Source organism: Manacus vitellinus, unplaced genomic scaffold (genome assembly GCF_001715985.3).
Source record: "Manacus vitellinus isolate BGI_N305 unplaced genomic scaffold, ASM171598v3 scaffold_63_pilon, whole genome shotgun sequence".
Taxonomy (NCBI): Eukaryota; Metazoa; Chordata; class Aves; order Passeriformes; family Pipridae; genus Manacus; species Manacus vitellinus.
In genome coordinates this window covers 3,119,954-3,183,417 of record NW_021940711.1, presented here as the reverse complement: position 1 = coordinate 3,183,417, position 63,464 = coordinate 3,119,954, and the positions used below count along the sequence as shown (strand labels likewise).

At 40.9% G+C, this 63,464-nt stretch overlaps 3 protein-coding genes and 1 long non-coding RNA gene across 9 annotated transcripts; 2 read left to right on the top strand and 2 right to left on the bottom strand.

Moving 5' to 3' along the window:
• The first annotated feature begins 6,125 nt into the window (after positions 1 to 6,125).
• ZDHHC13 (zinc finger DHHC-type containing 13) lies at positions 6,126 to 22,973 on the top strand. Of its 3 annotated transcripts, none has more exons than XM_018083423.2 (17): positions 6,126 to 6,142; positions 7,669 to 7,802; positions 8,316 to 8,438; positions 8,904 to 8,981; positions 9,454 to 9,598; positions 10,884 to 10,948; positions 11,509 to 11,671; positions 12,459 to 12,584; positions 12,930 to 13,063; positions 13,848 to 13,948; positions 16,312 to 16,436; positions 17,139 to 17,201; positions 17,583 to 17,676; positions 19,049 to 19,132; positions 20,507 to 20,664; positions 21,984 to 22,081; positions 22,769 to 22,973. In XM_018083423.2, the coding sequence occupies exons 2-17, from the start codon at positions 7,705 to 7,707 to the stop codon at positions 22,902 to 22,904; spliced, it is 1,791 nt and encodes a 596-aa protein (XP_017938912.1). In that variant the 5' UTR covers positions 6,126 to 6,142; positions 7,669 to 7,704; the 3' UTR covers positions 22,905 to 22,973. The 3 variants fall into 3 exon arrangements, with proteins under 3 accessions (XP_017938912.1, XP_017938911.1, XP_008929990.1); XM_018083422.1 differs by having other exon boundaries at positions 6,137 to 6,186; XM_008931742.3 differs by lacking the exon at positions 6,126 to 6,142 and adding an exon at positions 6,283 to 6,539.
• Positions 22,974 to 23,869: 896 nt separating this feature from the next.
• Positions 23,870 to 38,502, bottom strand: CSRP3 (cysteine and glycine rich protein 3). The gene is given in 7 exon segments (XM_008931743.2): positions 23,870 to 24,529; positions 25,609 to 25,702; positions 26,378 to 26,513; positions 27,888 to 28,056; positions 32,024 to 32,155; positions 38,236 to 38,259; positions 38,262 to 38,502. Coding segments are annotated over 7 exon segments (876 nt in total). The 3' UTR covers positions 23,870 to 24,449.
• LOC115307869 lies at positions 31,463 to 33,962 on the top strand. The gene is made up of 3 exons (XR_003916239.1): positions 31,463 to 31,566; positions 31,979 to 32,150; positions 33,649 to 33,962. It is a non-coding gene; the product is annotated as an uncharacterized LOC115307869 (long non-coding RNA).
• A 3,609-nt stretch (positions 38,503 to 42,111) lies between the features above and the next one.
• On the bottom strand, positions 42,112 to 53,243 carry E2F8 (E2F transcription factor 8). Of its 4 annotated transcripts, XM_029963819.1 has the most exons (14): positions 53,075 to 53,243; positions 51,594 to 51,869; positions 51,153 to 51,309; positions 49,798 to 50,103; positions 48,958 to 49,119; positions 47,412 to 47,549; positions 46,882 to 47,091; positions 46,428 to 46,512; positions 45,675 to 46,158; positions 44,549 to 44,779; positions 43,585 to 43,714; positions 43,124 to 43,440; positions 42,948 to 43,010; positions 42,286 to 42,398 (listed from the first exon to the last, which is right to left on the bottom strand). In XM_029963819.1, exons 1-13 carry the CDS (start codon positions 53,090 to 53,092, stop codon positions 42,984 to 42,986), a joined length of 2,541 nt encoding a protein of 846 aa, XP_029819679.1. In that variant the 5' UTR covers positions 53,093 to 53,243; the 3' UTR covers positions 42,286 to 42,398; positions 42,948 to 42,983. The 4 variants fall into 4 exon arrangements, with proteins under 4 accessions (XP_029819676.1, XP_029819678.1, XP_029819677.1 ...); XM_029963816.1 differs by lacking the exon at positions 42,948 to 43,010 and having other exon boundaries at positions 42,112 to 42,398; XM_029963818.1 differs by lacking the exon at positions 42,948 to 43,010 and having other exon boundaries at positions 42,112 to 42,398; positions 46,882 to 47,043.
• Between the last annotated feature and the right edge of the window lie 10,221 nt (positions 53,244 to 63,464).

Genomic DNA, 63,464 nt, shown 5'->3' with positions numbered 1-63,464 from the left:
TTCTCACACTTTAGGGGGGACCTCCAAGTTAGGGGGCGGAGGGCGGGGAGGAAACGAGGTGCCCAAGAAGAGTTGTTTTTCTCTTTCATTTCACTTGTCATTTCATTCACTTGTCAAAACTGACCCAAATCACCCCAAAAAATGACCAGAAACTGACCAAAATCACCCCCAAAAATGACCCAAAACCGACCCAAATCACCCCCAAAATGACCAGAAACTTGCACAAATCTCCCCAAAAAATGACCCAAAACTGACCCAAATCTCCCCAAAAGATGATCAGAAACTCACAAAAATCACCCCAGAAAATGACCCCAAAACTCACCCAAATCATCCCAAAAAGTGATCATAAACTGACCCAAATCACCCCAAAAACCGACCCAAAACTGACCCGAAACACTCTAAAACCTGACCCCAAACCAGCCCAAATCACCCCAAAACCTGCAAAAACCCTCCAAAAACTGACTCAAATCACCCCCAAAACTGATCCAATTCACCCCCAAAACTGATCCACAACTGACACAAAACTGGACCAAATCACCCCAAAAACTAACTCCAAATTGGCCCAAAATCTGAGCCAAAAAATGCAAAAAAACTCCCCAAAACTGACCTGAATTGACACAAAATTACCCCAAAAAAGGACAAGAAACTCACCCAAATCTCCCCAAAAAATGACCCAAAAATGACCCAAATCTCCCCCAAAACTCACGTACAACTCACACAAATCACCCAAAAAAATGACCAGAAACTGATTGAAACCACCCCAAAAACTGACCAGAAACTGACCCAAATCAGCCCCAAAACTGACCTAAAACCTGATCAAATTCACCCCCAAAATTGATCCAGAACTGACACAAAACTGGCCCAAATCACCCAAAAAAACCCCCCAAATTGGCCCAAAATCTGACCCAAAAAATGAAAGCCCCCCCAAAACTGACCCAAAATGACACAAAATCACCCCAAAAAATGACCAGAAACTCACCCAAATCACCCAAAAAAATAACCCCAAAACTCACCCAAATCACCCAAAATTTTATCCAAAACTCACCCAAATCTCCCCAAAAAATGACTCAAAAACTGACTCAAATCTCCCCAAAAAATGACGCAAAACTCACTCCAATTCCCCAAAAAATGACCCATAACTGACACAAATCTCCCCCCAAAAATGATGAAAAATTCAAACAAATCTCCCCAAAAATAGACCCAAAACTCACACTAATCTCCCCAAAAAATGACCAGAAATTGACCGAAAATTACTCCAAAAAATGACCCAAAAGTCAGCCAAATCACCCCAAAAGGTGCAAAAACTCACCCAAATCTCTCCAAACAATGACCAAAAAATGACCCAAAATCTCCTCAAAAAATGATCAGAAAATGACCCAAAATCTCCCCCAAAAATGACCAGAAACTCAAACAAATCTCCCCAAAAAATGACCCAAAACTCACCCAAATCTCCCCCAAAAAATGACCAGAAATTGATGCAAATTACCCGCAAAAATGGCCAGAAATTGACTCAAATCACCCCAAAAAAATGACACAAAATAAACAAAAATCTCCACTAAAAAAGACCAGAAACTGACAAAAAATAACCCCCAAAACTGACACAAAGCTGACAAAAATCTCCCCACAAAATAACCAAAAACTCATCCAAAACTCCCCCAAAAATGACCAGAAATAGACTCAAATCACTCAAAAAAACCACCAAAAATGTACCAAAATCTCCCCAAAAAAGAACCAGAAACTGACTCAAATCACCCCAAAAAATGACCTCAAAACTCACCCAAATGTCCCCCAGAAAATGGCCAGAAACTGACCAAAATCTCTCCAAAAAATGGTCCAAAATTGACTCAATTGTCCCCCAAAAAATTACCAGAAACTCAACTAAATCACCCCAAAAAAGACCAGAAACTGAGCAAAATCACCCCAAAAACTGACCAGAAACTGACACTAATCACCCCAAAAAATGATCAGAAAACTGAAAAAAATCTCCCCAAAAAATGACCAGAAACTGAAAAAAAATAACCCCCCAAAATGACCAGGAACTGACCGAAATAACACCAGAAAAACCCCAAAAACTCAACCTATTGTCCCCAAAACATGAGCAGAAGCTGACAGAAAATACCACCAAAAAATGACCCAAAACTATCCTAAATCACCCCAAAAAATGACCAGAAACTCACCCAAATCTCCCCAAAAAATGACCAGGAACTGACAAAAAATAACCCTAAAAAAATGATCAAAAACTCACTCAAATCTCCCCAAAAAAGGACCAGAAACTGACAAAAAATAACCCCCCCAAAAAGGCCCAACACTGACCAAAATCACCCCAAAAAATGACCAGAAATTGACCCAAATCTCCCCCAAAAATGACCAGAAATTGACCCAAATCTCCCTAGAAAATGACCCCAAAACTGACCCAAATCACCCCAGAAAATGACACCAAACTGACCCAAATCTCTCCAAAAAATGACCCAAAAACTTACAAAAATCTCCCTAAAAAATGGTCCAAAACAGACTCAAATCACCCCAAAAAATTACTCCAAACTGACCCAAATCTCCCCGGAAAATGACCAGAAACTGATAAAAAATCACCCAAAAAAATGACCCAAAACTCACCCAAATCTCCCCCCAAAATGATCAGAAACTGACCCAAATCTCCCCAAAAAATGGTCCAAAACTTACTTAAATCTCCTACAAAAAATGACCAGAAACTGACCCAAATCTCCCCCAAAAAATATCCAACACTCACCCAAATCTTCCCAAAAAAAGACCAGAAACTGACTCAAACCTACCCCCAAAAATGACCAGAAATTGACTCAAATCACCCAAAAAAATGACACAAAATTAACACAAATCACCCCAAAAAATGACCAGAAACTGACCCAAAATTGCCCCCCAAAATGGCCCAGAACTCACCCAAATCTCCCCAAAAAATGACCAGAAACTCACCCAAATCTTCCCCAAAAATGGCCAGAAATTCACCCAAATCTCCCCCAAAAATGACCAGAAAGTGACCCAAAATTACCCCAAAAAATGACCGAGAACTCACCTAAATCTCTCCAAACAATGACCAGAAACTGACCCAAAATTATCCCAAAAAATGGCCCAGAACTCACCCAAATCTCCCAAAAAAATGACCAGAAACTCACCCAAATCTTCCCCAAAAATGGCCAGAAATTCACACAAATCTCCCCAAAAAATGACCCCAAAACTCACCCAAATCTTCCCCAGAAATGACCAGAAACTCTCCCAAAATTTCCCCAAAAAATTACCCAGAACTCACCCAAATCTCCCCAAAAAATGACACAAAAGTCAGCCAAATCACTCCAAAACATGACCAGAAACTTACCCAAAATTACACCAAAAAATGACCCAAAACTCACCCAAATCACCCCAAAAAATGACCAGAAACTCAAACAAATCTCCTCAAAAAATGGCCAGAAACTCACCCAAAATTACCCCAAAAAATGACACAAAACCTGATCCAATTCACCCCAAAAATTGATCCAGAACTGACACAAAACTGGCCCAAATCACCCCAAAAACTAACTCCCAATTGGCCCAAAATCTGACCTAAAAATGAAAAAAAAAAAAACCAAAACTGACCCAAAATGATACAAAATCACCCCCAAAAATGACCAGAAACTGACCCCAAAACCCCAAAAACTGACACCAAGACTTACTCAAATCACTCCATCTGGAGTCTGGCAGTTCTCACTGAAGCTCTTGTAGGGCTGAAGGCTGGGAAGAAGTGAGGCTCTCAGAGGACTGGAACCTTGTGGAACTAGTGGAAGCTCTTGAAAGGTGCCCGCTCTCAGGGGAACGGAGGCCTGGGGAAGGAATGCAGGCTCTTGGAAGGTGGAAGCTCTCAGAGGAATGCAGGCTCTTGGAAGGAATGGAGGCTTTCAGAGGGATGAAGGCTCTCCTATGGCATGGTCTTCTTGTAAGGATGGAGTATCTCTTACGGAATCGAGTTCTTGGCAGGAATGAGGATATTGAAAAGACGGAGGCTTGCCGACGGATGAGGGCTCTTGGAAGGACAGAGGTTCTCCATGGGAGCTGGCTCTTGGAGGAATGGGGGCTCTTGGTGGAGCTGGACGAGCTGCAGCAGGGCAGGTGGCCTCGCTCCACCAACTCCTCCAGGTTCTCCCACAACGTCTGCCACACCTCAGAATCCAGTGGGAAAGACATCCCATTCCCAACCCACACCAACATGACCAAATCCTGCAGCTCCTGGGCCACTGCCATGCAGGAGGTGCAGCTGGGGCCACAGCCACAGGGGATGTACTCGGGGCTCAAATCAGAAACTGGCCTGGCCTGGCTCCCTGGGTTCTTCGGTGTCCCCAGCACCCGCTGTTGCCAGTGGCCGATGGCCAGCCAGACAGCTGCAGTGGCCAGCAGCAGGACAAACAAGGAGAGGAGGATGCTGCCATCGCTCATGGCTCCAACACGGCCCATCATGACCACACTGGGAGCCAGGGGGTGGTGGCACTTCTTGTGTAGTGATGTCAGTCCTGTGGGAGAGGACACCTGTGTCATAACATGGCCCTGCCTCACCCCAGTGCTCACCAGGGCTCCATGGGGGAGAAAGGGGCTCCCTGTGGGTACTCGAGGCCCCTCTGGAACAGACTGGATGGAACATTCTCGGCCAAGTAGGACACAGTCATGAGGAGGAGAAGGAGGATGTTGTCACTGCCTCGCTGGCAGAGCATGGGACACGGCTTGTCCCATGGGACACTGAAGAGTCCTTGAGGAGGCCAAGTGCTGCTCAGCAACAACCAAACCATCCAGCTGTTATCCCATCCTGAATCCAAACCCAGGGCTGTGCCAGCTACTATGAAGAAAGTATCCCACCAAAAAGCAATACAGCAGCCAGTTCTTCACCCAGCACACCCTGTACCTGCTCATCTCAAAGCTGGATGCCTTCTCCAAAAGGATTCTGTGAGGGACGTGATCAAAACTCCAACTAAAATCCTCAAAAAGAACATGCACTGCCTTCCCATAACACATAAGCCAGGTGACCTTATGGCAGACGGATTTTTTTCTTTCCAGCTGCTTTCCCAGAGATTCATCTTTCTCCATCACCTCCTGAAGGGCCAATTGCAGCAATGGATTCATCTCCCTCTCCCTCCAAACTGCTTCCCATCTAACAGATCCCTATGAGCATTCCTTTTCTGGTTTTTCCTACAAAGCCTTCACTAAATCTTGCAAAGATCTCACCATTCCACCCTCAGATTTTGCAGTAGCCAGCACCTCCATTTGTGCTGCCATGAGGACCAGGATGGGGTTTCTGACATCACATAGGTGTCCCCACCCACAGTTCTGTAACATCACAGAGGTGTCCCCACACACTGGTGGAACCAATTGTGGGTGGAACTGCAGGAGCTGGTGAAGCGAGGCCACCTGCCCTGCCACAGCTTGTCCAGTTCCTCCAGCTCCTCGGAGCCTCCATCCCTCTGGGAGGCTGCTCCCACCAAGAGTCCTCATCCCTTGGAGAGCCTCTGCCCTTCCAAGGAAATCATTCCATCAGAGATCCTCCATCCAGCCAAGAATCTCCCTCTGCTGGAGATCCTCCTTCTTTCTGAGAGCTTCCTTTCCCTTTAAAAGCCTGCATCTTTCCAGAAACCTCCCTTCCTATAAGAGCCTCCATCCTTCCAAAATCCTACAGTCCTCTGAGCATCTTACTTCTTCTGTAAGCATCTGTCTCTCTGGGAGCCTCAGTGAGACCTGCTGGACTCCGGACAAACAAGACCCTGTGGACAGGTCTCCCTGCTCCCTTGGAGCTGCGGGTATCAATAGCGGAACTTGCTCATCCTTGAAGATGCACATGGCCAGGTGTGGCAGTTTGAGCTACATTAGAAATCTAAAATCCAATTTTTAGGCAAAGCACCCAGGTGCCAGCCCAGGTCCAGTGGTGAGGTGCCAGAACAAGCCTGTGCCACTTTCTGCCTACTGCCCTGTGCTCCCAAAATAAGGATTTGGGGTTTTTTTCAGAGATGCATCTGCTTTTTCATTTTTCTTCCCTTTTTTGCGAGTTGCCGACCCTGAATGCCTATCCAAGCCTCTACCTGAAGGCTTGGCAGGAGCCACGATCCTTCCAGCCAGGACCCCACCCTCAGGGGATTGCGAGAGTCCTGAGTCCGACGTAAGCAGGAGGCTGAGCTGGGCGTTATAATTTTCCCTTTTCGGGTAACTGCTAATTCACTAAAGCCATCACACGTTTTCCCCAGGAGCGGGAGGTCCCCAGGTCCCCACAGACTGTCCTGTCCCTCTGCCCACACCCAGCGCCATCGAGAGCTGGTGATCACCGCCCCCGACGCAGGGGGGGGACTTCTCAGGGCAGAGGAGATGGAGTCGCTCTGAGGGCTACCAGGTCCCACATCACCCGGGAAGGTTGTGGATGTTTGACACCTGTGGGTGTTTTCCCAGGTTATCGCCGTTTATTTAGGGGGTGACTGCTCCCACTCACGGCTTGTCCCGTAATGGCGGCTCCTCCCTCATCCTGGTTGTCATGAGGGGACATCGGAGCTCGGCTGGGGGCTGTAAGTATGACTTCCAAATGGCCCTGAATCCTTGAGGGAACCATGCCAGCAAAGTGGTGGCACTACTCCTTTCAAGGAGTTATAGAGAGCGAGAAGGTCTTTCCTCCAGGCTGAGCCCCCCCAGCTCCCTAAGCCGCTCCTCATCAGAATCGCGCTCCAGACCCTTCCCCAGGGGATCCCTTCCAGCTGCTGAGGCACAACTGCCGCAGTTTCGCCGGCAGAAAAGGCTTCTTGTCCCCGACCTTGGGGGGTATACTGTGCGAAACTGAAAGAGTTTTTCCGTGTGGCTGCCCTGTAAAAGGGGAAGGAACCATTTTTCAGGCACAACCGAAGAAAGCTGGAAGCCGCTGATCTGCCCGCGCGAGCGGCGGCTCGTCAGAGACAGTTCCCCGCACAGCCGGGAACGTCAGGGGCAGCTTCCCCGCCATTCCCTGCACGGCCGGGGGGGTCAGACTCGAGTCTCCCGCACTCGCCCGCACGGCGCCGGTCCCGCCCCGCCCGGGCCGTGTGTGCCCGGCGCGGGCCCCGCCCCGGAGCCGTCCCAGGAACGGCGGGAGCAGAAGCTGCGGCGGGCGCGGGGATGGCGGCAGCGGGCCGGCGGTGGGCGGGAGAGCCGGGACAGTGCCAGAGCCGGGGAGCTTGGGAGCCCGGGGACAGTGCCGGGCGGGACGGGAGCCGGGGACAGTGCCGGGCCGGGAGCGGGGAGCCCAGGGGACAGTGCCGGGCGGAGAAGGGGGAGCCCGGGGACAGTGGGGACAGTGCCGGGCGGGAGCGGGGAGCCCGGACGTGCCAGGCCGGGGCGGGGTGGAGGGCCGGCGCTGCCCGGGCGGTGGGTGCGGAGCGCGGCCGCCGAGGGCCGGAGGCGGACGGCCGTGCGGTCCCCGCGGGGCTGCCGGGGGGTGTCTGGCGAGGGCTCCCGGCAACAAGCGGCCCGTGTCCTGCCCTGCCTGTGCCTCTTCTGTTCCATCGCATGTGGTTTCAGGCTGTGTGGGTGGCGCTGTGGCTCCCGAGCGCGTTTAAAGCCTTTCCTAAGGCCGTGGACTGTGATTTCTGGTGTGGCAGAACTGCTGTGTATGTGGTGTAGAACCCATAAATAATAATGGCTGATAAATACTTTGTTAACTGACAGTGTAAAGGCCATTGCCATGGACCTCATCGACCTCACATGCACAACAATCACAGCACCCACGGGGATAAAGGTTTACCAGGACCATATCCCATTGTTGAAGACCCCAGCACCTGTGATATTGTCAAGGCTACACAGTAAGTACACATTCTGAGTGTGCCAAGTGGTGAAATAGATGGGAGTGTCCTCAAATGTGAGCCAGTCTGGATATTCTTACAGAGGAAACATTTTCAGTTTCATTTTCTCCCTGTAGTGGAAGAAGTTTTAATCATGCTCTGGGGCACATGGTCTGACTCTTGGGGATGCTCCTTGTGTAGGGCTAAGAGCTGGACTCGATGATCCTTGTGGGTCCCTTCCAACTCGACATATTCTGTGATTCTGTGAAGGAAGATCATTTACAGCTACTGTTGTAAATGTTTTCATCATAAACAAAGGTATTTCATTTCAAGCAAGTTTGTTAAGTAGAAGGTTTGTTAAGAGCCCAGCTCTTTTTGCAAGACTTCCATTGATTGCAATGTGGAATTTGCACAAGTAGGAACTGCTGGGTGATGCTCACAGAGATTTATTCTTTCTTTAGTATGTGGCTGTCTCCAAACTGGAGGATATTTAACAAATGGTAAATAAATTGATGGGTTTTTTTCTCATTCAAGATATGGAATGCTAGAGCGATGCAGAGAACTGGTAGAAGCAGGATATGATGTTCGACAACCAGACAAAGAAAATGTGACTCTTCTTCACTGGGCAGCAATAAACAACAGACAGGAGCTGGTTAAGTAAGTTCAAGAGTCCCTGTGAAAGTAACACAAGTATTCTGCCACTGTTACTTATAATCTCTTTGTTGCTTTTGTACTTGAAAACAAAGGAACCTGCTGCTTGAGAAGAAAAGCATGAAATTCAAACTTTAACCCAATAACCTTTGTGGAAATGTCGCTGCAATGTGAAGATAGCCTGGTTTCTTTATATGTGAAATCATGTAGTACATGAAATCATTTTCCTGGGTTTGGTTTGTTTAACAAACATGACAGCTGATTTTATAAGCACCTTGCTAATGACTGTATTTTTTCTCAAACATTTTCTTGAAAAGTGTCCTTTACCGTAAAAACTTTTGTCGATTTTCTTCTCTAGTGATTTTTTTTTTATTGTAAGCTAGTGCCACATTATTAGAGCTAATGTTATCATTAGTATATATTTATTATATCTTATTATGTTCTTAATCTTATTGTGTTGTTATTACACAGATATTATATTTCCAAAGGTGCGATAGTGGATCAGCTGGGTGGAGATTTGAATTCTACTCCCCTTCACTGGGCCATTAGGTATGTTGCTTGCAAGTGTAAATCTGTTAATATTAAAAGCTATAGTAGCATTTTGTGTGGTACAAAGAACAAAGCACTGCTTGTCTGGAGAAAACATAACCTTAAATGATTATTCTGGGATAACTCCTCTGAGTGCCAGTTCTCACATTGGAAGATCAGTGCTTTCTTCTGGACTATCAGTCTTCTGCCAGAGTTGGATGCTTGGATGACTGCTTACAGGAGAGATTACTGTAGAATAACCACTGTATTCTAAATTAACAGTTTGCCCTAGGCTGATTTATTAAGGTGTATATTTAATATAAATTTCCTGATACAAACTTGTAGCTTAAGTATTTTCCTGAATAAAAGCATGAGAATCTGAAAGAAAATTGGTTTTTTGTGGGGTCTCTGTGAGAATGATTAGGGCAATGCTTTCATTAAAATACCCATTTTTTTCATCATCTCTATAGTTTCATTTCATATATCGTTGTAGACAAGGACACCTACCCATGGTCATATTATTGTTGAAATGTGGAGCGGATCCCAGTCTTATTGATGGGGAAGGATTCAGTAGCATTCATTTAGCAGTGCTCTTCCAACACATGCCCATCATAGCTTACCTCATATCAAAAGGCCAGGTATGTTGGTGATGTCCCAGTTGTTGTGTTCTACTTGTGAGTAGCTGTCTGTGTGTAGGATACCTTTCAGAATTAGCTGGTTTGTTTTCTACATGAAAAGCAGGTGTTTTATAACTTTTTTCTGTGTTATAAGTTCAGATAAACTTAGATTTTTTTAATATATATTTAAAAAACTTTTTTTTAATAGTCCTCCTTGTTCCTGTCATCCCCACATGTCCAGATTCACCTACATTTCAGAGTATTTAAAGAGCATTGCTAAGGCTATGCAGATTTGTGGTGCTGTGTAAATGACAACTGGCATTTACACATGAGAACAAAAGAACTAAACATTTAAACCTGAGAACAAAAAGTATATGATGGATATACGTCATGAAGTATTTATGATTTGATTACAGTGTGGTAACTAGTCATCCATGGAATTGTCCATCAATTGAAGTATGCAGAATAGATCATCAGACTAGGTCTGAATTTTTATTAATTTCTGTGTTTTCTTTAATTTTATATTGTATCCATGGTAGTTGATATCTCCCAACTTACATCTGAAATAATCAGAATTAATGACAAGTGTAACAGTTTTCTAATAAAAATGAGAGAAGAGTTCTTATATGATCAAGACTGTTTCTTAGAAACATTGAGTGTTAGGATTTAAAGATTTTCTAAGTTTATTTTCTTTCTTATAGAGTTCTCTTTGGTAGAATAAATGCCTTCTGGAGTGTAGGTATAGTGATGTGTATCACAGACTTAATAAAGCTGTTAGTTCACCTATCTTCAGCTGAAAAAATCCGAGTATTTAATAATTTCTTTTAAGTAAATCTGTTCTAATGTAATGATAGGTGGAAGCAGGGAACAAGGAAACCTTCATTGTTAAGAAGGAAGAAAATTAGGTAATACAAGTGAAGTGTTTATGTTTTGAGATACGTAACCAACCAATCTTTTCTTGTTTTAATAAACCTGTTTTATGTACTTGGACATTCTGTTATGTATTCTGTTTACACAAGGAAGATGGTTAACATGATTCACTTGGAAATATCCTTTGTGGAGACTCTCCCTTAAAAGTGTCCTTAGCAGAAACTCAGAATATTCTGGAAGGAACGACATGCAAGACTTGTAGAGGGAAGAAAAATGTTTAAAGAAGTGTTGGCTTCTTGGCTTATGTAATTTGGTTTCTTTCCATTTTCTTTTCATTCGTGAAGCTAAACCAGTTGTATAGCTCCAAATCTGACCACCTCACTGTTTCCTGAAATTACTGATAATCACTTGCTTGTTGTTTTTTTCTTATTCTTAGAACATAGACACAACAGACTTCAATGGACAAACACCTTTAATGTTAACAGCACAAAAAGCCATTGGGTAAGTAGTGAATAACTGAGAAGGGTCTATTTTATTGTACCCAAGAAGCAGCGAGGCGAATTTTTTCTTACGGTTCTTTTTTTCAACTGGCATTCCTTTCACTGTCATTTGTACTAAAATATCCAGTATTTCAGAGATCAGGAGTTAGGAAGTAGCTCGTTGGATATAGCAAAGTCAAAAGAATTTCCAGAAGAAGTTTAGGTTTGTGGCTGAATCATCTGCAGCCGTACTGTGCTTTCCCCAAAATGAAAATAAATGGTGAAATGCATTTAGAACAAATTAAATGTGGAGATATAAGCTTACACATGGCGTTGTAGAAGATACAATCTGTGTTATAGACCTCATATTTGTTAAAAAGGTAAAATTACATAATCTGGAGAAAAACCTTCAAGGTGGGTCCTGAATTCTAAACTTGGAACTCTTGTTGATGAACTTGTTCTGAGACGAGGTGTTGCATATCTCCTGTTGGTTTACTGATTTTTTTATAGGGCGTTCAAAAGTTTCATTTCCAGCTTAGATTCTCTTCTGTTCGTTAACTGTTATACTTTATTTTCATCTAGACCGGAACCCACGAGGTTTCTCTTAAAGTTTAACCCCTCTCTCAATGCTGTAGACAATGTTCAAAAGAATACTGCACTGCACTGGGCAATATCATCGGGAAATATCAGTGCAGTGGATCTGTTGCTGGAAGCTGGTGCCAGCCTCGACATAAAAAATGTCAAGGTATAATTTCTTTCATGATGTTTCATCCCATGTGGCATAAATGTGTAAAATAAATGTAAAGAAAAATCTGAGCCCTCTTCACATTGGATGTCAGCTGCAGCAGGAGGTGACTAAGAGCAGATGTTCTTAGACTTCGCGGAAAGGACTTAGCGCCTTCCTTGAGGTGTGACTCAAAGAATGCAGGGGTTCTTTGCAACATTTCTTTAATGAGCAGCCAAGCCTTGTGTTCCCTCAGCATCCTTTCATTTTCTTGGGGGTTTGTTTCGTTTCTTCATTTCTTGATTTGGCTGCTTTCTACTTCAGAACGTTGTCATGGAGACTGATGACCTTTGGCAGATTTTAAAAAGTAGCAGTTCCTTAGTGTCCAGTCAGACTCACAAAGACTTCAAAATACATGTGGAAGCTAGTGTTTGGCAATGCCTGAGTTGGTCACATATGAAAGTCTTCCTCTTAATATTTGTAAAAACTGATAGTGAGAAGTATAAATGTTGAAAGTATCAATTCTCATGACTATGTAAATATGTTACTGGAGGCAGTCCAGCAGATAACTCAAATGGGTGCAATCTGTTTGCCAGTGTCAGTTTTCAGAATTGCAAAGCACTGAATTAAGCATATTAAAACCCTGAGTTTAGCTTACTTTACCTTAAAGAATAAGAGGGGGGAGGTGGGACTGGGAAGTAACTGCCCAGTTATTCTTGTTTTAACTATATTAATTTCTTGCTTCTGTTAAAAAGGAAAGTATTTATGTGTTAAGTGCATAAATAAATAACTTCTTCTGTTCTTAAAGGGAGAGACACCGCTTGACCTTGCTTATCAAAGTCAGAATCACTTCATGGTTTATATGATGAAAGAGGAAGGAAGAATGAGAAGCAGGAAAAATAACAGGTTGCTGAAAATAGTAGAGAAATATGAGGTAATTTCCCAAGTGATAACTAATGGAAATAAAACTACAACATGCTGTGTTTAGAGTGATATGCAAATTAACTCTATTCTAACAAACGACTTTTGAGATTTCTGAAATTGGATGCACAAAAAATATTCTTTAAAAGCACATAGCAGTGTTTCGAGTGGGGTTTTTTTGTGTCATTCCTCCTCCTCTGCTTTTGATGTGTCACCTTGTCTTCTCTATCTTGAGTCTTTCAGCATCTGTTATTACATGAAGTGAACACTTTTAAGTAAGTCTGATTGAATACTTTAACAATAATACAATAACAATAAAACAATAACTTGAATATTTTCACAATAATAATTTTAACAGCTCTTCCTGATGTTGGCATCTTCCTTGACCTTCATGTGGGCCATAGGATACGTCGTGAACTTAAGTTCTGATTCTTGGCTTTTGAAAGGATGTTTGCTTCTCTGCCTGCTTTTTGGAATGACACTGTTTGTCAGGTTTGTGGCTTTTTTCTCTCTGTATGTGTATTTAATTGTCAGAGACATGATATATTTTCAAAGTTTAGTTTCACATAGCTTAGAAGATACGTCCCGAAAAATGGTTGCAGAGTGTGTGAAGAATCTAAATATATGTACTTTTTAGAATGAATGACCATAGAAATTGAATGTCTTTAGGTGTACACAGTAGTAGTTTCCTGTCACGGAAAGATTAAAAAACCCCAAACAGTCTGTTAGCTAATTTTAATGTTAAAGAGTGTTATTGATGGTTTGCATCTGGCAGACACTGAGATGTCTATTCACAGTGCTCAGAAATGTGTTTTATCACAACCTTTTCCTGCTATATTTTGGCAGAGAATAGGTTTTAGTGAGCCATTCCCTCTCCTTCTGCCTCCCCAGAGCTCCCAGTGTTATCCTGAGCTGGTTTGTACTTTTCCTGCTTTCTCCAACAGTTCCTGCAACAGTCAGTATTCATTGATGTGGCAAAGCTGTCTGTGTGCAAATGGACAGAGACTGTACTTCTCCCCCAGTGCTACAACACTTCTCATATATAATATTAGGCTGGAAGAGAGCACTTAGTAGGTCTGGTTTTGCGTTGATACCCCCCTGTCCGTCTGGATAAAGAATCCTTTTGAGTGACAGTTCTTGATTGCTTTGAGAGACTTGAAATATACCACGTGCGTGAAGTTTTTACAATAACAAACCAGATGATTTATATTCTATGGACTTGTGTTTTAAATATATTTTGAAAAATATTATTTTTTTTATTTTAATATTCTTTCAGGCAACTCGTGGGGCTCAAGAATCTAAGGTATCTTCCCACAGCATTTCTGCTAAGTTCAGTTTTTTGGATGTCCATGACCTGGTTTTTCTGGTTCCTGCCCGATATCCTTTATTCTGAGGAAATGCAATAGAACTGTCCCTGTAGTTCCTTGTAAATCTAAACCTGGTCATGCAAACTAATGAGCAGTTCCAGATAATTCCACGTGACTGTTAATGTCTGGTAAGATTGGTTTACTTCCATTGGAGAGGGACAGAGTAACTTTGACTTTAATTTAAAGTTATATATGGATTAAGAATGTGTACCTTCTTTTGTCTTTAGCAGATTTTTGGGTTTTTTATAATCTGAACTATTTCATATGTTATTGGAAAATCAAAATGAAGATGTCAGTTATAAATCCAGTTGTTTCTGTTAGCATCTCCATGTGACTTCTTAATCTTCCTCAGTGAGCCTCTCATACAGTATGTATTTTGGCATGTGGTATAACTGGATAACACATGCATTAATAATAATTTTAAAAGCAACTGGTCTTTCTAAAATGACAAGGATTTGACAGTGGTGTTCATGCTTCTGCCTTTAAAAACAACACCCTCCACACACCCCCCCAAAAAGGATCAAATTTCTTTGTGTTCCTGTAAAATAGGTCATCCAGTCTCCTGTTTGTCTTTATTCACTCTGAATCCTTAGTATACAGTGGATTCATTTCTACCTCTCATTTGCTTTCTCTGAAGAGGCTTTTCACTGTTGAGTACAAAAACATTTTAGTAGTTTGCACTCTTTTCAGTGCCTTGCTCTTTTGTTACACGGGGGGCATGTACTTATTGGTAAAGTTTTGTGGGAAGGCATTTAGGAAGATACTTAGAACTGTAAATAATGTTTTACTAAACCAGCTATAATATATTGCTACACAGTTTTAATTAATTTTTAGTTCAGCCTTTAAATGGCATTTTCTTTTGTACTGTTCCCAGTTAAGATGTCCATAATAGAATTACCAGGATTAACTTCGATGAACTGATCAAGTATATTCCTGCTGGGGATACACACATGGTTGTCTAAATGAAAATTGTGTTACTCAGTGCTCTGTTGTGAAGTTTTAAGGTTTTCTTGGTGTCATCTAAATGAAAAGGGGAAAAAAATAATTCCAGTGATAGGGATTTGAGTCAGGCACTTTGCTGAAGATAGTAAGCACAGCAGTGTCCTTGAAGGTCTAACCATGGCTTGGTGAGGTGGGTCAGTGGACAGTTTTCCATTTCACTATCCAACCCTTTTTCTTGTTAATGTGTTTTCCTTCTGAAACTGGTCACAGATCTGAGTATTATAAACGTTTTCAGGATTTTAGTTACCTGTATTTGTCTGTCAAACTGTTCCTCTGGACTGAATGAAAATCCAGAATTTCAATCAGCTCCAAAAAACCAATAGCAATGCAAATAGACCCGCAGTATCCACAAGAAATGTGCCATCATTTGACTTCTGCAACTGCACCCTGCATTGTAACAAGCAGCTGGTAATATATGGTGCCAATATTTCATAATTTATCGTCTTGATTTTAATTAGAACTGTTTGCAGTGGCATTAGTTCATAAGACAAAGCAACCTGGAGGTTGCAGCGCTGGATTTTTAAGGGCTATTTGCAGTACAGTTTGTAGAGTGACAGGGGTCACTGGAGATGCTTTTCAGGCTTGGGCTCTCTGCCTGCTCCTTGGGAGCATCAGGGACTGTTCTTAGCAGCCCGAGCTCTCAAGCTGGGTGCATGAATTTAATTGGTAAGAAACTTGTCCCACTCCACGTTCCCCTGTTGCTGTATAGAGACAGTTAATCTTGGCATGTTTTTCTCCCCCTTTTGCCTGATGGTTGTAGTCCATAGAATAAAAGTTATGTTCCTAATGTCCTTCAGAAGTATTTAGCAGTGTGTGCTTGGGTTTTTTTGAGTGACAAAAATAGTTTCAGGATGGCTTTATTACATTCTTCTGACTGAGTATATTTAACTGCTTTTGGCTGAAATGAACAGGAGAAGGTAAGACTGAGTGTTTGATGACTTAGGGGTGTGTGCAGCAGTCAAACAAATCTCAAAGCTGCTGGAAGCTTTATAACTCTGCATGTCTGACTAGTTGTTTAAATAAAATAGAGAAGCTTCGGAGGGAAAAAAATCAAATTCATTTTGTATCTGTTGAACATTGAAAGGCAAAAGTCTGCACTCTGGTAGGGAGGATGACAGGGAGCCATATTGTGATTTAAATTTATACAGTTGTAAAAATCTTCTCCAGCACTCAAACTGGACAGATACTCAACTTCTCTGATATGATGGCCTCTGAAGGACAGAGAAGATCCAGCTATAAGGGTGAAGATAATTTTTTTCTTTTTTGCGTGTTGCTTGTAAAATAACATAAACTAATTTTAGAATATTTTGTTTGTTTGACAAAGAGTGGTGATACGTGGTATAAGAATATATTCCTTAACCTGACAATTACATATAACAAATATAATTCTTGAAATCACTGTCATGTTCAGCATGATGGGTCTTCTTTATTATTTCTATAAAACTTGGAGTACTGATCCTGGATATATAAAGACTTCAGAAGAAGAAAGAAAAGAGGTAGGTGATTTTGGCAAATGGAAGGGCTGTAACCTGGTGCAGTATGTATGGTTGATTTGTTTGGCATTATGTGCAGCTTTGGTAAACTTGAGAGCAGTGCAATATTCTTCCTTTAAGAGTTTTTAGCGAGATAATTTCTCCTCCTACTGCTTGTTTCCTTATCTTCATCATCCTGCTACGATTTCTGTGCCTCTATCTTTTTTCATTGAAGTATGAGCTTGGCCAAACATCTTACAGACCTACTGATGTTATCTGTGATATAAATTCACGTAGAACTTCACTTAAAAATGGAAATTCTGTGTGGTTTCTGCTCCAGTTGTTTGTGGTTAAAAAGAGAGATGAGCATGGAGAACTGTAGGAGAGCAGTGTGAATAAGTCATACCTCTCCTCATCTCCCTGAAGTCTGGCTGACTGTATGAGAGTTGTCTTATATGTAAACACCATCTCACTTTAAAGAATATTTAATTCACATTATTTATTAATTTTGGCAACATAGAGATACTTTTCTGTGTAATCTTGTATTGGTGAAGCTGCATTAATTTTTACTGGTTTGTGTTTTCTTGTGGACCTTTTTAAATAGGAAGTTCTGTCAGTGCTTGGCACTCAAAATACTTAAAAATGGCAAAAGTCACAATGTAAAAAGCTTCACAGCACCTATGAAAATGTGATCCAAATGCAAGCCCAAAATACTTTGTCTTTCAGAACATTGTAGGTCTTGCAGAAGCAGGTTGCTTGGACTTCAGAACATTCTGCACATCGTGTCTCGTAAGTGGGCCTTTGGTATTTTTTTTTTGTGAACCTGCATTATACTCAGTGCTGCTGTAAAAAGCATTTTCCTCTCTGATTGTCATTTGAATGTTACACGAGGCTTTTTTTCTGTATTGTTTGGATTTCTTTATATCTTTTACAGTGACAAGAGATGATATGAGATGATTGGGCTGTAATCTTAAAAAAAAAAACCCACAACTATTTCCATCTCTTTTTTAATGTAAATTTAAGATGTATGGCTCTCATCTATGTTCTGTTGTGAGGTCTGTTACACAGTAATTGTGCAAAATGTGCCCAACCTATAAGATGATGCTTTAAACTTTGAGCAAAACAGATGCTTCTGCTATGAGTGTATTCTTTTCCTTCATCCTCAACTAGGTAAGGAAGCCTTTGAGATCTGTGCATTGCCTTGCTTGCCAAGCATGTGTAGCCAGATACGACCAGCATTCTCTGTGGACTGGCCAGTGCATAGGTGAGAGTGTGTGTTTTATCAAATTTGCAAATGCCACATGTTTTAAAAGTTGCAGAAGTAACATTTATCTCCTTAAAGAGAGAGAGCTCACATGACACAAGAATATGCAGTTGATACTGAAGGGCTCTGGTAGGTGCCAGAGGGAAATTAGTTAGATGAGAGAAAGTCTATTAAAGGGATAGAGTAGTCACCATAAGAATAAAAACCACAAAGTCTGGAACTCTTTCTTTTGAAAGAAGAAGGAACAGGGGATATGATTGAGATGTTAAGAAAGAAAGAGAAAAAATATGAAGATGGTGGCTAAAGTGAATGCAGAACTCTTACTCAACAAGCACATCATACTAAAACTAGGGATTTAAAATTAGTCCTGTCTTTACATGGCAGGCAGTGAAATTTTGGAGCTTGCTACTGTAAGGGTTTGCAGATACAGACAGAGTCAGGAGGTTCAGAAAGGGGTTAGACTGACTTTTTGGACAATGTGTGCAAAAGTAGATACTGAAAGAACTAGCCAAGTGTGCGCACACTGACTGTGGATGAGGAGGGTGAACTCCAGAAATTGGCCAGGCTTGGGTGTCCTCCCAACCTTCCATTGCCTCCTTCACTGTTAGAGACAGTTGTGAGAGGAGCAGCTGGACCCCTGAGATAACCCAGCAGGGCGTTATTCGTGCTCTTGTGTTCTTTCCTCTTGCCCTCTTTCTTCCTTCCTGGCTCATTACTGGTGATGCTCAAGATATTAAGGTCAGACCTTTTCATCTGTAACAATATATTTTTAGCTTTTTTTTTTCTTTTTAGTAGCTTTTTTTGGTAATATTAAATCCTTGGAAATATTTTTATGGTGTTTGCCATTTACAAGGTGGTAGGACATCCTTCTGATGCATTGTCTGGAGGCTCTGAGCAATATGATTGTAATTTAAATAAAGATATTTTTATATCTTCATGTAACAGTTTCTCTGACAGAGGTCTGGGGTGGTTTTGTGTATGTTTGCAATTTTGAAGCACACGAGGTCAAACAATCAAATTGAATAGACTTTTCAGCAATATGAGACAATTTTACTGTGCATGGAGGAGAGTTGTGGTTGCATAATTAATCCTCATCTAGCTAAAACAACTGAAGGCATGCTCTGAAGAAGACACAAATCCTGGTTGACTTTATCAAAACTAATTCTATTGTATAAATTGGAGTGGCTTACAGGAGAAAGTTGAGAGAGAGATCAGCCTTGTCAAGCTCTCTTGTGGATGGCAGAGGTAATAACAAGAAATGGTTTTGACTTACTTTTTATTCCTATTTAACTTCAGGGGAAATGCAAATACTGCTGAATTTTGAATTGTCAAACTTTTTTTTTTTTTATTTTTTTCCTTGCCTTAATTTCAGGTATTGGGAACCATTGTTATTACCTGTTGTTCCTGACTTTCCTAACAATGACAGGTGTCTGGCTGCTCTATGGAACTCTTCTGTGTATGTATCCATGAATTTATTTTACTTTACTTTTCAAGTACAGGTGTGTCTGGTCTTTATTTTTCAGCATTTTGTTTCCAGCAAGTGTAACTGTACCTGCACAAGTGATGCCATATTTCAGCAGTGGCATTATTGTGTAAATAAGTGACAATACATCATGTCTGAGTCTTTGCTCAAATATCATAGTTCTTGCTCAACACAAACATAATAAGATACAACTCTAGTGGGATGTCCATTGGAAAATGAAATAGCAGGAAGAATTTTTGTTAGAGGTGAAATAGAGAAACCATGTGGAGGAAGGTTACAGGTTCTAAGCTGGATGCCCTTTACTGTAATAGAAAATAAGTTTGTAAATACATTATTACAAAAGCTTTATTGATTTTGTTATTTGGAAATATCTGTATTGAATACCTGGAAGCATTTCTTTTTGGTTTTAATGTAGTCATAACTTTGAAGAGAAGAGAACTGTATATCTCATTAACAGATCTGAACTGTTACTTTTAAAAATTAGGAAATTTCTTAGAGGGGAGAGGAGAAACATTAAAATGTAATTCCTGAGGGTGAATTACCACAGCACTAACCTTTTAAATAAAAAAGCAGAGGGAGTTAATTTTATTTCATAGTGCTTCACATTATGTTGATATGAGGCAATATTCAACATAGAGTGCAATGAACCAGCCATGGCAGTGGAGGACACAGGTCACTTGTGTGAACATGAGTTAGTGTTCCTGTGTTTGGGTGGGGATCTTGTGTATGAAAAAAGCATGTTATTTTCTCCATTTCCTGTATGTGAAGGAATGTGGGAAGAAAACCTCTTTATTGCTCTACTGATACAGAGAAGAAAAAAAAAGGTACTTTCCTTGTAGTTTGGGGGTTTTTCTAATACATTAAATATGTATGTGTTAGACTTAATTAGCTTGTAAGAAATTTGCAGGAATTGGACATCCCAGTTTACGTCTGTTTGATAGTGGTAGAATACTGCTTTCTTGGAATTGTCACCATCAAGTCTCCTTTTGTTGATGATGGTGTTTAAGAGAAATGATAAATTCTTGTCCTAAAAGTTACAGATAAGCACGAAGCAAAATTCCAGAAGTCTTGACAATGGGAGATTATGACACTTCAGTATAATGTAAAAAGTGCTTAGGCAGTGCCTTGAATGTTCTTTGTGTGGATTATGAACTCAGAATGTGAAGATTATGCAGCCAGAATAACAAGCAGTCATGTAGCTATGTGGGTGCTTTTAAGTGGGAATGGGATACATTAAACACGGTATTTCTAGAGCCCGTTGCTATGTAATATTCATTTTGTGCAAATAGTCCTTGTTCAGTTCTTAAGGGCTTAAAAACACAATTAACTGGTTGTATGTCTTCTCAGATTGGTCCAACCATTGTCCAACAAGTTACCACCAGGATGGAGCATGGACATACTTCACACAGGTCATGTACTGCTCTCCCTGGGTTTCCTACATCTCTGCAGTTGCCTGTTTCCACACTGTTTGGGCCTCCTTGTGGCTCACTGTTCAGCTTTATCAGGTACTATTTTCCCTCAGTTTATGCTCAGAACTTTTCCCCGGATGATTTACTCCCATGAAAACCTTGTGTCTGCTTTCCTTGCCTGGCTTCTGTCACAGCAAGGAGCTTCTCTTAAATCTCAGGGCAGTACTTCAATGCACCCTGTTAAAAGCAGGATCACAGTCTGCAGATCATTCCTACAGCTGAGTTCTGGGTTTACTGCTCATCAGAAATTCCAAACCTATAAAAAGTATTTAAAGAAAACAAATGTATTTGACAAATAGAACTGGTATTAGTGCCCCAAAAATGACACAAAAGTTCAATAGCACAATTAGTCCTGAGTTTAAAATTCAGTGCCAGAGCTCAACAGTGTGTCACTAGACACATTGCAACAATAAAAGTACATAACCTGGATTTTATCTTGTCAAATTTCTTGTTTATGTTTTTCTCAGAGAGAGCTTGGCTATGCAAAGAAAGAAAAGCTGTCCTAAAACATCTGGGAAACAGCTCATTTAGCAGCTTTTAGGAAAGATGTCACTGAAATATGTGTTAAGCACACTGAGCTAAAGACTTGTCTTACATCTTGTTTAATAAAAAAAAAACCAACTCCACAATTGAAATGTGTACTGCTAGATTCCTGCAGTATCCAAATCACTGAGATATTGTGCTAGGGGAAAAAAACCAGGATCTAGGATTAGAGTTTACAGTTAACTACTGTGTTTCCTACACAGTCATTTCTAAATGTACTGCTTTGTGATATTTAGTGTGTCATTTGGTGAAGGACCCTTGCAGCCATTTATGAGGGTTTATAAGATTCGTGTTGATTAAAAAATTTAAAAATGGAATAGGTAAGGAAAAATGCAGAAAAGAAATCTAAGTTCATTGTTGAAACTCAGTGAAAGAAAACACAGAGTCAAGAAAAGGGAAAAGTTATTGTTGAATCTCTAATATGCACTTCTTTTTTACTCAAGTATTTTGACCTTTTTTCAGGGGATCTTTTTCTGCCTTTTGTGTGGTAGAATATAGACAAAATCTGAGGAGATTGGTACCTAGCTGTGATGGATCTTAGACTTCTGCAGGCATGTGTGGAAGTGCAGTCTTTATAGACAGCCCAATTAAGCTTGCCTTGTCAGTGGAAGCATTCATGTTACAGCTTGCTGGGCTCTGTTTTAGCCTAAGTGACATTTAAAAACATACTTCTCAGTCATCAGTTATAGCAGAGGTTAGTTATTAGTTAGATATGGCCAACCTCCTTTCTCATTAGTATCTTTTTGCATCACCAGAATTTTGATTTGTGGTGTTCATGTTGTAACCATTACTTACATTTTCCTTTCACTAAGATTGCATTCTTGGGGCTGACCTCTCATGAAAGAATGAATCTCCTGATACAGAGAAAATCTTCTAAGCATCCTGTTTCACTCAGGAGAACTCCATACAAGTGGGTATTGATTAACAGAGTATTTTAAGTGATTTGCTTCACTGCTTTATAAAGGCAAAAATATGATGTGCTGGTCATGCCTGTTAAGAGTTGTGCTAAGAGGAGGAAGTGGACTTTGTTTTCCTTACTGAGAACTTCCTTTTCTCTAGGAAACAAACAACCAGCACAAGACCTGTGGGTTTTTTTGTGCATGACTGTGTGCACAGGAAAAAGATGTGCCAAAATCAGTCCATAGCACTAATCAGTAGACACTATTTTGGAGTGAGGGAGAGCTGTCCTTTAATTTGTTCATCAGTCTCTCTGTCTGTTGTGTAGGATCAGAAAGAGAACTAAGACATGAACTGGCCCCTTTACAACTTCTCTTGTAGTATTTAGAGAAATTGGTACCAAGGTTTCCCTGTTTCTTTGTTTCCTTATGTGTTAACAGATGGGATCTTACTAAGGACTAACTTTTAAACAGTTGAGTTCAACTTCATCTACTCTCATTTGTTAACGTAAAACAGGGTGTAAAAGTTCAGCAAAGGAATAATGCTCTATAGAGAACTGTTTAATTAAAAAAACCCAACTCCACAATTTTAAAACTGACAAGTTTATATCTGAAGTACTGTCTTGTGGTGAATGTGTAGTTTTGATGCTTGCAGTCTTCTTTTTTTTAGGTTTATTAATGCATATTTTTCTCCTTTTCAGTCTTGGATGCTTCCAGAATCTTGCAGACTTTTTTCAGTGCAGTTGCTTTGGTGTGTTCAAACCCAACATAATTGACTGGACCAAGCAATACAATGTTTTTCATCTGGTAAAGGAGAAAAATGTTCATTCTGTGTGAAGTTTTGCTTAATTTCTAAAATGGTTGAGCTGAAAGCTAAATAAAACTGTATATTTTGTTAATTTTTCCAAATTCTTCTGAAGTTGCTTGGTTTTATTATTGTTTCAAATCTTAAACTTCATCTTGCATAAGCTACAGCAGGTTTGTATATGGAACAGTCATTGTGTGTCTGTGTGTATATGTAGCTTGAGCTGAAACTATTTAAAATTTTATGTGATGAGAGGACACTAAGAATATATTTTTTAATAGTAAGTTTTTAGGGCAGGCAGAATTTCAAAACCACATTGGTACCCTCTGCTTTATCCTTGCAGATAAGAAGACAATTACATTTGAAAATTAAAGTGAATGTTCGTATTTTAAAACTTCATGTTATGGTTATATTGTAATTTTGTTTCTTATGCTGTGAAAACCTCCATTAAGTCTTTGTATTTGAAAGGTTTACATGTAATAAAATAGAGCTTTCATACTTCTAAGTGTATTTTTGCAGACTGAAATAGATTCAAGGGGCATGTGACCAGTGAGGTTTTTAAGAGCAAGCAGGCACAAAACCATAAGAGAAAGCCTGACTCTACCTTATGTTTTCCACGTATATGCCCTGTTAGTGTATGAAAATGGGTAAGTTCATGATGAAAAATAGCAATGTAAATAAAAAGAGGGAATTATTCCCAGCTGCATGCACAGATCTTTAATGGCTGATGTCGGCCAAGAAAAGGCTACAGTGGCAGTTCAGAAGGGCCATTTGGACACTGTGGTGTGAATATAAGTCAGAGTTGGTAGCAATGAAAACCAACAGGGAAAGAGAGCAAGGTCAGAAAATTAAATGCCATCTAGAACTGACAACATAAGAGTCAAGTAGTGCGATGAAACACCATTCTTGTAGTAAAGAAATGGGAGATTTCATTTATCTTGAAATCTGCAACATTGTAGAATGTAAAAGCACAAGCAAATTCAAATGGAAATAATGTGAAGCAGTAAGTACTTTATTGTAGCTTGAAAACAGACAGTAACCAAACTTACAACATTGCATTCTAGGAAAGTTTTGTTTTTCTTTGATAGAAAGAATTTCAAACCCTTTTTAATTGTCTCAAAGTGAATAACCTCTACCTTGTCACAGCACAAAATGCCAACACGTTCAAAACACATCTAGGAGATTGGTAGGAATAGAGTAACGTGGTGGGCAAAGGAAAATACAGTCTAACTCGAACACTCAGACCCTGCACTCCATAAGGTATCTCTATGGGACACTGAGCTGAATCTGAAACTCCAGTCTAAAATGTGCTAAATACTAGTTTAAGAAGCAATAATATTACACAAGGGTTTTTTGTCTTTGTTTACTGTAAAACAGGCATGAACCTTCTTTTATCACTGTACCTTTTTAATCTAATCTAAGAATTTAAGATATAAGCTCACAAATTCTTCCTGCAAGGTAGAAAATCTTGCCCAAATGCCCTATGTTCTTAGCAATATATGATGTTTAATGTTTTACTTGACAACTATGACTTGGTGGCATCAACATCAGTTAGAGACTGTTGCATCCGTTTCTTCTCATTCACATTCTTTCTTTTCCACTTGAGTGAGGCCACCAAACCCAATTCCTTTGGGACCGAAATTTTTTGCATAGCAAACTGCAAAAGAAGGAGGGGAGGATAAATGTTTTTGAATTCTAAATGTTCTCAGGTAGGGGTAAATGTCTTTTAGTTTTAGTTTTTAGATCACTACCAAATTTAAGTTAATAAAAGGAAGGAAATGTGAAATAGCTTATTTCCCACAAGTGTTGGCAGGTTTTAGTAGTGAAACTGAAATCACATATTTGAGTTACACAAAAGTCACATCTGGTGATCTCAAAAAAATTAGGAAACTAACTGTAGATTTAAGATCTAAGTAATGTTTTCATTAAAGCTACTTTCCTATCTGAAAATTCTCGGTAAAACTTGGTCTGGTGAGTAATTCAGGCTGAGTAATGAGTCAGTAGTTTTCCAGGAGGTAAAAGAACTGGAGCATAGTTCTGAAACTATTGATGAGCTTTTAAACCATTCCATTTGAACTGTGTATTGGTAAGTGTGTGCATAGTTTTTTATCACAGCTCTGCTAAGGGAGTAGTAATGGTCAGCATGTTTCTCCTGATGTGGTGATTTGATCACTTGTGGCAGACAAACTGTACCCAAAGTCACAGAACTTCAATATTCTTCTTTAGGGCTCTCTATAAAGTTTAGCTTGGGATATAAAACCTTGGCATATTTTTCCCCCATAAGGTGTTTCTGAGAGTCAAGTGAAGTCTGTGAACTTTCAGAATTTGGGAACATCTAGATGTATAATTTAGCATCAATGCATTATCTTCTGTGCTGCCAATACAGTGGAAGTATCTTTAATTGTCAGGAATTCCAGATGACCTCTGCAGATCTGTATCTATGTGGATTTTTTATTTTAGTGAGTGAGATGGTGCAGGTACAAGAGCCTGCCCAGCAGAGATGGCCAATGTTCTGTTAAAAGATCTGAGAGATATTTGTAGAAAAATTACAGCATTAAACTTTAAATGTTAGTAGTATAAGCTGCAATTGCGATGTTACCACGGCTCTTTGCTTTGCTTTCAGAAAGTTGTTAAAAAAAAGATAAAATTAAATTTCCTGAAGTTGGTTTTCCTAGGTCTAAAGAGACTAATTTTAGACTGACTGAGTAACCCAGCTGAGCTCTCTGGAACTCTCACCTTTACAGTAGAGCTCTCCGTCTTTGTCTGTAACATTCGTGGACTCTAAACTCTTCCCACAGATAGCGCAGCGGAAACACATCTTGTGCCAAGGCTGAGGAGATGGAGACAATGCATTGTACATTACAGAAAGTGCACAGGTACAAGAAATGAAGAACTACTGCTTTTTACAGTGTGAAAAGGTTAAAATCTTTTTGTTGATCTCATGGCTTCCGTTTTTAATCATTCCAGGTTGGTCTTATTTCAGTTACATTATTGTGCCATGTCAAGAGTTACCAAGTGACTTTGTTATTGATGCACAGTTATTAATGGAGGTCTAGTAAAAAGCAGGGAGCAGGGAGTGCCCTTATTTTGGGCACTTCTTCAGTGTGCAGAGATCATATTCCAGTGAGAGTTCCTTGAGCAGAGAGCTTTGCATGTCATTTGAGAAAGGCTTCTGTTTTTCTAGTTACAGGATCTCTTTAATGTATCTGTAATTGCCACTACAAATAAATGTTTATAAATATCCCCCAAAGGTGGAGGAAGAGCCAGGCTGTACAGTAGTCAGGGGTTGTTCTTCAGACATCAATAAGAAGGGAAAAGTTGGAGAAGGTTTACAAAAGGCACATGATTTTAGACCTGAAAGTACATCCCACTCAAGCAATTTGCTGCTTCATGTTTTCTTCATCAAGACTAGGAATGAAAATTTAAATGATCAAGGACCTATTAGCTACAGTTTATCACCATTATAAAACTGTGTTTTGTTTCTAGTGCTGAAGTAACTACTTACTTTTCCTCCTCCCATGATCTTCTCTGCAGCATACACTGATTTGCCACAACGGGGACATTTATCCACATCTACCATCTTTTTGGCAAACTTTGAAGCATTAGTTGGTGTAGAAGGGCGAGCAGGCTTTGGTGACCCCCTAAAACACAAGGTTTCAGTGCTTTTTAAATGCCACTTCAAATGTTACCTACCTTAGAAAAAGTATTTAATGGTTTTTTTGGTAAGGGATGAAAAGTACTGAATTGCCGTTCTCTGATGTGCAAACTGGGGATAAAAAAGGGGAAAATCAAAGTATTCTAGTGAATTCTGTGTTGTGTGATGGAAAAGCTGGTACTGTAAGCTCTGATGTTGCCTGTTCTGGGCTGAGTGCATAGAGTTGACAGCAGCCAAATGCAGAAAAGATTGCATTTAATGAAAAGTGAAAGTAAAAAACAACTTTGTTTTATGGAAAAGCAAGAGTGAAAATACAAACAGAAGACCACTCTCCTTTATAACTGGCTGTCTGCTGTTACTCAATGAGTAGAAAATAAAAATACATATTTTTGCATACAGATGTTTCATTAGGCAGTGAAACATTTGGACAAGGGAATTGGGGTTTTTACCTGGGCCAGGGTCAAAAGCATGTCAGAAAAGTAGCTTTGCTTTGTGTTTCTGGATATTGTGTATTATGAGTTTATGCTTAAAACCTTTCACAGAATGATTTCTGAATTACTGGACTGTTGGACTGCAACAGGTCATTATATCTACAGGATGTGACAGTTTTTGATGCAGAACTCTGCTAATAATGGCTTCATATGGCACAAGGAGCCACATTTGAATACATTGTTTAAGCTTTTATTCCCTACACGGCATATTGGTTAATTGGTTTCCTTATAGTTATACCAGGAGGAAGCATTGCTGATTTGGAAATGTGCAGCTTTGAGAGTCATAAAAAAAAATCCTGTAAAAATGTACTGTCAGAGCTAATTATGCGTTTTTGGAAGATGGTATCCCATTAGAATTCCTTTGTTCAAACACATTCTCAGTGTGTTTGTGAGTGTTATTAAAGCCACAGGAAGGATTTAGAAATGTTATTTCCCCCACTGAGAGGAGAGCTAGCAGTATGTGGTAGTGTGATTATTTCTCTAAGAGTAAAACCAAACTGGATTTTAGCCTCTGACAGGAAAAAAAAAATATATTTTCTCGTTTTCTACAGTGAATGTGACTTTACCACTGTGCTACAAATGGCAGCATACAATTGCAGTGGATATTTACAGCTGTGGTGGCATATAAAGGCTACTTCTGCACAATAATTGCCTATTGAAGGAGAAAATAATTTGTAAAGAAGGCTTAAAGAGACTGAGCATCATTAAAAACTGGTAAATTACTGTGTCCCAGGAAGGAAAGGGTGTAGGAAAGTCTGATCTGCTACTTACGCTGGATGTTGTTATGGAAACAGAAGAAAATGTCTAAAATACCCTGCTAAGAGACAAGTAGGACCAGAGAAAGGTGCTGTCAGCGGGGTTTGACTCACTGTTGCAGGTTCAAGCCCAGGTGGTCACCAGTGTCAGTGCTGAGGCATCCAGCCCCCTGCCCAAAGCCAACACCCTTGGGACCGTATTTTCTCCCGTAACAGGTTTTGCAGTAGATTTCGGATTCGTGAGCTGCCACTGTGGTGCTGTCCAGAGCTTTCCTGCAGGCCACTGGATACAGGCAGAGAGAGGCATCTATCAACATTTGTGTTTTCAAAGTTGAATTCATGTGATTCAGAGTAGTTACGTTTAGTGGTTATGTTTTGTTTACCTTTAAAAATATAGGAAAAGGAGTTGGTCAGTGTAAAACTTGACTGGGCTGTTCCTAAAATAGGTGTGTGCACACAACATGTTCCTCTTTTGCCTCTCTGAAGTTATACTGTAGCCCCAGGGAAATAATTGGCTAGATCTGTGATGTTAAGATGGATTCGAGATAACCATCCTAAACTCCCAAACCTTAAAAAAGGGGGGAAAGGAGATTGCAGGGGTGTTGATTCCACTGAGCATCTGGACCTTTCAAAATATTCTTTCTGAGTCTGTGGTGGCTTTCTCTGCTCAGCCCAAGCTATTTTGATGACGTTTGTTTCTAAAAGAGGCTATAATATAATACCATGTCCAGAGTCAGGTAGGATATGTTGGTTTGGGGGTTTTTTAATATTAGTTGTTTGTTCAAGCTGTGGCACCAAGGCAAAGGAAGTAAATCTCAGCTCCATTAGACTTCCTCTGGGATGACAGGAGTATGACTAAAGCCGTTCCCAAAACAGAGACCTCTTACAAGTCGTGTTTGTTACAGAGAAATACGGCTTGGCTTGGCTCACTAGGAAAGATCTGAGAGACTTTTGGACTGAAGATGCCATAGGAATGCCCAGCTTTCACCAGGGAATACAAGTTATGTCCTCTGCAGCACTACTTTAAGCCAAGCCTCAACTTGGACAGACTAGAAGCTACTGAGTGCTAACAGCTGCTTATTTGGGGATCTTGGTAAGTGAGTATCTATGTTTTGAGAAATACAAGGCACACCCAGAGCTAACTGGTGTTGCTGAGATGAGCTCCAAACGTGGCTATTTTCATGGAGTGGGCATGGAAGCTCAATTACTCTCTCACAGTTCTTTGCTTATCTGAAACCTGGTCAGTGTTTAGAGTTTAAATTCTGTTACTGGATGAGTGGATCCCCTTGGTGCTTATGCACAGAAATGGGACAATAATGAATGGAGAAAAAAACAGTAGCTACACTCCTCAGCTGCTTGTCAGCTGCTTGTTCCACTCTGGGAACTTGGTGTGAGAAAACCTCCACCCCATTGAGAGAGGAAGAAGCTCTCAATTCAGAGAGCCTGTAGAAAACCACGATTTTCTAGGATGCTAAAAAATTAATATTTCAACACTTCTTACGAAGTCAACAGTGGTTGATAGAGGCAAAAGAAAAAAAAGCTAAAGCCTTCTCTCCAGCTTCCTTTGAGCAAGTACATGTCCTGCAGAGGGCATACCAGTCATGCATGAACTGTGGATAGCTTGGAAAATCAAGTTACTTAGTTCATGTATGCACCAGAAAGGTGTGAAATACAGAAGTATTGAAAGTGGCTGGAAGTGCAAGCTCTAGAGGAGCCAGCTGAGGGCTTGATTAGTCCCTTGCCCATCTGTTTATTTTAAGTATCCTCCTGTTGGTCAAATTCATCCACCTCAGGTAATTTAAGCCAATACTGGAATCTCTGCAGCTTTAATTATAGAATACCTGGAATGGTTTGGGTTGGAAGGGACTTTAAAGATCAACCCCCTGCCACGGACAGAGACACCTTCTGCTAGACCAGACTGCATAAAGTACTACTTATGTGTACCCAGCCCTCTGCCTATCTTTGGCTTTCCTCCTCCCTGTACTGCACAGAGAGGAAAATGTTTTGCAAAGACCTTTATAGTTAATAGAGATAAAATGAAGGGCTTCTGTAAATGTGTGAATCTGATCTCCTCCTGCGACAGTCTCTTCTGCTTGGAGATAGTAATTAAGTTTGCTAAGGGAGTTAAGGGCCGATGGAAACTCTAGCAGCAGATAAAGTGTTTCTATTTCTGGTACCTCAGGGATAGAGTATCAATTCACCACAACAGATGGAGCAGAAGCCCTTGAAGTGCTATTGTTGAAATAACTTTGAGACCTGTCATCTGCCAACAGATCCTGGTCACCCTCTGGCACCGAGGAGACTCAGGTTGACAGTGTGAGATCCTGCCAAATGTCCCTCACAGCTGCAGTTTGAGTAAAACCTGACAGGGAAACAACAATCTGCAGGTAAAGAGCAGCATGGGAAGTAGAGATTGTTGGAAAGAGGTTTCTCTCTCATAATGTTTGTAGGGCAAAACTACGGAGCGAAGAGAGTGTGATTTATAGTTTAGCTTGTCTGATTCTTCCTGTGTTAACAGATTGCTTTGAATTGTTTATAATTTTGCTGAAATTGAACTCTTTGGTTGAAAACTACGGATCTGTTTTGTCTGGTCAAATATTATGTGAAATATATGATATATTTGAAATATTTTTAATATTGAAATATAGAAAAACTCAGCTAAACAGGTTAACTCTTTCCATACCTGAGGTTACATTGGGGAGGATTGGTTTCCTTCTGTCAAGAAATGAAATCCTATAATTGGTTCACAGAAAAGCCCATGAATGTGATACATGATCCTGAGGCATCCAGAGCTGCTGAATAGTGTGTGTGAATCATGGTAAAAGTAAAGCCAATTAACATACCTCTCATATGCCAGCTGGGCTTAGATGCGTCTTTACTTTTTGACCTTAAACATATTTCTTATGGGAATACTTTTTTTGGTATCTAACCTATTAATAGGTTAGCTCAGACTTACAACCACAAGGGGAAGATAAAGTAAAATAAAAAATCCACAACAAAATACACAACCAACCAACCAAAAAAAGCCACCAAAACAAACCAAACTGTTGTCAGAATGTAACATATATATATTGTTTATCATGTTTATCATGTTTATCATTTAAAAAAAATATCACTTTTACTAAGAATGAAATTTAAACTTGATAAATATTATTAACTATGTTCTGTTAGGACAGATGCTTATTTTTATTAGTTTCTCTGATATTTAGTATTAATTGTTATAAGCAGCACATGGAAGCAATAAGAAGGCACTAGTTGAGACTGAGATGTTTTCTTTTACCTTTCTGTAAGAATTGGCTGAAAGTTGTCATATAACTGAAAAGCTTTTGAAGGAATTCTTTCTTATTCTGCCTTTTAGGCATCAATTGCAGGGCACTTGGAGAAAGCCAAGTAAACTCCAGTGTGTCCTTTGAACTTGTTCTGCATTGACTGCACCATGTCAGCTAAGTGTGTTATAGCCTCATGCCTCAAATAAGAAGTCTCTTTCCATCTGGGAAAAGAGGGTGAAAAATTGGATTCAGTGGCTTCAATGGAATTCATCCTACAAAGGTACTGAATCTCAAGCATTGTCTGCAAAATAAACTCTTCATCTACTTTTAGTTCTTAGTAAATTGCCCTCCACAAAGGGCAAACAGAGCTGAATTGATACCTTCTCTCTGATTTTTTAAGTGCTAGCTCATCTGCAGAGAAAACAAGATTTCTGGAAGCCATCTGCCAAACATCACAGTGGAGTGTGGGAGGGAAAGAGCAAGTGAAAGTGAACTACATGAAATATGGGGGGGAAGAGACTAAGGTAAGTGCAGAGTGTTGGTTGGAGGTTTTGATGCCCCCAGGTTGCTGTCTTCCAGCTTTTCTGTGCGAAATGGATTAATGTAAGGACTCACTGTCAAAGTAGTCATCTCCTCTAACAGCCTAATAAGACATCCTTCTGTCTGATGAGTGTTTGTTTAGTTCTGCTGGGCTTTTTAACTTGAAGCAAACCTGTAATATGCCAAATTGTGGGACAGAGGGGAAGGGTATCTTGGAGGTGGGCCACGATGCCATGATCCTGCAGCACTTGAGTGTCCCTAACAGAAGCCATCTAATGCTTGGAAAGAGAAAAGCCAGGAGCCCAAGATGCAGATTGCTTGGGGTAAAGGGCTAGAAAACTGCCTGCAAAGTAATACAAAAGTGAATGTACTAGAATTGATGCAACATTTATACAGGACTATGGGGATGTTGTGAAGTTGAACCAGTGTAGCCCGGCTTACTGCAGAGGAAGCAGGACTTGTGGAAGCTCCTTCCATTGCACTGGATTTCCTCAGCGTGGTACACGGTCTTTTCACAGGCACCACATTTGGCTCCACCCCCCCAGTTTGGCATCCCTGTCTCTGAGAGGTAACCTAGAAAATCAAATTGCAAAGTGAATTATTTTAAACAGAACAGCTTGATTTTTTTTTAAAAAGTTATTGTATTTCCCCCCCTCTCCAGTCAATTGCTCTTGCATACTTGCAATGTACTACCCATGGGTGAAGGAGCTACCCTGGTGCTTTAGGGGCATGGACAGTCCAAATCCTCTGTCCTGTGTGACCTTCTCTTGTAAATAAGGCTATTCCTTAGCTTAGTATATTGTGATGGTAAATACGTGAAATGATTGTGAGGTGTATCAGTGAAAAAGTGCTAATACCACTGAAATTTCTTCTGGAGAAGTGGATCTAGGATTTATTTTCCATCAAATAGCCATTTACTTTTAGTCCTGCCCTCCTCTGTACCCCAGTGTAGCCTTTTCCCCTCAGTTTTTGCTTAGTGTGTGTTGATCTGGTTTTTGAGGCAAATTTTAATGGAGGCTAGCAAATACTTTGGAGCTTTACTGGAGTGAAGCAAAAGTCTGGACAGTATTTGGCATTAAATTTTCTACAGAACAGCTTCCTACCTTGACTCTCTGTTAACAGGTAGACTAGTTATACCTCTCCAAAGCAAGTGCTGCTTCATCCAGTACCCCATAAGCTGCCTTGGTCACACATTCTTTGCCAGTATGATATTTTTTTATACAATTCATACCTGGATAATTCCACCTTGAAGTTTAACAAGGGCACTTTAAGAGGACACATCAATAGAAACAAGTTGTTTGTTGCTTTTCTGAATTCCTCATGAGAATTCAGAAGGTCCCCAGCTGCAAGGTCCCTGTGCTGCACAGCCATGGCAAGGTAATAATACATAGGTTCCTAAGGTAGGTTTCTTTCTTTCTTTTTCAATTGTTTTGAAATGTAAACATAAGGGAAAAGAAGAGCAGTGGTTGCTGTTGGTTGCTGTTGCAGTGACTGTTGAAGTGACTTGGCCCAGGTCACAGGAGGGCACTGTGAGGGGCAGGAGCCCAGCTCAGGTGGCCTGATGGCTCAGTGCCCTTCCTGATGATTGTGCTGTCACACATCAGAAACAAGCCCAGCCCTCAGGCTGCCCTTCTGTTTTCTTGTTTGAGTCATCGTTTCTGGAAAGACTGGGATGTCATCTTGTCACCTGCACATCATATTATCAAGCTCCTGGCACAGGCCTTCCTTCTCCTTCTTGGAAAACCAGTCACCTTCTTATTATAGTTATTTTGAAGCCTGCTTGTGCTATTTGTGTTTGATTAAATTCACCATAAGATACTTTCAACTAAGAAAAGGGTTTTGAACACTGAATCAGGTCTGCCACCTGAGAATTTTCTTCTAAGATCAAGTGAGAGATAGAGGGGAGTTTAGAGTGTTGTAAGTCACAGTGGTGATGTCACATAAGCCAGTATTTTCAATTACTTGCATATTAGACTAATATTTTACTATATATTCACACTGGACACTAATGTCCCCTGCTTATCATCACCGTAGTGACTTCTGTTCTGTAATCTTCTGAATTTCAGAATGAAATGAACAATGTCTACATGCCAGCTCTGCAGCCTGAAGGGAATTCTTTCTGACGACTAACACCAAAAATCCTACAATGGTATAAGAATCTGTCCAGCAAAAGGAAGGTGTCATGAGAGTGTGTGCACACACTGAAGCCACAGCACTGGAGACATGGCAATGTGAGCAGGTTTTACAGTCAGTGTTTGATAACAGTGCAGGTACCAGCACATCCAAACCTCTCTGCTTTAGCACAGCAATGATTAGTATCTCTTTAACCCCGTGTAATTAAATAGTCACTATTGTGACTGGTGCCTGTGGTAGACAGCACACCTGTCATCCTCATGCAGGGTCCAGTCTCCCCTCCTCTTTGTGAGGCTGATTTGTGCTCAGCTGAACACCCTCCCCAGCTCAGTCAGCCCATCCTTTGCTGTAACACAGCAGCACCATCTCTAATCTCTTCCAGACCCTCTCAGCTCTCTTGGGAGGCTGCTCATGGACTGCTGTGGCAGTTCCAAAACAGTAATGATGCAAAAAGGAAAAGAAAACTCATCTTTCCTCTAATTCTGTTTATCTGGTGTAATGAGTAAGAAGCATAAACCTAATGTAGATGAAATAAGAAACAAAACTAATTGCATGCAAGAAACATATAGTGGATTTGATCCCTCTCACTCAGTGAAGCCTTTACTGAACAGCACTGCTAAATTCTTTTTTCATTTATTTTAAATGTGAGATAAAGGCACAGAGAGAAATCTTTCATGTAAATAGAATCTTATTCCACCATTCTATATTTTCTTCTATTTTTAAAGTACTTTCATGTTGGTGCCATTTTCTCTTATGAAAATAGTTCAAGTGATGCTTCAAGCATTTTAAAAGAAGGAAGAGAGACTGGGCATAACAATCAGTTTTGTGACACTTTCTTGAAAATTAAAATGAGATTTTTGTGTTCCCTTTCAAATCAGGTTGCCAGTGGAATCCCTTCCCAGCTGAGGCAGCACTGGTAGCTGCCAGGGAGGTTTGTACCTCTGGTCTCTGTAAAGCTATTTGTGCTGTGTTAGTTCCCCTCAAAGGCACACCAAGAATCTCTGTCTTTGGCAATGGGATGGTTGTTGGAAAGTAGCTCCAATTACATCATTAGCTGAAGGGGGGAAAATAATCTCTTAAAAAGTCTGATAATGTGTGATAGTGAACCTTGTGCTGTCAGGGGCCATGGTTAGAGCTCTCAGAAGAACCATTGTCCCTGAGGCTAATTATAGTAACATGACTGGGCATGCATACACATTTTCCATGTTGTCTTGGCATCACCTGATGGGAAGCTGTAGGAGGAAGAAGAAAGTCACAGTAAAACTACAAGGATGCCAGGGGAAGAACAGCCATGTGTGCCACGATGTCTGTGCTGGCTGGAGTAACAGCTGGGTGAGGTACCAGGGCAGGTCCTGTCCTTGCTTTGATCATCTCTCTGGACACTGAACTGCAGTGCCATCCCTGTGGATGGTGCCTGTGCAAATAAAGTCCACAAGGTACATGGCATTCAGTGTTTTCTACTTGTCTAAATTATAAATGGTGGATAAATCTCCATCTTCACAATGTGCAAATAGAACTCAGTCTCCCACTTATCAGAAAAAAATATGCCCAAAATCTTCACTTCACATAATTTCATTAGATGTCAGTATCTAAATCCCCTTGAAATTCCCTGAATTTAGTTGTCTTAATCTGATTAACTTGCAGTGTCTGCTCACCACATATTCTGCTTATATTCTGGTGATCTAGTGGGAAGTAGAGTGGACTCATCCTAAGTGTAATAAATGTGTTTATTTATTATTAAATAAACTTTTGAGTGTTAGTACTGCAACACGTAGGCACTCACGGTACTGTCAAACTGGAAGAGTGTTCTTGAACTTGCTCTGTTACTATTCAGCAGCTTGTATTGTTCCTCAAAATGCAGTTACTATATGGAGTAGAATTTATACACAAGATATGCAGCCAGGGATACGTGCCTCCCGTTATTTAGAGCTTATATCACAGCTGTATGGGCCAGACTTGGAGCAAGGGAGCCTTTGAAGTGTTTGTGTGCTCTGCACAGGCATGAAAACATTGTGAGCCGTCTTCTTTTGGGCTGTTAGTCATACTGTACAAATCTAGGTGTCACATCACTGTCACAGAGTGTCTTACTCTAATCAAAGTACTATTGATAAGAATATAACCCCAAAATATATTTAGATCCACTGATCTCAGTGGGTGGTGGACACAGTACTGGCCTGATGCAGTTGTGTAGAGGAGTAAAATGCAGTGCAAGTGCCAGACAGAGCTGCAGGTGAAAAAAGTCTTGAAAGTAGTTTTGGTGCTTCCATTCTAAACACAAGGTTTTCCCTTTTACATGCTCATGTATTTGACAGTCTGGAGCTCAGGCCTTATCTGAATGGGCTGCAGAAGTTGTGTACTATGTGGCTGGGAGGATTATCTCTGGTGCCACATATGCTACAGGATGGCTTTGAAGGGGATAAACAGAATGGGAAATATTGGTCTTTGTGAGCACTGGTAGCAGAATTGCTGAATGGGGACTGGTGGGTAGGATATGCCTTCCATCTCTCTCCATTTTAGTCTCAGCTACATGCTTGGTCTAGACTCAAAGAATACCAATGCCTTACCTAATGAATAAGCAGTAATGGTATCAAATCCAAATATCCCTGTCTACACTGAAATACAAGTATTAAGGCTGCATTTGAAATTCTTTTCCCCACTGAAGTCTGTGGGAGATGCCAATGCAGCAGGACTTCACTCTGGTATCTAATCACAGCTTTGCTGTGACCTGTCCTGTGACCACCAGTGACTCATTTGACATCCTCAGTGCTATGCCCCCACGAGCACTGGGGGGGGAACGATATATCTCTTCCTTTATACAGTAGCAATAAAATGCTGCTCTAGTTTCTCTCTTTCACTGCAACTAACACTCATGGGGAGGTTTTATCTCTCTCTGTTGGTCTGCACAGTTCCTGCCACTGCATCTCGAACAGCCTGAAGGTGTTTCTGTCGAAATCCCATCCCTTGCAGAATGAGTTCTCTCTCAGCAGGACAGATTCACAACAGAGGAAACATTTGTGTTTGAAAGTTGAGCTCTTTTAATGAAGATGTGGTATTGTTTATACTCTTATTTCTTCTGATTCATTCAGTGGACTTTGGATACAGGTAAATTTTAAGTTTATTAGTTAGGTGTCATACCTTGAGCTTCCACCATGATCTCATAACAATTAGCATTTTCCCTTCATTTCTGCAGTAAAGCAACACATAGAAATCAAGGGGTGGGAATTCCGACACTGACACCAGAAAGTAAAAATTGATTTTGCATTGACACTGGTCACCCTAAGTTACACACTCCTTTTGAAACAAAAGATTTTAACTGGCATGATATGAGGCATGTGTTGTGTGTAGCTGATAGTTTCCCATTGCTTTCATCTCTGTTCTTCCAAATTATCTATTGTTTTCTAGCATAGGGATGCCACATTTCTTTTGAAACTTCCTTGATGTACAATTTTGCAGAAATTTAAGTTTGCATCTCCAAAAAATATGGTATCCTGACAAGGTACTTCATTCATCCTACGAGTAGGACAAGGTACTTCATTCTGACTTAAAAACCAGTGACACCCCACACTCACATATTTGTAAATATGTGCTTAGAGTTCAGTTTGATCCATGTGGCTGTGGAAAGCTGCATCCTGCTGTACAAATGTCCCATTCCTTTTTTCAGACCTAATCCTGGGCTATCAGCTTTCACTTTTCATTCTATGAGATCCTTCTCTAAATCCTTTTCTGTGCACTAAGTCTTTTAAGTGCCAAGTAAAGCTATTACCTACTTTGAAATAGCACTGTGATGATTAAGACACAGAATTATTTTATCCACATACAAGCCCTATTCTTTGAAAAGCTTTCTACCTAAGGGTAAAATTATTTCAAAGGAAAAACATGTATTTATTTATTTGAATTATTGGGGCTTTTCTGAAGACTTGACCAATCACACTCTCTTGTAATGCTTGAGTGATGATGTGGGAATAATTCTTTCATCCTGCATCCAGTTATCTAGCCATTTTCTTCCAAGTCTGCATAGAAATTTTCTTCCTATTTGATATAAAACCAGCTGGTCACTAATATTAAATATTTTGAAGTTTTGGGGGATGCTGTTTTTGTTTTTTTACTTCTAAAATCCTATTAACTGAGAAATCATGAAAGCACCCAAATTTATATGCTTTGTACATATGCTTTTTAAAATCGTTTGTGGAAAAATAATTCGGTAGCTTTGAAACACAATTTTTAAGCACTTCTGAAACTTCTGTTATCCAGCCTTTCATAGTCAAAATGAGTGTCTGTAACGAGGATCCCCACAACTCTGTTCTTGCAACACCAGTAGCTACTCCCCAGGCTGAAAAGTCCAGAAGAATCTCTTATGAGGTGGCTACTCCAAACCTAAAATACTGCTCTCAGCTCTGCAGGAATCATGTTTCTGTACTATGCCTGCACATTTTTCTTTGTTAAGCAACCACCTATTAGGAAAAAATTGCCCAAACCCTTGTATCAGACAGTCTTGGCAGAACCCCCTGGGCACAACTTACCAGAGGTGCTTGGAGTGTCTCCTCTTCCCTTCGGTCTCCAAGAGCTGGAACAGGAGGGGCCCTGCCCTCCTTAAATGCAGTGACCACCACTGTCAGCCCTATAAGCTGGGAGGGGAGGGGAATGAGAGTTTCAGGGATCTGAGCAATGCCATTGCTATCACCAAGCTGAAAATAACCTCTGACAAAAGCCTGGCATTTTGTTCCCCCATGTCCACTTGTGAGTAGGTGGACAACAATGCAGCCCCTTGGATTACACCTAAAGGACATTCCTGACTGCAGCCTAACAGATCAGAAATAAAGATTAAAGTTTTATAGTTACTCTCCTGCATTGCTTAAATGTGAATCATGAAATAACAGTCCTTTGAAATGAGGATTTAGTTATTAATGGTCACATTGCCAATATTAAATTGTTAAAAATAATAATAAATCAAAACCTGTTTGCAGCACCCCCTGGAACACAACATTTGTAACCCAAAAAGCATTTAATTCTGTAGTTCACGATTTGATAGATACAACTAGTTTGCCTTCTAGGATACAGGGAATTATGCTTTTCGCTGTAATCTTTCATTTTTTTACTGTTTTTAGGCATTAAGATGGTTTGTTAATATGTATAATATTTAGTCTGTCTGATAACTGCAGTTATATTTGCCATGCCTGATCAGTCCCTTGGAAATGGATGATGCTACAGATGTGTTAGAGAGGTGAGCAATAAAGTATGAAGCACTTAAAATTCACTTTTTACAAGGTTTTATTTTACAGGCTTTAAAGCTTTAGATGCCAATTCTTATTTTCTATTGGGATGCCTGAATTTAGCAACTTTGTTTGGCATCATGGACTTCACTGCGTGTGAAAGGGCCAAGCCCTTTACAGCCCAGGGGTTAAACACCAGAACTCTGAAGCCAAAATTCTCAGGGAATTTCATGGGAGTGTAAGGAAATTAAATACCAAATCCACATCACAGACTTTAGGATTTTAGGGGTCTGTTTGCTCAGGCTGCTGTGCAAACTCTTAGGAGCCTATAAATCCATTTGCTTTTGAGTCAGGCAAGGATTTTATAATGCAGAGACAGATCCTTGGTGTAAAGTTGAAGGACTGTATTTTCCTAAGCAGGAGAGCCAGAGTCCATCCCTTTTTGGTCATTCCCCCTGGGTAGTTAATTGGACTCTTCTGCCTGTGTCAGATAATTCCAAATGCAGAGGGGACAGTGCAGTGTGTGTGGGATTGTGGCAGTTTGAGCCACATTAGAAATCTAAAAATCCAATTTCCAGGCTTCCCTCCACCCCTTCCCACAATTTATCCTAACACCGGAGAGAAACTTTCAGGCCAGAGGCTTCTCTAGGGGGAAGGGGAAGTATATACATTTATTTACACAAATAAATATACTGTACAAACTAAAAGCAACTGTATACATATATATTACATTTCTGCCAGTCCTTTCAAGCCCCTCCCTTTAACTTTAGTCCAGGAAGAGCCTTTTTCAGGCTGAGAAGTAACCAGTTTCTCCCTCGTGGCCTCCTACACCTAGACACAGCAGACACCAACAGCAAAACAGAGACTGCCAACAGCTTCCCGTGCTGTGTATATATGATTTTGAGCAGAAGCACACAACAGGAGTGGTGACTGGCTCTCCAGGGAACACTGCCCTGGCACCCAAACACCTCTGAGCCCCCCAGCCTCTCAGGGGGGCCAATTTCAAACCATGACAGTGATGGTTTCTTTTAAGAAGGCAGCGAGGAGGGGTTGAGGCAGGACTGAGTTCACTATTGGAGTGCATGGGAAGCACTGAGAAGCTTCTGAAAAGCTTTGCACCCTTGGTGATTCATGTTAGGATCCCTAACATTTGAGAGTGCTGAACCTTCTGTAACCTTCACTCATGTTTTATATATCGTGTCCTTGGATGGATTTGCACCGTAACCAACTGCAGGGAAATCTGCAGAGAAAGATTTTGCCCCCAAAATATGTCTTTTCCCTTTGAATTTGGCAGAGGATTTAAGGGGGAAAATGCAGTTGAACAACCTTTAGTTTTCCTGGTGTTGGGTGTTGCTTAATTTCTGTACTACTGTGTGCCCCTGTGAGGAAGTGTGTTGTTGAGAGGGTCTTAATAGCTCCAAGGAGCAGTTGGCATTTCATATAATTCCTGCTCAACTGTGATTAGCAGGACCTGGGATTGGAAGAACAGGCTTGAAACATGCAACTGGAGCTGCACATGCATGAACTAGGTCAAAGATGTAAATCAAAGGCAGGGATTAAGAAGCCCTGCTCAGAGAAGTGGAACTCAGTGAATCAAAAGCAAAGCAAGTCTGAGGAGTAGAGGAACTTTCCAGGAGGACACCAGGTGCTCAGGCCACGTTCAAAGGGAGGTGAGGCAGGTGGAAAAAGGGGCCCTTTGAGCAGCTTTTCAGCTTGCAAAATGAACAATCAAAAGGAAAGGTCCCGGCAAAAAAGCACCTGTAGTCACAGGAGGCAGGGGACGCTGGACAGCATGTCAGAATGTATGCTAGGCTTTTCAGGTACAGCCATTTGTGAGACCCTTTCACCAGCCCTCATTACTGTAGTTTCATCAGTCTGTCAAATGTGGTGTCTGAAAATGAAAGGTTTGGAGTTTGTTTCCTATGAGTAATGCAAGTTTCTAAAACCTTTGCCTTTTTATTTCTAGAATGAAGTCAATAGCAGGTGTAAGGAAGATCAATCAGTTATCCCTTTGGAGAAGAAAAATCTGCTCTCTGCTGCAGTGAGAATTCCTCCATCTTGCAGCTTTTATTCTTTTCTCCCCCTCATTTAGTATTTCCATAGTGATTGTATTCTGTCAGGTCTATTTTGTATTATAATTTTGCATTATTAAAAAGCAGCCCAGATAGTTTTACTGTGTTAGCTGTTTTGACTATGTTTTTTTACCTCAGTCCAAGACTGAATCTTAGGCTTTGCTACCATTTCTCCTGTCCCAATTTGGTCTGCCAGGCACATTTGACCTGGAAAAGCAGATACATTGTACTTTGATTTAATCTGTTAGTTATTCCTTGTTATCTGAGTGTGAACTGAGGGAGGAGTCTTCATCTTTCTTCCTTCAGTGTAGAAGAGGTGCTGTATGTATTTAAATTTAAATTAATCATTTAAATTAAATGGTCTAACTTAACTTGTTTGAAATTTTTTTGACATTTGGACACTTTCCATAAAGATACTCAGAATCCCTTACTTCATAACTACGTTTTCCTCTAACTGTTGTTGTTAGGAGCTATAATATCTTGTGACAAGAGTTCAGAAGCTACATCAAGTTATTTAAGTCCCTTTCTGATGAAATTCCATTTTCCCCTTCCTTCAGAACACAGAGATGCCCTTATTTGGCAAAAAAAGAATGAAGATTCTTTGCCGGTGAATACAAAATGTATTACTTAACTCAGGTAATCTAATTTGATGGAACAGAAAAAGTCAATGCAGGGTTTTATGTAAGTTTAATCTGAACAAATTGATTTAAAAATACAGTATAAATAATTCTTAACTTATATAAAAATCGATTAAGAAAATTTGGGGAGATTTTTGCTTTTTTTACTAACTTTACAAAAGAGCATTATTAAACATAGAAGCAAAACATTTTAACTATGGCCTTTTTGTTAAGACATAAAATATGTACACACTCACAGTACTTTTTTTTTGGTGCAAAATAGGTACTGACTGATAGACTGTACCTTTCTGTACAAAGACAATTTCAGCTTACTTTGCATAGAAGAAAATCAACACACACACACAAAAAAACCCCCACTAGATACATAACTTTGTTGTTAAAATACTTCAGGTAAGCCTTTTGGAAAAATTCATTAGGTATTAACTCTCACTAAGAGTCAATTTTATTTCTAAAGCATTAATTAAGGCTATTCCAGCATTGAGGTTTTGCCAATACATGTCCAAAATGTATTTTGGACAATGCCAGACGTGTGCAGTGTGTTAGCAGTAATTATGCCCGTTAACACATTCAGCAATTCCATATCCCAAAATTAGTCTTCCAAAACTTCAAGTTTTCGTTGAGGAATATAAAGAGTTCCTTGAGAGATTCTCTCGGTACCATCTGAGTTTGTAGACAGCGAAGATCCAGAATTTGGGCCTCCTGGTGTGCGGAAAAAGCTTTCTGTAACTGCCTGAGGCTCCTGAGGTTCCTTTGGAGCAGAAGGCTGAAGAGAAAAAGTTACTTTCATTTAAGGGGAATAAAGGTGAATTCTAGCTCTAGGTTTCTGCAGGATGTTAGCAAACTCTCCCCCCTCCCCCCGAAATTTAAAAACTTAACAACTTTTTACAAAGAATTTACCTGTATTCCTTGATATAAATATATATAAATAAAGTAAATAAAAGGGTTATTTTTCTAATAAGGGGATTTTTCTAATCCCCTCCTAACTTTTTTTTTAATACAAACAGATATTAGGCAATACAGTATTAAACAAAATATACAGGAAAACTTCCTGGAAGAAAAAAGTATTCTTTAAAGTCCTTTACAATCCTATCCTATTAAAAAAAAAAAAAAGCTAATATTAAACACAAGAACTTGCGAATATTAGGCAAGTAACAAGAAGGAAAGATAAAGTAACAAAGGCACAATTTTCTGATAAGCATAATTTCAGATCTATGCAAAATCCTCCCTCTAAAACAGTTGTCTCTTCACATCTTGTCATCTTCCAGGTGGCTCCACTTCCACAACAAATAAGTGACTTATCTTCCTTGCTAACCTCTCAGTTCTATCGTACTTAGGCTGGCCTTCACTGCTAGCTCTTTTTGGGCACTGCTGATTTCTAAAGATCAAAAGAAAATGTTTATTTAAAAACTTTACCTGCTGTAAAGGAATTGCTGCACTGTACTTCCCACTCAACCCACCGAGGCCAAGGTGCAATATATTTGTACTTACCTTCCCTTCTTGCACGTTCATGTTTCCTGAGCTATGGCTGGTGTTTTCTGCTTGGGAAGAGACCGGCACGTGCTGAAGAACAGGATTTGCAGGAACCTGCACACCAGCAGGTAATAGTCCTATGTGTTGCAGCATAAAGTTCAGAGCTGAAGAACTTGGATTTTGGGCAGAGCTGGCATTGTTTGAATTGAGACAGGAGTTGCTCAGTACAGGTGCAGCAGCTATGGAATTTGGTGACAGCATAATGTTCAAGGGTGTTATATGAAAAGCAGGAATGTTAACTGTTTTCAGCTCTGAGGCTGTCATCGGAATGACACCTGAAACAGAAACATCGAGTGTTGAAGGGGATCAAGAACTGAGGCTCAGGACATTGTGCTGTGACTTCATTAACTCAGTAGGAAGAATCTGGCCCGCAATTCCTTAAACCAGACAAGTCTATGCCTGTTTTATTAAACACTCACCAGTAATGGGTGAGCTGTAGGTAGGGTGCTGTAAGGAACACATCCCAGCTTTCTCTTTATTGGAGCAGTCTGCCTTTGTGCCATGGGTGCAGTGAGTAAGAGGAATAAGATAACCAGAGGGAAAAAAAGTCTGACAAAGAAAAAGACGACACACCTTTAGCTCAAACATGTAACAAACAAAACCCAAATATGTTCTCCTAAGCTGCATCTCCCTTGCCCTGTTCTTATTCTCTATCCTCCACATCCCCAGGATCCTGTATTCCATGCTCCTGCTACCTTTTGTCTGAAACGAGACACAACTAACTCAAGGACATGCTCTTAAAAGACCACATACAAGTCAGCTGGCTCCATTTCCAGCTGATATCCTCAGTGATTAACTAAAAATCCGCCTGGGATTAACACAATGCAATTAGACAAGACGAAAGAGAAACCCTGACACTGAATACTTTTTTCTAGAAGAAATTACTGGACTCATTAGTCATCATATCAGCTCATTGTTTTATGAAAAACACAATCCAAGATATATTGGAAGACAAACCTTTTGCATTTACACGTTTTGGTCAACTGCTCTTTATTCAGGTTCTCCTCAGCAGTTAAGTCTGAACTGCAGAATACTGGATTTTACTGATAAGGAGAGAGTTTTGTGGGATTCTGTTTCAAAGCCTGTGCAAACAAAGGACTGGGGAGGTGAGGGATCTCAACATTGCTCTCAGCCTCAGTCTTAGGGTGATCTTCATTCCAATTGAAGCCTGAAAGCCACTTTATGTCCTCTTATTTGTGTGCTAATGCAGAAACAGTTGTTCTACATTCCTACAAAATAAAGTTTTAAAGCACTCTAAAAAGATTCCATCCAAAGACAATCTATGTAGGTGTAGTTTGTTATAGTTTTGTTTCTTTTGCAAAGAATCCAAATGGTGTTTTCCTAGGAATGGCAAGATCTCCTGTGGTGTCTGACAAAGCTTACCTCGGGAGTAGGAATGGCAAATGCTACAGGTATGTCTTGTTTAGTTTTGATTTTATCCTCATCTTCTGGAATATTTTCCTTTTTACATTGGTCACAGCAACTTGCCATGTTTTGATCCACATTTTGATCTAATGTTTCTGTTTCCTTCTGTTTATCTTCCTGGACATTATCCATTTCATGATTCACTTGTGAATTATTAGAAGGTGGTTTTTCATTTTTAGTGGATTTTCCCTTTAAAAAAGTACACACCAAAAGAAAGGCAGATATTGTAAGGCTTAACATTCTCAATGACAGCTATACAGTGATATTTATACATTTTTTAAAATTGGAAAGCAAGCTTTCTCCTTTCTCCTGATCCCAAGTTTGTGCAATAAAAATTTCTGATCACTAAGATAACCAGGTCCATGTTATCCCTTCTTTCTCCTTCCCAGCTGGTGGATGTTTGACATCACATGTTGTCACAACATGGTGACAACATACGATGACTGTTTCAGAAGCACAATTTACAGCAGGGTTATAATTTACAGAGGTCCTAAAACTTTCAGCAACCAAGGAGTAGAAAGCAATCCAGCCCCAGTTTCTCAATATGCATCAAATTTGTCTGAACCTCTTATTCTCTTAATGTGCTACTTTATTGTGCTTACAACAATCCAACAGTGCACAACATTGGGTGGAAATATTTAGAAGGCATTAGGATTTGGGGATGTTCCCTGTCCAGTGACTTTTATGTGTCCACTTTCCCTCCTAACACCTCTAAAGCCAAGAATGGGTGCCAGCAAGTTCATGGAGTACTAGAATGGTTTGGGTTAGAAGGGACCTTCCAACCCCACTCTCGATCTGACCTAATCAGGAAAAATAGGTATAAAGAGGTAAAATATAAATAGGTAAAGTCTTGACATGTTTTGGGAGTCGTTTTGACTAACATCTGTACACTTTGACACATGTTCTTAGAGCCAAAACCAAGCCCTCCAACATCAGCAAGCAGAACAAATGAACATCATCTCTTCAAACATAATGTTATTAAAAACACCTACACACACTGGCAGGCTTCTAAATCACTTTGAAAATGAGTAGGTGGCAACATCATTAAGCTCTAAAATGGCATTTTAAAACTAATTTAACTTACCAAAGAAGTACCAAGGCTCTCCTCATCACCTCTATGCCTTTTAATTAAATTATTCTCTTGTAATGCTTGTGATCTTTTAAGGCACCTCTGTGATGAAGTTTCTGATTTAATCTCTGGTCTTTCTTCAGCTGCCAAAGGCTTTGTTGACTCAGCTGTAGCGATCTGATTGTCCCCTTCCTCAGTGGTTATTTTATTTAATACTTTTGAATTATTACTCTTAATTCCAGTTACATTAGCACATGGTAGAGGCTGCAACATGAAACCTGGGCTGTAGGTTGTCACAGTGTGGGCTTGAGAAGGATGCAGATATATTGCATATGACATCCCAGAGTGAGGATGAGGTAGGATTACTGGTGAGACTGAGCTGTGGCTTGCAGGGCAGACCCCCAGGGGCTGGCTGGGAGTTGGCTGCTGAGGGGGTTCAGGCTTGGGGACTGCCTCAGGTGAGGACAGGACACATTTCATTTGCATCTCCTCTGCTGTCCTTAAGCAAAACAAACAAAAAAAAGCCCAAACATTTTAATTCCTTCAGGCAGAAATGAATGCCCTGACAAATTATTTTCTGTAGTACAAAGACTTAACGTGAACTTGTACTTCTCAATCCACTGAACAGAAAGTAAGTGAATGAATAGCCTGCAGTACCAATGGTTAGCTGTTTTTGCAGACTATTGCCCCACTCAAACTGAGCATAACTTTAGCTTAATGGCCAGTGCCATCCTAAAGCTTCTCACCTTAACACTTGGGCAAACTTACTTGGATTGTCCTTCCAGCTGCGGTTTAGCGATTGCTGGAAGCTGAGTTATTGTACTTGGGAAAACTGGTAAATTTTGATAAGTACCTGGTGGGAAGAGGAAAACCAAATCAAAACTGTTAGTACATCAAATGTAGAAGTTAAAATTTAACTTTAATTTGAGGAGACTTCTTTATTTAATGTAGCAAACACATTCAACAGCAAAGCACTAAGACCTATTATCCTCAAACTGCAGACCAGACTTGACTTGATCAATTGGATGAATTTTAAAGCCCCCAGAGAGGATCCTTAACAAGAACATGAACATTGATAGGTAATTTTCTGCCAATTTTCTGGAATATAGAAGAACTGTTTAGAGAGGATAGCCCAAAGCAGAGTTTCCACAACAAAGCAAGCCCACATATTTAATGCAAGACTGGATCTGACTTAAAAACAAACTTACAAAAAGATACGTACTTGTACTCATTTTAACTGGGCTGGTTGGAGCAGACTGGATCTTTCTTCTGTCATTTTCTATACTCTTAACTAACTTTATTAGAGATGAATGCCGAGTGAAGTTTTGCTTTCCTTTTGAAGGAAAAAGGTTTTTTGAGCAGTGCTCTTTGGAAGGGACAGATTCTGAAACAGGTGGGGAACAGGTTATAGAAGTTGCTTCAAGTTTTGTATCTAAAATGCAGGAAAAAAGGAGAAAAAATATATATAATATGCAGATTCAGTAATTAAAAGCAATTATTTGAGCCTGGCTTATAATTCCTGAAGTACTAGCAGCAGCAAACATGGAATTCAAGAGTCTCAGTATGAGAACATCTACTTTGTGGAAATAGATACTGGTGTGCTGTGCTGTCAAGGACTAAGGACAGAGATGTGACTAGTAAAAGACTTTCTGCTTAGTTATTCTGTCTTTTGATCTAGAAATTCTAATAGAGAAAAAAAAGAAAAAATCAAAAATCATCAGCAGAACAAAAGGAAATTACACATACACCTACCCTGAATGTTTGGCAAGACCTCAGGTCCTGTCCACTTGAATGCTGGTTTTCTACCTCTCTCCTCTGTAACATGAACTTTCTTGATAAGCTTAAGGCTGCTGAGAACATTTGCTATGTCATAAAGTCTCCTAATTTTGGCTGAAATGAAGTAAAAATAAATAAATGTAAAGTAAGGCAATTCCAATTAACAGGTTAGTATATATGAGATGAAAAAGGGTGGCTAAAAGGAAAAAGCTTTATAATTTTTTTTGTGAAAACAATTTTGTGGAACAGGTATTTATACAATGAAATAACATATTGTGATACAAAGTTTACACGTAAAATAGAATGACCTAGATATAGATCTGGAAAAGAAAATGCTGCAAAGTTTATTATGCTAAATACAGGAAAAAAAAACATTTTCCTGTGCAATGATCAAATCTATACAAATTCTGCAGTAAAAATAAGTAGATTAAAAGGGAGGTACACACATGCAATGGCAAATGTGGGAACTGGAGGGCAGAGAGACTAAAATCCAACAGGATAATCATCCTGCATGTTCTTCACTGTCTCTAGGTTAAGCTATTAGGGAAAAGTTTTAGGCTGAAGTCAAATTACAAGGGATTTCTAGAAGGTAAAGTGAATGGGCTTAGGCCTAAGCTTCTGCTACTGAAAATTTAAAAGTCTAGCAAGTTATGGAACTTGGGACTGTGCTTTGTAACCAAGAACATGGTAAAATATGTGATACCTGAAATACAGGCACATGGCTGGAATGCCCTAAAAATGCTTTTATTGTGAGACAGGCTTTATGGAGGAAGACTGAAAACAAACAAAAAACCCCACTGACTAACCATCCATCCTCTCTGTGTTGCCAGGAGGGAGTGAAAAAGAAATTATGAACTCAAATCAGTGAGGATCACTTTTTACATAGATACAATTCCAGCAAAAAAAAAAAAAAAAATCAAGGAAGGGTCTAATTTTTAATAAAATCCACAATTAATTCTTGATCCTTCAAAAGCAGGCACATTTTTAATTATTTTAATTATTATACATGTACAGACCTAGACCTAGAAGTACCTTTCCATTTGAATGGAGAGGAAGTGTGTAGGGAACTGAGAGCAGGATAAAAGAATGAAGAAATAACTGGCAGTTAGAGCTTTTGGTTTCACTTCCTCTGACATTTAAGTTACTAGCAGGACTTTTACAGAATCTCTTTATATTTCCACCAAGTTAGTTATATGACCAGAACATAGATTTGAATAATTGTGGGGCATCTTTGGTGAAATGATGCTGAAAACCTTCTGACAGGTCTCTTGAGGAAAGAAATTGTTACCAATGAGGAGCCTTGTGGTATTACTTCAGGAGAGAAAATTTAATGGACTTTTCCTCTTGTGGGCATTAGGTATCAGTGACTATACAAGTGGGTCCCTCTTATAAACAGCACAAGGTGTTTAGTGAGTTTTTGGAGGCTCAAATATATTTATAGTAGGAAAAATATGACAGTATTTTACGTTATATGAACTAATACTAGAATCATTCACTTAGTTTAAGCTTTATATTTACTTACTTTTAAACTTGCTTTTATCTAAGTCTTCTAACTGGTCTTCTCCAATCAAGATTTTAGCAGCAACTTCAAGGCTCACTATTTGAGGTGTTGAAACAAGAAACAGCATCACAAATTTCTGACTCATCACTCGTAAAGATTTGTATTTCCTGCCATTTACTGATGCTGCAGCAGACAGGAGAAAAGATTAAAGTATTAAGTGACACACCAGCTACAAACATTTCTAAAACACTGAAAAAATTTGTCAGTAATAATAATTACAAGAACAAACAACACAGTGACTAGACAGGGCCAATGTGAACTCCAGAATCATGACAAGAGCCAGATAACTGGGTGCATACCAAGTCTAACTAAGCAGAAGAGAGTGTGATGTACCCCCCATATACATTTCCTATTGTCTGACAACTTGTACTCTTAAAGACGCTCGACCCTTAATTAAAATTTCTTCCATGACTCAGACCTAAATTAAAAAAAATTAATTTATGCTTTTTGTTTCTATAACATTCCATAGCAACTTCTGGCTTTATAACAATTCAATGGTAATTGTTTGTATTTTGGTATATTTGATACATTTGGTGTATTTTGGGATTGTATGTTGGTATATTTGATAGTTTTACCTGATGCTCCCTTGTTCTTGCCCTGTAAAAACAAACTACATGTGCAAGAATTGAATGAATAAGACAAGTGAAAGAGTGCAGAGCACTTTTTCTCCCCACAAACAGCTGTGGTGCCTTTGGGGCAGTACCATCTCCAAAAAAAAAGGCCAACAAATGTTTTTTCAAAGTTCATGGATATTTATCCTTACAAACACATATTATTCTTGGCACTATAGAGAATTATTACCAGCACGAAATTCCACTCCTGGGAGCTCAACAAAAGACATTTCTGACTGTTCACTTGAGCCAAGAGAACTTGCCGTTTCTTCATTCCTTTCACCGTCAGGATCAAATTCATGCTCGTACTCTCTTTTCTTGATCATCTGAATTTGCTGTATGTATTTGTTCTCTTCTCCAACTTTTTTCAGAGCCTGCAGGGTCTGGGGGAGGTTATGTCTCCCGTGCCAAACATATCTGTTTCTGGCCAGGCGGCTCACCATGTGCAGGCTCTCCAGCACATTCACAATATCGTAGATGCGCCTGCGTTCAACATCTGGGAAAGGAAGAGATGAACATGACACCTCTACTACACGAAATATGTTTATCACACATTTACCTGCAACAGGTCCCTATCCTTCCTTCTCTCTTAATACACTTCTAAACCATTTTTGCCAATTCCTTGTTAGAAAAGTTTCTGGAAATAGCCCTCATAGATCTTGCCAGCAAGGAAAATAATTCTTGCTTCACATATGGAAAGACTCGCTGCTCCACAGTTGTACTTGGCTTACAGCATTCCTTAAGAAATAAAACTTACTGTTGCCAGAAGAGCCATTAGATGGGTTTGAATCCAGCTTTAAAAAAAACCAGAGCATTTTTAATTATTCATTGTATTGATTTTAGATTGTCCCCTTAAATAACCTTGGAAACTAACACACTGTCCTTTTCTCTTTTTTCTGTTAAATTCTTGGTTTTGAGTAGGCATTTTCTAAAAGAGATGTTCTTTTGTACAAAGTACAAAAAAATACAAGTCACAGTGCTTTAAAATTTTTATAACTATTACCAGTTTGTAATCTGTAGAATACTGTAACTGCATAGCTTTTTGGCTTACAAAAGCTTCAGCTTGATGTTGGCAACTTAGAGTCTCTGAAAATCATCGATAATTTAACTTTCTCATTTTATATCACTGTTTTTATATTGCATCATCAAAGGCAGAAAATAGTTTCTTGCTTTGATGTCATGGTTGGACAGGAAGTTGTGGATTCAGTTTGAGAAATGCAAATTCCTGCTGCCAAATCCCAACCACTAATCTTAGCCATCATCTCTAGATCCAAAAAATTGCAACTGATTATTCATGGTATCAGCAATAATGTAGATGTTTAATATGAAACAGAATTCAGAGTTTCTCAGTTCGGTTCATTGAAGAAACTTTAGCATTTTAAAAAGATTGATCTAAGAATGAGGAGTTTAAAACTGGATTTAAATAAGTTTGAGAGAATACAGTAAGCATTCAACATTTTATGGAGCAAAAACGAACTAACACAAACGGCAAGTTACTGGCACACTTGCACGAAGAAATCTTTAGCAGCATGTACAGCAACTTACGGAGCTCTTCAGTGACTTCGTCAAGGCAGATGTAACTTTTCTGTGCCGCGCTGGGGTAATCGGGATATCGAGCTAAGAATTTATGACACAGCAACCCCAGGCTTTTCTCTTTGCGACTTGGCTGAGATTTTTCATATTCATCTCCCAATAAGTGCTCCTACATGGGAATGAGAAAAAGAGAATTTGAGATTTTTGACAATATGTAAACACAGATATTTAACAGCTTCGTTGTTAGCACTGTTAAAGGCCCAGTGTTCTCCCTTTGTCCTCAGCAGCTGTGAAATTAAACCAGAACATTACCTGTTGTATGTAACTAGTCAATATCCTTACTTATATTTGGTAAATGCTCCAAAATCAAAACTTAAAAAAAGTTTTGTTACATCAATGTACAACTTTTTAAACTGAATAAACAGCCTTCAGCTAACTTGAAAAAAAAAATACCTGCAAACAGTGTTTCACCTGTAGAACCTCAGTTGAACTGTTTGACAGTTGCTTTTTCTGTTCTCTGCTCCTAATCTCAGGACTGGCCGCACTAATCAGCATTTTCAAGTTGGAAGTAGGTGTCCATGGCTCTGCTGGAGAGGTTTCCTTAGGTTTTGGGGGTGTGGTTAGTGGCTGACAGTCAGGCTGTCTCTCTGTCAGTACCACCTGTGAGGTAGCTGCTTGTTTCAAAGGGGTTTTCAGTACATTTCTGTGTGGCTCAGAAGGCTCATTTTCCTGTACACCAAGAAAGAGAACAACGGTGAGATTAAAAACCAACAATCCATTGATCAATAGTAGCCAAAGGGGGCACAGAGACCATTGCATTTTTTGTGCAATGGTTCCAATCCTGCTCTGAACCAACAAGCCCTGTCCCTGAAAACCATTTCTGTGCCTGGAGCTTAAGGCTCGGGGCCTGTGGCATTTATTCCTTAGGTAATTTTCCTTTTCTTTCCCTCTGGGGCAAATACAGTCAGAACGAATGTTAATGCATAGCAGAGCTATGAAAGAACGGCTGAAACACATTTTCAGTGGGTGTGATGTTCCTTATAAATTCTTGTTGGGCTGAACAGACATCAGCGTATGTGTCAGGGAATTCATCCTGTATTATACAGCCGCCTTAACTCCGGCAGCCAGCCCACTATAGAGCCACAGAAGTGTTGGCTAACAAGCCCTTAACTTTTACAAAGAACTTTAACAACGAACTTTAACAAGCTCCAAAATCGGTGCGGAGTAAGGGGTGGAATACGATTGCGGCGCTTGCCTAGAGAAAACAAGAGAGGAGGGAATAAAGGCGGAGAAGAGGGAGAGAGAGTGAAGGATCTGTGGGACCAGGAACCGATCCACTTCCTCGTGTGGTTTCCCTGCTGGAACCCCTTTGCTTTTGGCGCCGTACATTCGCGCATGCGCGGTCCGCGCTCTGGAGCCCTCAAGGACTGGCTCAGGGGGCTCTGGAGTTCCCGGGGCTCTTTGGAGCTCCTAGAGCCCACCTCAGGGAGGTTCCCGGGGTTCCCGGCGGGCTCGCAAGCCCGGACCCGCACGGGAAGCGGGCTCAGCCCAGCGCTGCCCCACTTCCGCGGGACCTTCTTCCAGCGGCAACTTCCCTGTCACAGCACCGCTGAACGCTGAAGACGGACGTGACCTGCTTATCGTACCTGCTCCTCCACACAGCTCTCATCAAGGAAAAAAAGAAAAGGAGAGGGGAACCGGGAAGAAATGGTGCTCCTTAGGGACTCGGTGGATAAAGGTCGTCAGAGGTGAAGTTTTAGGAACTTTCGTTACGGACAAGGATTAAAGCGAAGGTAACACGCGCCCGGTTTCTGCCGTCCCGCGGTTTCTACGCGCGATCGCTCGGGCTGAGGCGGCTTCGCCCCCCCGAGGGTCCGAGCACGGACACCGGGGCTGTCACCGCTGCGCGGGAAGGCGCCCGACTTGGGAATTACCTTGTCGCCGGTGCCCATCTCCCCGGCCCGCCGGCCGCATCCTCCCGCCGCCTCAGCAGGCGACAACCCGCGGTCCTGCCGCGCCGCTCCGCATCGCAGGTCCTGCCGGCTCTGCAGGGAGGCGTTGCTTGCGGGGGAGGCGGTGCCGGGCCGGCTCCCGCTGCCCCCGGCTCGTCCCGTCGCCTCCCGCCCAGCCCGCCGCGCGCCCGCCGCCCAACGGCTCGGCCCCCCCCGCCCGCCCGGCCCGGCCCCAGCGCCGCCCATGGGCCCCCCCGGGAGCCCGTTCGAACACCCGAAGGTGCGCTCACGCCGCCCTGTGCTCCCCCGCGCACCCCACGGCCGGCAGCGGCGACGGCCCTCGGGAAGCGCTGCCGCTGCCGCTGCCGCCGCCGCCCCCCCGGGACGCCCGCGCCGCGGGCCGTCCGGAGCCCGGTTTGAATTCACCGCGCGGAGCCGCCGCGGGCGGGTGGGGCGGGTGGGGCAGCCATTCAGCGCGCGGCGCTGCGCCCCAAGCGGCCAATGGGAGCGCGGCGTCGCGTGGCCGCTCCCTCCCTGCCCTTGTCCTCTCTCCCGCCTCCCGCCGCTGGGCGAGCGCCGGCGGGGGCTCGGCTGGGGCTTTGGCGGTTCCCTGTCTCCCGCCCGCCCAACGGCCGCAGGGTCGCGGGGCCAGCGGGCGGGCCCGGGCGTGAGGGCGCCGGCGGTTTAGCGAGCCCATTTACCCGCGCCGCCTCGCCCGGTCCCGTCCGTCAGGGGCCGCGCGCCCCGCGCGGGCTCCGCGCGCGCCCCTCGCGCCTCCCCGCCGGCCGCGCGCCCCTCACGGGGTTGCCCGCGGGGCCCCGCGGTTGCCGCGCCCCTCGAAACACGCCGTGGTTTAACACGCCGCGTTTGAAACACTCCGCACGCCGTGTTCGGAACACCCCGCACACTGTGTTTGAAACACCATACATACAGCTCCCGGCTGGGCCCCCCCGACGGCCGCGCCCCTGCACTCCTCGCTCAGCAAGAAGGGGGGAAAAAAATGTGAATAGCTGAGCGATTGCGGGGCTCGTGGTGGGTGGGAGCGCTTGCGATAGCCTCTGGGCAAGAGGCATTAGTGTGCCCAGGATGAAGGTCCGCAGCCGTCTGGTGCCGCCTGTCACAGAATCATTTAGGTTGGAAAAGACCTCTGAGATCACCGAGTCCAACCTGTGACCCAACAGCACCGTGTCAACCAGACCGTGGCACTGGGTGTCACGTCCGGTCCCTCCTTTAACAACTGCAAGAACTGTGACTCCACCACCTCCCTGGGCAGCCCGTTCCAATATACCTAATCACCCTTTCTGTAAATAAATTCCTCCTACTGTCCAACCTAAACCTCCCCTGGCACAGATTAAGACTATGTCCTCTTGTCCTCCTCTAACCTGTTGCCTGGAAGACCCCGACCCCCACCTGGCTCCGACCTCCTTTCAGGGACTTGTAGGCAGTGATAAGGTCCCCTTTGTCCTTATCACAGGGGTTACAACACCCCTGCTCTGCAGGCAGGCGTTTAGGATGCAAACCCGCCTCGCCTTGGGTGTTCTTTTTACCAGAGCTGGGATTGCATAAAGGCAAACCTTTAAATGCAACTGTGTAATTTTCTGAAAGGAAAATCTGAAAGCTTGTAAACTCAGGAAAAAAAAAAAGACCCTGAGTGACCTTCACTCCTTGGCATCACCAGCCATGTAGCAGCCAAGTTTTATTCTCTGGCAGGGCATACACGCCCCACCTTAAAAAGGGAGGAGTAGGATTTGAGTGGTCATTTGCTCTTTTCCCTTGTTTGTGCTTTGATCCAATTGCACTGATTGTGCACTGGCTTCTTTATGTAAAGGACACCCTAGAAGGTGTGATTGTTGTGTCCTGGTAACCCAGAGCTGCTGTGTGACTTACAAGAATTACAATTATGCATACTAATTACAATTATACATACTAATTACAATTATAAATACCAAGTACAATTACAAATGCTAAAAAAATAATGTGTTATCTTTCCTTTTTTTTTTTTCCCCAGGGATGACCACATGCAACGTGCATGGAATTTGAGTTACTTAAATGAGGAGAAAATGCATTCAACATGTTTCAAAAATCAAACTGGAAAAAATAATCAGGCTTTTACATTCAAGTATCACCTGATTACTTATTTCATTTATGCTGAGCTTTGAAAATTACCTCTATCCCCTAATCAAGAAGCCATTATCTCTGTTCAAACACCACAGTATCTCTTGTGACCTTTGTTCAGGGGAGATATTTCCTGGTCTCAAATTTAGCCTTAAAAGCTGGTCATTTTGAGAGTATCAGACATTTTAAAGCAGAGATTAAAAGAATTGCTACCATTATTACCATTATTGAAATAATTTTTCTTTTAGTAACTTGTGTGCCTCTTTTGTGATCCTCCTTAGCACGATACTGCCTTTGCCTTTTTGAGATTAGGGAATTATGTGGAGCTGTCAAGGGTGTGCTCTGTTGCAGCCATCAATTTAAAGTATTTGTAGTATTTGTATTTGTGTTTTCCTTTGCTCTTGCTCGAGTTGCTCTCTGCAGCCCTGGGCATAAGAAACAATGATTCCATTCTCTGCTAAGGTACCTTCTAGAGAAAAAAGCACAAGGATTAAAAATCGTATGACCCTGACATGGCAACCAAAGGCACCTGTAGCAAGTTAATAGCAGGTCTTTTAATGTCTAACCTTGAAGGCTCTTGTGTGATCATCCTTGTCTGGGATGTTTGCTGGTTTCAAGTATTGTGCTGAATCAAGACACCACCTGATGCCAGAAATCAGTGTTGGAGAGTGATAGGTAATTTTATCTCTGCTGGTTCAGCTAAAGAGTTACTTGAAGCATCATCAAGTGGATTAAAGAGAATGTGTGACATATCCTAGTGATTTGGTCAAATCAAAGGAACGATGAGGTGGTAAATAAGTGTAGAATATGTAAAATTAAGTGCTTCCAGTGCCTGCATTCTAGTTAAGCATCCCTCCTTCTCTGCCCATAGACATTTTCCTCTTCCAGTCACAGCATTAGTGATGAACTGTTCTAAAGAAAGCACTAATCTGGTTTGCTTTGCATGCTCTACTCTGAGTTTTATTTCTAGTATGAACACGTTGTCAGTAATGGATTGGTTTTAGTGAGATCACAAGGCAGTAAAGTTCAGCATCTTGTGCTCATTTGCTTCATGGATGTGATGCTGTACTTCTGTCAAGAGGAATTGTAATTAATGGCTCACATAAAGCCAAAATACATAGAGAATTTTACTGAAATCATTCTTATTAGGTAATTCCATGTATAAGATCACTTACAGAGTACCCAGGGAGGTGGTGGAATCTCCATCCTTAGAGATATTCAAAAGCTGTCCAGATGGTCCTGAGCAAGGGGCTTTAGGTGGCCCTGCTCAAGCAGAGGGTTGGACAAGGTGCCCTCCAGAGGTTCCTTCTGACCTCGGCCAGTCTGGGATCTCTGAGATATACAGTCATTGTATTTCTGAGCATAATCTGTTGTAAAGTTAAAAAAACCCCAAAAATCACTGCTGGTAGGTGTACTGAAAACTTTCTGTGGTTTGTACAACCTTCTCTGAAAACTGAACTTGCTGTAACTTCATGCCCTGCTGTCTGAGTGTTCAGACTATTTTAGGCTGCTTTCCTCAAGGAACTAGTTTGTAACTGCTCTCTCTAGGACTGGAATTGTGAATTTGTACTCCATGGCTGCCAGCAGGAGCTTTGCAGGGAAGTGCCTCGAGTTCAGCATCCAGTTCCATTATTGAAACACTGCTTGTGGCAATCGTGGTCAGTGCTGCTGTTTATTGCATGGGGTCACTTTCAATTCTCATGTTTTCTCGTAACGTTTCTTTTATTCAAGTCAATTTTAAAGGCAATAGATACCCTTCTTTTACTATACCTTAATTCTAATGTCTGATGGGTATCTAGGAGAAACTGCAGAATTCAGCAGGTATGTACTTCTAGTCAACAAGTTCATGACATAAGCAGACCCCAAAATACTTCAGAAATCTCTCCATAGATTGTGTTAAATATTCAATATATTTTAAGTATAGATAATGAAATTATTGTATTAAATAAAAATGAAAAGGAGGCAGAGTAGTTTCAGAAATACAAGGTAGTAATCAGAAACCACAGTTTTTCCCTTATTCAGATGCTTCTGTAATGTTAATCTCTCCAGTCAGTTCAAAATTCTGCAGTAATTTGGTTTATAATTATCCTTTTTTGTCCTTGTCTTCATTCTGGGTTATGCTGCAACAAAAATCTACCTTAATTTCAGAGCTATGAGTAAACTTTTGCAGAGTGTGAAGATAACTTCAGGCTCTACCTCTTGCAGAAGTGGTATAAGCACTCAAGTTCACTAGAGGTCACACTTCATTTACTCCTCTGTCTGTAAGACAGTCTGCTGCTCCTCCTGGAGATGTGCTTGCGGGCTGTGTTCACGTTGTATTATTTACCCAGCAAAATGACACGAGTAATTTTGTGCAGGGTCATCATCACCATGGCTGGGCTTTGTGAACGAGGATTTAGGAAGGCGCTGTCCACGTTTGTTACAGGCACGCTGGTGGCTTATGAGGCCAATACGAGACAGACATGTCTGATTGCAAAAGGCACAGCAGAAAGACTCCTTAGGTGGTGTGTTCAGCAGGGCACGATTCTTTCTGCGTTGTCTTTTCTCCTCCAGGGTGATCCTGCTGCGTTCTCAAAGGCATCAGCAGCGTTATAGATGGGGTGTCTGCAGACCTCCCGATTGGAGCCCAGAGCAGACCAGTTATGGTGGTCAGTATGGCCAAGGCTGAGATGTTGTTTCAGGCAGTCCTTGTATCTTCTCTTTGGGGCTCCTCTCTTGCGGCATCCGGAGCCAAGTTCACCATAAAGCAGGATCTTAGGGAGGCAGTGGTCCTGCATCCTGGAGACGTGATTTTGTACAGGGTATAGCAGCACTAAATGGCTTTTAAATGATTTTAAAAAAACCCCAAACTTTTCAAAGATTAAATAGGGAAGTAGTAGGGAAATGATGGCAAATAAATGATGTGGCAGACTGAAAAAACAATGTCTAAAAGTGATCTCAGGTATTTTTGCCATCTGTTATCTCTGCAGACAGCAACATGTAGTCATAGAATCATAGAGTGGTTTGGGTTGGAAGGGACCTTAAAGATCATCCAGTTCCACTGTCATTGGCAGGGACACCTTCCAGCAGACCAGTTTTCTCAATGCTTCATCCAGCTTGGCCTTGAACATTCCCATGGATGGGGCATCCACAGCTTCTCTGGGCAGCTGCATGGCCCAGGTGGTCAGTGAGATCAGCTCCACAGCTGACATACACAGCCTTAGTTGCATGCAGGAACCCAAAGGAATCACTGCTGCCATGTGCCAGCCTGGGAACTGGTGTGCTGGGAGAAGTGATGGGGGAGAAATAAGTGGCAGCCCCAAATCTGGGTGAGGGAGCCGTGCTCTGTGCAGGGCACAGGGATCAGGAGGTGGCAGTCCCTGCTCCAGAAGGCCCTGTGGAGTGCTTTGCGCCAGCCCTACATAATTTTGTATTCATTAGTCTGCATAAAATTAAATCATATTAAGGCATATTATTGAACAGGCTGATTCAATTTAACTTGAGTTTATTTGCTTTCAGTTGTTACATTATCTTTTAAAATTAGGCAAATTAAATCAGCTGGTCAAACTGAGGCAAAGGCTGGGAAGGAAACAAAACCAAAACATTATGGAAACCTGGATTCCTAAACAAACAAATGCCTTTTTCAGGCATGCTAATTTCAGAGAATGCTAATTAAAACTTAATGCATGCACCACAAACTACACTGCAAGAATATTAATAGCATGGTACAAAGAGAAATAGAGATGTAGTATTTAGGGTGCTTCACTTCTGTAGGTATATTCTTTCTGCTAAGATGAATTATTAGAAAAAGAAGATAACAGCCCAGAAATGTGTGTTTATTCAAGATCAAACACAGGGCACTTTCTTAGCAATGGTGCTAAGCATCTAGAGCTAAGAGTTTAGAGTACTCAGTAAAGAGCATGTTTCTACTTCAAATGCATTCTACTCTTTGTAGTCAAACATTTCACAGGTATATTTTAGTGTACTGTAGATTTTGTTGTTTCAACATTTCAGAGATGAGCTATCTCTACTAAGAGTTGAGACTCATGGCCATTTAAATGAATCAATATTTTTGAGAAATTAAGAGGAACTCTACTTGCCAAGGAGAAACATACAGACAAGTCTTTCACAGAGTTATTTCGTGATCCAAATCCGAAGGGTAAGTTGGAGCAAAAGCCTGCTTGCTTCATGTCCTTGAACTAGAGGATTAGATTTTTTATTCTTTATTATTTATATTCTTTTTTTATTACTTTGTATGCTTTCCACCCAACTCACTGAAGTTCACAGCTCAGCTAAAATATGGGGTCAACTGTATTCCTGAAAAAAAAATTCTTACAACAGTGACAGAACCCGCATTGTTTATAAATATATATGTATATATATGTGTATATATATATACACATAAGGAAAACAACAGCACTTCTACAGAACTTGCAGATCCATTGCACATTGTATGCCTTGGTTTTACAGGCATCTACTCTGCAAGTGTCAGTGCCCATCAGCCCAAGCTTTATGTGTTAGATATTCTCCCTGCACTGCCTTTTGCTGATGATTGAAAGGAAGATGAGAAAATGAATGCTCAGAGGATGAGGCAGGAGCAATAAAGATGAGGATAAATGTCTAAGAGATGAGAAGTATCAGTAGTGCTTGTGTATGAACCAAGCAGTTGGGAGGGGCTGTGGTGGTTCATTTTCAGCTGGGATCTGCTGAAAAGAGGTGCTTTTTTAGGGCTACTTTGAGGGCATCAGGCGGTGTTATTATAGATAATGTCACAAGCTCTGCTGTGCTATCACAGAGGTTACTGTTGAATATGGGTTGAGCACATGTGATATCATTAGGTAGTATCTAATATTACTGTTCAACCAAAAACTTGGAAGGACTATGCAACAAAAGAAGTTAATTCCCAACCCAAATGTTTTATGTGTAAAAAAAAGGGCTTGATATTATATTGTTATTTGCAGGAGCCTTTGGAAGATCTTATTTCCCCAAGTGATTGTGCTACTGAAAATGCTTCATTTATTTTGTATTTATTCTGTCACGTATTTGTAGTGGAATCCAGTGTGGATTCTTAAAGCAGCTTTTGAAGCATTTTTCTTAAGATGTGATTAGCTGCCAGGTACCACAGTGACAAGGGCATGACAGGCACCCGCACTGGGACGTGAGTGCACATTGTAATTAGCTCTAAGTTTGTGATGTACAGGTGAACACATTAAACAAGGACTCAGCATTCCCTTTTCCTGCTTTCTGCCATGTTCCCAGCTGAAAGGATTACGCCTGAATGACCTTCTGCTTTTTTCAAAGGTATTCAGCACCACATGCCCTGTTTCCAGTCTGTTGATGGAGAGCTTTAGGAACACATGCATGTGATCAGGCAAAATGTCCAATTTATTATTTCAATCAGTTACCTTTGATACAGTTTAGTTTGCTCAGGGTACATGCTCACAACAAGACGATTGGATAGCTCAGTTTGTGCATGTGTCTCATGCTCTCAGTTTATTGGATCTGAAGCTCTGTCCATGCGACCTGAAATCATTCTTGGCATAAAAAGCTCTTTCTAATTAATCTGCTTTTAGAGGTTTTCCTAAATCTGCAGGTGTACCTTTATCTCTAGTTTCTCAAGGTTTTCTTTCTATAAACATATTATGTTCTCAAACCTTATAATTAGACACACAGCTAACAAGTATAAACATCACATATTTTCACAGTCTATAAGTATAAACAACACACACTTGTCACTTCCATGGCAAGCAAGGCCTAGAGAGGGCAGGAAAAATTGTTCAAAGGAATCTCTCTGTTCCAGCAACACCAGTCTTCCTTGTAATAAGTCCATAGGAAAGGCAGACTCTTAGCTTGTCTGTGCTGAGGATTCCACATTGTGAAATGGGTAATAAAAATTCCTTACTTCTTGGAAATGTCATGCAGTATAATGATATAAAGGGAATAGGGGATTCTGAGCTTCTTCTGTGTGCAATTAAACACAAAATCCTTTATGAGTTGAAAACAGACTTTTCTGTCTGTTGGCTAGTAGTCCACGTCTTTTGTGTGTAGAGAGATTTGTTCAGCACTGCACAGATAACCTTTTTCTTTTTTCCCCTACAAAAATGCCGCTTGAGTTCAGTAAATCCACCACGAAGCCCACAACATCTGAAACAGACTTTACTTGCACCTGCCATCTCCTATGTTGAAACACTCCTCTGTATTCTGCATGTAGCATCTCAAACAAGCTGAATTATTTCATCTGCTACAAAGGGATTAAACATGTCAACAGTAATTATCTTTGGCTTAATCTCTGGCAGTTGCTTTTCCTTAAATATGCTCAGAGGTTCATTATAACTTTCTCACTGAATCTCTTGCTGCATAAATCTACCAAGGTATCATTTGCTGGCACAGCAAGTGCTGACACATTTGTCCACTCTTGCAAACAGAAGATGGTCAGGAGGGTTTTACTCATAAATTCTAATCTGTGTTGTTCCAGTTAAAATCCCAGCAGAGCTTACACTCTGCTTGGAAGCCTCTTAGGCTGCTGCTAGAAAGTGATTCTAACCTACGAGAGGACTGAGAATTTTTGCAAAGCTTTGTCTTATTAATATGAAATACTTTGTGCTTTAAATTCTAATGACAGTCGAGCTGCCAAAGAGAACTGGCAGATGTGAGTGAGGACAAGAGAGCAAGCAAGAAGAATGACTAACTTGACCTTTAAGTTTCATAGACTTTTCAAAGACACCCCACCCCCAAGGAAAGGGCTCCTGAGAGTTTCAGTTTATAAAATAACTGAATAGTTTTTTGTAGACAAAATATTTCAAGTGCTGTTTTTCAAAACCTATTTGTAATTTGTATTGTTAAAATAAGTTTAGCTTCGTGTTGTGATTAATGAACAAGTTTTCTTACTTAAAATGACTGTAAAATGTCATTTACCAAAGCCTTGCAGTGAAGGTTTTGATAAAAATACCACAAAAGTCAAGAGAAATAAAAAATTGTGTTAACATCAGGTTTTAAAGGGTGTTTCTTTTTTTTTTGATATTAAAGCCACGTTTCACACTTTTGAAATATTTTTATTGGAAAAAAGTATGTCATCAAATATACATTAATCTAGAACTGTGTGAGAAAATAACTTACAGTCCTCTATTATTAAAGGAAACTTGTGTTTATTACCTTTTCACTGTATTCCTGCTGAAAGCCTGGCAATTAAAGCTAATAACTAGACAAATACATTTAGGGTGCTCTCTGGGCATTATAATATTCCAGATGAGGTTGTTGGCATAGACGGTGCAATGCAGTAATACTTGTGCTCCAAGAAGGCACAGAGGATGATAAATACACACTGTGGTGTGCCCATCAAAATAAAATCCGGTTTGCTCTGCTTGGCAGCCTCACAGAAATTATAATTCTCTGAGGATATTTTCTTGTGGAGATACAAAGGGGGAAAAAACCCAACTTAAATGCATTTGAATATTCATTTCTTAGCTATCTTGTTCGGTTTTGTTTTTTCCCCCTTGGAGAATGCAGGAAAATGTGTGGCACTCTAACAAAGAGCCTTTTTTTCTTCTGAATAATCTGACATGGGAAAATTCTGCATCCAGTGAAGATTATGATGAACTGGGGTTTTCACTGTGAATACCCTCCTGGCTGCACTCCAGACTGTGGCCTGTCAGTCAGGTGTACACTATGTGCAGCATTTGCTCCTTTTCCCCCTGCAGGGACTGATACAGTGTTTAGCTCCAACTGAGAGTTGTCCATTAAAATGACAGGGGCCTGGAAAGCCACTTGGCGGGCTGCACTGCTGAGATGAGGTCTAATGGGCTGTTAGCAGTCACACAGGCACCTTTTTCAAGGACCATTTATCCTGAGGGAAGCTTGCTGTGCATCCTGACCAGCAAGAGATGGGCTCCTTGCTGATAGTTTAAGAAAGGGAAGCTCCTCTTTGGAGAACTTTGTGGTGTGAAGTGTGAACCTGCACCCAGCACATCCCGAGACTGAGGGTGAAGGTTTGTCTCTAGGCTGGGGCAACAACCAGTTGGTTTTTACACCTGTTTGCTTTTGCTGTCTCTTGTCTCTTGTTACAGTAGCATCCAGGAGCATCAGCCGAAACAAGGACTCTGTTTTGATATGCTGTTCACAACCACAAAATACACAATGATAGATTTTTCAGCAATTAGGGTGCTCATTATTTCAAAACTGGGCTTAGATTTTCTAAAATCCTTGCTCAATTCAGTTGATTGCAGACTGCACAAAAACAGCTGCCTCTGGCTATGCCTGGAATTATTTTAAATTTTCTGCA

Bases quoted from the DNA above. Each gene is read 5' to 3' on its own strand.
- E2F8 (XM_029963816.1), bottom strand. The intron at 46,159-46,427 runs GTAAGTTTGCCC...GTTTTGCTTAAG, and splicing joins CAGCTGGAAGGACAATCCAA to GACAGCAGAGGAGATGCAAA. The intron at 42,399-43,123 runs GTAAGTACAAAT...TTTTCTCTTCAG, and splicing joins TGAACGTGCAAGAAGGGAAG to CCTTCTGCTCCAAAGGAACC.
- ZDHHC13 (XM_018083423.2), top strand. From the start codon at position 7,705: ATGCACAACAATCACAGCACCCACGGGGATAAAGGTTTACCAGGACCA. The intron at 8,982-9,453 runs GTATGTTGCTTG...ATATCGTTGTAG, and splicing joins CCCCTTCACTGGGCCATTAG to ACAAGGACACCTACCCATGG. The intron at 16,437-17,138 runs GTAGGTGATTTT...TTTGTCTTTCAG, and splicing joins CAGAAGAAGAAAGAAAAGAG to AACATTGTAGGTCTTGCAGA.